Source organism: Suncus etruscus, chromosome 9 (assembly GCF_024139225.1).
Source record: "Suncus etruscus isolate mSunEtr1 chromosome 9, mSunEtr1.pri.cur, whole genome shotgun sequence".
NCBI classification, from domain to species: Eukaryota; Metazoa; Chordata; class Mammalia; order Eulipotyphla; family Soricidae; genus Suncus; species Suncus etruscus.
Genome location: NC_064856.1, coordinates 56,337,390 through 56,409,478, shown reverse-complemented (window position 1 = coordinate 56,409,478; position 72,089 = coordinate 56,337,390). Strand labels below are relative to the sequence as shown.

Below are 72,089 nucleotides of genomic sequence, written 5' to 3'. Positions count from 1 at the left end.
TGTACAAGGCATCCAACATAACCTTTGCACTATCTCTCGTATCTAGTAGAAAACTTAACAAGATAATTCTGAAGATTATCCATATGAATAAATGTGAAAGTATTCCGATATATATAAAAAATTCAAAAAGTATGGTAAGTGTGAAAGAACTGATCTATTTGATATTAAATTACACTGTTATATATGATTAGTTTTATAAATTATTGACAATAAATAAATCAAACAATATCTCAATAAACTTTAATAGGGAATTCAGAATCTTATTCAATTATATAAAGAATTTAATTAAAAAAGTACTATCTAACTCAAGGATAAATTATTTGTAAAATTGTATTAAGAGAACTAGCATTCTGAAGCAAAAACTCACACCAATTCTCATTCTTCAAAATGCAGAATCCTTAAATATCTCATTGTAAAACAAAATGAAGCAAAAGTCCAACATAATATTACTTGGAGAAAATATAGTTGATTGGTTCCTAAAATGTCTACATTAGAGAAAATATTCAAAGGACACTACAATTAAAATACTAGCAACAAATAGAAAAGCTGTTATATCAATAGGCTTTTTAAAACTCGGGAATATAAAGAATACCAATGAAAAGGAAAGATGAAAATAAACATAATTCATAAATGAATTGGAAATTCCTCCAAACTGACCATAAAGAGTAAAGGTGTTCATTCTTGCTTATAGTCACAGATATTAATAAAAAGTAATAGTTATTTTATGTATTTATTCTTTCATTTAAATTAAGAGTAGTAAAATTGAAATTTCCCTTGTAGAGGCAAAGTGAACATGTCCATAGGTATGTTTATAAAATTTCTTTGGAAGGCAATCTGAAACTATTTAAAATGTGCTAGGTGGACATATATTTTATATACTTTATATTTAAAAATAGGTTTATATAAACTCTTGTTTTAAAAAGCATTCACATATAAAATAAAACAGCTTATACTCTAACAACAGATATATTAATAAAATAGTTTTAAAATAGTAATCCTCCACTTCTCACAAATTTATATCATGCCACTTTGAATAGTAGGATAACTATTTTAGCTAAAGGAAAAGAAAATCAAAACAGATTTTACAAGTTGGATTTTACAAACAAAGGTAAAAGTAGAGTATTAATTTTGCAACAGCATTTAAGGAAGCAACATACACCAAGTATAACTGCCAAACTCACCCCTTAGAATTATGCACACTATTTTGGCATCAAATTGCCATAGCTTTGGGCCATGTCTGTGAAAACCAGTGCTTAATCTTGATTTATTTTTATTACATTTTCAAGACATTCATAAGCCTTAAGATATTTTGTGTGTGTGTGTGTGTGTGTGTTTTGGGCCACACCCGGCATTGTTCAGGGGTTACTCCTGGCTGTCTGCTCAGAAATAGCTCCTGGCAGGCACGGAGGACCATATGGGACACCTGGATTTGAACCAACCACCTTTGGTCCTGGATCGGCTGCTTGCAAGGCAAACGCCGCTGTGCTATCTCTCCGGGCCCAGCCTTAAGATATTTTGATATCTTACCCAAGGATCTAATGCAGCAGAAAAATTTAAGGGATCTCATAAGGGCATTACTTTTAGTAAAAAACTGCATATAATGGGAACCAAAATCAACAGTGAAATAAGCAAAAAATGAAGCTACGTAGGAACTAAAGTGAAATTTTGCTATGATTAATAGTATTGTAATCGTTGTGGAGATGTTTGACTTTAATTTTAAAAGGGTATATAAGTTTAGGGCAGTTTTGCAGGATATTTTGAATGTCTACAAAGAATTGTATAATTTATAATTGATATTTCAAACTGGATGCTAAACATTTATCTGCTACAGTAGACAAGGCAGGTACCTTAACTTACAGCTTAAAGAAATTAGACATAAAAACTTTAGAATTAAATGACCTTCTTGATAGAATCAGACCTCAGTGAAATGCTACTTGTCTCTTCCCAAAGACAAATGCTCTTCCCATCTTCCCAGAATTCCAGTTTCCTGTTTCTTCTATGATCCAAACTTCAATGACTCCTCCTTACACAACCATCTTCACACCTCTCAGCCTTTCAGTAAACATGATTGTATTCAATTCTAGGAAAAAAACTATATTGTGCCTTTTTTAATCTTCTTTATGTACTCTGTATATATGTATCACAGCAGTACTTTATATATTATGTTTTAGCTTTGTGTTTTATTTTACATTACTTTATATTTTCCATCATTTTTCAGGGGATTGAGGTGCTAATTTTTTCCTATAAAAATAATTGTAATAGCTTCCTTGTTTTGTACTATTGGCTTATGAAAAATATTATATGAGAGAAATCTGTATTAAAATAATTATTTAGAGAAATAGGTAAGAATGAAGATATCTGTTGCATGTACATGAATTGAATCTTTGTTTCCCCCAATTGTTATCTGTTATTCTGATCAATTTATTTAGGTCTTCTGTTTGTTTCTAAATAAAAATGAATCTAATACCACAAATTATGGTCTGAATGTAAAGATTAAATGAAGAACTTAGCGGAAAGTAATTTGAACAATGTTGGCAACTGTATTTAATAAGTGCCATGATGATGATATAATAAAGTGTAAGTATTGATATATTTTCCATAGAAAGGTTTTTGATAATTTTGAAATTTAAAGTGCCCTGTGGGGAATTAGGGAAACATCTCAAAAGGTTGGCAAATGTGTTGTGCATGCAGGAACTGAGGTTAAAATTTCTTGGTACTATATAGTCCCTTGAGCACTGCTGGGAATGACTCTAGAGCACAAGGCTGGTAGAAGCCACCGAGTAATGCTGGGTATTTATACCCTCCCGAACCTCCAAAAAATAGAGGGCAAAAAATGTGTTTAGGACAGATCATGAATCAGCAAATGATAAATAAAAAGTAGATTGTATATGGAGTTTATGAGTGTGTGTTTATATATTCACATATAAACTATTCATATATCTATATCTATATATATATGGAGTCTGAGTATTTGCTAACATGATTTTATTAAATAATGCCTCTACCTTACCAAATTGATAAATAGTAATGCACAAAAACTTAAAATCTCAGTAGAGATTCTATGCTAGTATATATAAATAATATTAACTTCTTAAAGGTAATATTTATACACTGAGTGTGAATGTATCTGTTTATTGATTGGGGAAAATTTGATTCATTTTTCTTTTTTTTCAAGTTTATTTTTTATTTATTTTTATTTTTTTTGGTTTTTGGGCCACACCCAGTAACGCTCAGGGGTTACTCCTGGCTATGTGCTCAGAAGTTGCTCCTGGCTTGGGGGACCATATGGGACACCGGGGGATCGAACCGCGGTCCGTCCAAGGTTAGCGCAGGCAAGGCAGGCACCTTACCTTTAGCGCCACCGCCCGGCCCCCGTCATTTTTCAAACAAAAATTAGGGTAATAAGTGAGTGTGGAGCTTCATAAAATGGAATCTTGTATCACTTATGTTCCAAGGAATACCAGGAATAATTATTCTTTCACACTCTAATGATTTCAAATAACTTTTCATTATGACTAAATAATTCTCTTCCCAATATAGAAAGAAAGTGATAAAGAAAAATATAAGAACAAAGTATAGAGAGAATAGATAAAAGAAAATATAGAGGACAAGTTGAATACAGAGGACAGGAAATCTAGATGTAGGGAAGCACAGAAGGATAAAAGGGACTCAGAAAGATCTAAGTAAAGTGTGGCTGTTACCCCAAACTAAAAAACAAATTTACCTGTCTGAGATCCTAATAGCATTTTAAATAAGCTTGTTACAAACTTAACAACTATGTCTTATAATATAAAAGTATTCATGAAAATACTTTGACAAACATAAATACACACACTACAAGCTACATGTATCTACTAATGCTTGGCTTCACAAAAATTATCTCAATAGTTTTTACATAACGATATCTATACTCACATAATTGTTTTATATTCTTTATAAGCATACAGAGTCTTTTGCTATAACAAAAGGAGTTAAAGTAAGTATGGAACCTACTGAATATGGATAAGAACATGGATCCCACCATGCTGGTTTATAGTAAAGAAATATTAAAGTGTAGATATATGTGTAATGCTACTAGAAATGGAGACTAGTATTCTTTGAATTGAAAGATAATAGCACTTTCATCAAAAAATTATAAGATTCTGGGGCCAGAGCAATAGCTCAGTGGTAGGGCATTTGCCTTGCATGCGGCAGGCCTGAGACAGACTCGGGTTTAATTCCCGGCACCCCATACGGTCCCCTAAGCCAGGAGCAATTTCTGAGCTCATAGCCAGGAGTAAACCCTGAACATCACTGGGTATGGCCTCAAAACAAACAAACAAGCAAACAAACAAAAACCCTGTAAAATTCTGCTTTCCTTTCTCTACCTAAACTCACCAGGGGATTTAATGGTAATGTCAGCAGCTTTTCTAGAATAGTGTACTAATATGATCTTGATCCTCATATCTCCTAGACTTGGAATATACGTAAGGACAGGAAACTCTTGATGGGACTGCTCAAAGCAACATTTCTTGTTTCCAAAGGCTGGAGAGATAGTACAGAAGTTAAGGCATTTGCCTTGCCCAGGCCTAACCTGGGTTCAATTCCTGGTATCTATGGTCCCCCAAACACTGTCAGAAGTCAGAGTGTGAACCCCAATTTTATTTTTAGTTTACTAAGATTTTGTTTTTTTGGGGGGGGCTACATCTGGTGGTACTCTGGGATTATCCTGGCTTTACACTCAGGAATCATTTCTGGAAGGCTCTTGAAATCATAGAATCCAGTTTGGCCACATACAAGATAAGTGCCTTTACCAGAAGTGCTATCTCTCTGGCCTCTCCTAACTATTTTTTGCCCATTCATTGAGAGATGATGGAATAAATGCAAGCAACGGAAAACAATGAATATTGAAGAACTGACAATAGAGGGCAGAAAATTATACTACAAATTTCTTTTAACTGCAAAAGAAAAGTAATATGAAAGCATATAGTCTCCAGGACCTTTACAAAGAGTCTTGTCTGAAGCAGAAAGTCTGGGAAAGAGTTGTCAGGGCAGATTCTGGTGAGGAGTACTACTAGATTTGTTTATGGGAGAGAGCAAGTAAAATACTGTTGTATAAAAAAGTAAATGAACAATACTTCGCCCACCCCTCAATCTCAAGTCAATATTGCAGAATCCTACAACTGAGTCCCACCTTCTGGTTTTATGTTCTCACCTGAGAACAAAGAAGCGGAAGCACTGTTGAGAAGTCATTGGTGAATGAGGCACGTGAGCATCAATCATCTGTAAAGGGCTTACTGCAGAATGCAGAGCCACTCTTGAAGAGAGCACTCATTGCGTTCTAGTTCCTGAAAAACACTTTCGAAGTTGTGCATTAGAGTCTTGTTATGAGTTTGAATCCATCCTAAATCTATCTTATTCAATTCAAGGTACACACTTAATTCTCCCAGGCACCGTTTTTGAACACAGTATTTTCCATTGAGAAAAATATTTTTTAAATCATTTTTAAAATGATGTAAACATAGCATTCCCTGGAGTTTTAAGAGCCTGCAACTTTATTACCATTCCATTTTCTGAGATACCCTAGGGCATTTTGTGCTCTATTTGAAATTACAGACTTAAGATTTCAAACTATACTCTCTCCACTTTCAAAACTTATTCCAACGTTATTTAATATAACATTAGCAGAAATACCCTCAAAAATGCATGTTATCAAACTTCTGTTTTCACATTTATATGATACTAAGGATAGAAAAGGAGCAGATACTGAATTCTCTGGATGTAAAATTTCTTCTTGAGTAATAGAACTTGATTGCAGAGTTCTTATTTTTATTTTTCTACCTTTGTGCCTTAAGCTCAGCTTACATGATGGATTCTAACTTGGTTAATACTGTCCTGATGACATGGGAAGGATTCTGAGTGGGCTGTTACATAATTTACATATTTACTTTTGTATACTTTCATTTGGTATTTTTGGATGGGTGAGGGTTAGGGTTAATTTAATCAAAGGATGACTTAGCAGAGTGAAATTTTAGTTTCTTAAAACAAGTAAATGTTTCCTTTGATCACATGAAAGTGTAACTACTCTTACAAATTCTTTTTTTTTATTTTAGAGTTTTTATTCCATTTATCTTTTTTTTTAATTTTTATTGTGACCAAAGTGCATTACAAATCTTTCACAGAATTATTTATGGTACAAAGGCATTCCCACCACCAGTGTTGTCCTCCCTCCACCCCTGTTCCCAGCATGTATCCTATATCTTTCTCCCTTACCCCCCAGAATACTAGTGTATCTGGTCTCTACTTTACAGCTTGTTGTAGATTGGGTATCTATTCTGTTGTCGTTGGAGATAAAAAGGATAAGAAAAAAGAGAAGAAAAAATTTGGTAGCAACTACCAAAATAACAAAAGAGAAAAAAAAGAAAAAAAAGAAAGGGAAGAGAAAAATGTACCCAGCAAAGAAAAAATCTCCAAATAATAACCATAAGAGTGAAAAAGAAAGAAAAAAGTGGAAGGAAAATAAAGTCAAAAACTAACAAATCAAAACAAAACAAGAAAAAGAAGGGGTGCTGGAGTGGCTGGGTTTGGGGTTCCCCCCACTTTTTTTTTTTTTTTTTGCATAGGCACAGTAAGCATTGGGGAAGAAAGAGAATTCCCATGGCCTAAGAGATTCAGGGTTTCTCCATCCTTGAAGCATACCATCATAGGATCAACCACTGGCTCCATATATACTCATTACCCCATCCCAAGGGCTTTTTGTGGTGCCAGGAAACTTTCCTCTCTGTTGTGGGTGAGAAAATCAGGCTACTGTAGCTAGGGATCTTGGTATTTGCGCAGGTCATAGGACAGGGTCTAGGATAGAATCTTTACGGTTCTAGAGGTTCTGTTTCATCATTGTTGTTGTGTTCAGTCTTCTGTAACAAGTGCTCCCCATTTTTGTTCAGTCCCTAAGCCAAAACCTAGGATATTATAGATCCAAAGGTTCTGCTCAATCTCTGTTGTCAAAGTTGGGCCTCTGTAATAAGAAATCTTGTTGTTGTTGTTGTTGTTGTTTTTAAGAGTCCTGGGCTACAGTCTAGGATAAGGTCTCAAGGTAAGTTCTGTCCAGTCCTGGTTGTCAAAGTCAGTTTTCTGTAGTCGGTGCTCTTATTTTTCACAGTTCAAAGGATAATACATCTTCTGATTTCCATTTAGTGTTAGGTGATGTGATAGGACAACCTGGTCTTAGGTCAAGTTGTCATTTCCTCATTGTCATATCAAAACTGGTGCAAGTTGGTGCCAGAGCGGTGTTATAAATCTCCCAATGGAGCTTAGTTCCTGGTATTGTTGCATGGAGCTGTATCAGTTCTACATCTGGGATCTGGGGTTTGGGATTGAACTATCACTGTCCGATCTCCTGGAGACTGAGTTGTATCCACGTGACAAGTGTCCACTATGGGAGGCACCCTTGTGTTATAAAAAGTGTGATTTCTTATCCCTAGTAAAGATCTTGTTTCTGTGTTTATGGTTTGCCCTTCTTTACTGTGTCCATACAAAAACTTATGGTGTCATATTGTATTGCTGGTGCTATTCTGGGTAAGGATGACAGGCTACACACACAGCCTCTGTGATCTGGTTTTGATCTGAGCTTTTATCCCAGTCAAGACTTTTTTGTGCCAAGCAGCACCAAAAATGGTAAGGATAGAGAAAATATGTATATATTAAAATAGAACAAATAAATAAAATTGAGTTAAAAAAAAGAAAAAAGTATTTGAAGAAAACGAGTGATGGAGGAGGCTACCTGTATATTTATATACACATTTCAGATGCATTATTATAAATGTATTAAGCTTCCATAGGCAATATAGGCCTCCCAATTAGGTCTTTTGAGATATTCTTGTGAGGAGTGAAAGCCAAGGTACTTTTTCGTATCACAGACCTTGGACTTGAGTTTGAGACATGTTTTGCAGCATTACAGAATCCGAAAGTGTCCTTGAGCTGGACGTTTTGCTGAAGCTGATTCCAGTATCATGCAACAGTCCACAGTTTGATGGGGGTGATAGGGGCCACCAGCCATGAGTCAGCAGGTGTGTTGGTTGAAGTTCTTAGCCAAGGTATGAGATCAGGGACCGAGAGGGTGTCTTTCACTGAGGAGCTGGATGGTGGTCTGTTGGGTAGGAGGTCAGTCTTGGTGCCTACTGAGTTAGGAACTGAGGGTAAAGAGGGTTAAATAAGGGGAAGATAACAAATCAGGGTTGAGAGATGAGGGAGTAGAAGAGGCGCAGGGGTGGGGGGAAGCAATACATGATAGGGACTATATACAATATATAGATAAATTGTTTATGGTTTAGGCTTGGAGTCAGTATGGAAAGTCACATCCACATAAAGACTGATTTAAAGATCTATCTGATGTAGTCCTAAAAACTTGGGCATTCTGATTCCTCTCCTAGGAACATTCTAGAATTAAGAATATTTTTAGATAATGCTTAAAAAGTATATATTTTAAAAGTATATATGCAGAGGGTCCAGTATGCATAGGGGAGGAGTTTCTCTCCTCCTCCCTCCCCCCAGGGCCTGGGTTACCAGGTCTGGCCCTGAAGGCCAATCTGGTGTGGGGGATCTCAGTCCCCTGGACTAAGTGGTCAGCCCAGGGGGTCTTTGGACAGCTGTCTGTCCAGAGATCCTAACATACCAGTAGAAGAGGAACAGAAGTCCTGGCATGTGGGGTCTCCTGAGTCCAACTGCAGCCTCCCTCTCCAGTTTGAAATTGCATAGGGGAGGAGTTTCTCTCCTTCCTCCCCCCAAGGCCCAGGTTATCAGGTCTGGCCCTGAAGGCCAGTATGGTGTGGGGAGATCCCAGTCCCCTGGACTACTCTTACAAATTCTTTAGCTAATGAATAATTTAAAAAACAGTGACTTTTGAAACCATAATACAGTTTAATATAGTACAGAATGTATCTTGTTTGTGTGAGGCTCTGGGTTCAATCCTGGGCATTGCAAGAAGCATAAAAAGTGATTTTTATATTCTGAATAATAAATATTACTCAGAACGCAAAAATATAAGAGAAAATGCGGGAGAATTAAGTCAAAAGATGGTTTATAAACTATGTAAGATTCAAAAGATAGTTCTGAAACTGTTAGTGCCCCCACTCTATTACAGTTAACCATCATCCATTACATTAGGAAAATATTTAATTTTTATTTTAACTGGTTTTGAGGGGTTTACTTTAATGGAAGTTTAATAAAAGTTACTTTAATGAAAGAATTTATCATACAAAGTGAGGATTCAAACCATGAATAGTCAAAAAATTTTATTGAAGGGCTGCTCCAATTTTTGTATAACTGGATTCAGTTAATAGACCTTGTTTCAGAGTAGGATATGGACACACTGAAAGAATATAACAGTGAATCAATTATGCAAAAGACAAAAATTATTTTCTTTTCTTAAAATAGAAAGTCCATGTTTTGTTTTTGTATCACTCTTATTCTTTATGTTTTAATAAATTTAAATAAATATTTAATTAAATCACTATGAGATACATAGTTACAAATTTGTTCATGATTGAGTGACAATAATACAATGTCCATCCCTTTACCAGTACACATTTCCTGCAACCGATGTTCCAGTTTCCCTCTCCATCCCCGTCCTCCACTCTGCCTGCCTCTGTGGAAGACATTTTATTCTCCTCTCTCTTCCTTTTTTCTTTTAGACACTATAGTTTGTAATATTAGTATGGAAGTAGCATCATACATATTTAACTTCTTGTACAGAATGATCATTTACAACTTTTATCATTTTATCATCACAGTGATCTCTTCTCTGTACTAACTTCCCTCCAACACTCTTTGTGGCAAGCTCCCTACCATGGTTGGACCATGACTTTTATGTCTATTGTCTTTGGGTACTAGTACTATATCATCCTTTCTTTTAATATCCAGAAAGAGTACAATCATTCTTTGCCTGTCACTCTCCTGTCTCATTTCGCTCAGCACAATATTCTCTGTGTTCATCCATACTTAAGAAAATTTATTGATTTTATTTTTCCTAGCATTTGCATAGTATTCCACTTTGTAGATATACCATACGTTGTTTTTTATCCACTCAGCTATTTTCAGGCCCTTGAGTAGTCAGGCATCTATTATTGTGTACCTGGGTTATTTCCATTTTCTGGTTATTGTAAATAGTACTTCACTGAACATAGAAGTGCAGAAGGCATTTTTGTGGTTTTGTGTTCCTTGGGTATATCCCTAAGAGTGGTATTGCTGATTCATATGGAACTTAATTTATAGCTTTTGAGGAATATTCATATTTTTCCCAAAAGGCTGGACCAGTCTGCATTCCCACCAACAGTAAATGAGAGTCCTTTTCTCTTTGCATTCATTCCAACGTTGGTAGTTCTTAATTTATGTGATGAGTATTGATCTCTGTGGTATGAGACTTACTGTTTTGATTTGCATCCCCATGATGATTAGTGATGCAGAGCATTTTTTCATGTGCATTTTGGCCATTTGTATTTCTTCTTTGAGGAAATGTCTGTTTGTAGGATTACATCTTATTTTACCTAAAACAAAGTTCATCTCTGGTTTCTTTGTATCTGTTTGTTTATAACTTGGTTTCACCCCAAACAAAGTTAGTCTTATATGTAAACCTGGGCAGGACAGGCTCAGGATAGCTGCCCCAACTTGGGGGTGATCTCTATACTCAAGAAAAATGGCAGTTATAGCAGGCAGGAGGCTCTTCATACACAGTAAAAGACTGCCAGAGTACATGTGTTTCACACTCAGACTGGTTTGGATTATTTCATCTGCAACCCTGATTAGACTCATTCACATGGGATTGGAGAAATGGCATGTGGGGTGATTTTATATCTGTTTATTTGTTCTCCCCATTTTTTGATGGGGTTAGATTTTTTATTCATGTAAAGTTCTATGAGAGCCCTGTATATCTTAGATATTAACCCCTTGTCTGATGGGTATTGGGTAAATAGATTCTCCCATTTTGTGGGTAGCCTTTGTATCCTAATCACTATTTTTTTGAGATACAAAAGCTTCTAAGTTTAATATGGTCCCATTTGTTTATCTTTACTTCCATTTGTTTGGCCAGTGGTGTTTCATCTGTAAAGATAATTTAACTTTAATGTTATGGACAGTTCTGTCTACATTTTCCTTTATGTGCATGGTATTAAAGAGGGTATGAGTTTATATTTTGCATGTAGTTGACAAGTTTTTCCAGTGTCACTTGTGGACAAGGCTTTCCTTGTTCCACTGTGTTTTTCTTCCTCTATTATAAAAAATAATTGTTCATAAACCTGTGGTCCATATCCAGATTTCAAGTCATTTCCATTGATTTAAGGGTGTCTTTATGCCAATACCATGTTGTTTTAATTAATACTGCTTTATAGTACAGTTTAAAGCTGGGAAAACCTACCTTTCTAATCTTTTTTTTTTTTTTTTGCCAAGAGTTCTTATTATTCTATATGTGAGTGAGTTTCCATGGCACAAGATTATATCACATTGTTATTTGTATTTCATCTTCCTGATGGTTAATGATGTGATACATTTTAATGTGAATTTTGGTTCATAACAAAAATAGTTTTAAAACAGAAATAGTTTCCCCCCATTTTTGGATGGGGTTATATTTTTTATTATTAAGTCCTACCAGTGCTTTGTATAACTTAGATATTAACCTTTTATCAGATGAATATTAGATGAATAGTTTCTCCCAATCCCTGAAAAATTTTTGTATACTAGTCACCATTTTATTTGAGGCACAAAGGCTTTTTAGTTTAATGTAGTTCTATTTATTTATTTTTCTTCTACTTACTTGGTCAGTGGTGTTTTATACTTCAAATTGCATTTAGTTTCACAATTATGGAGAATTCTGCCTATGTTTTTCTATATGTACCTTATTATTTCAGATCTGATATCAATGTATTTAATTCATTTTGATTAAGTTTTGTGCATAGAATTAAAAATAGATATGAGGGTTTTTCTTTATATGGCTGACTAGTTTTCCCAATGTCACTTGTTGAAGAGGGTTCCCTTGATTAACTTTTAGTTTCTTGCTTCTTTAGCAAAGATTAATTAATCATGTGTTTGAGGATCTGTCTCAGGAGATTAAAGACTATTCCAATGATGTAAGCTTCTTTTTTATTCGAATAGCATGCTGTTTCAGTGACTACAAATTTATGGTACAGTTTGAAGTTGAGGAAAGTGATGCCTCCCATCTTATCCCCAAGGATTGCTGTAGCTATTTGTGAGAGTTTATTGTTCCATATGAATTCCAGAAGTGTTTGATCCATTTGAGTATTGTCATGGGTATCCTTATAGAGATTACATTAAATTTGTACAATGCTTTGGGGAGTATTGTCATTTTAATGTTAATCCTTCCAATCCATGAGTAGGGGTGTATATCCATTTGTCTCTGCCCTACTTTATTTCTTGAAACAGTGTTTTAAAGCTTTCTTTATATAGGAGTTTCTCCTCTTAAGTTGATTCTGAGTTATTTGATTTTGAGGGCGTAAAATTTTAAATGGGATTGTTTTTTAAATATCTCTACTCTTTTTTATTTGTATATATAAAGGCCATGTATTTTGCATATTAATTTCTTAGACTGACACTTTACTATAAAAATCTATTTTTTTTACATTTCTTTTTTTATTTTAATTATGACAACAAAGATGTAAAGAAGAGGACAGGGTAAAGTTACAGTGGAAGCCCAATCACCCATAAACAGAATTCTCGGTAGTCCCATCGATGATATCCCAGCCTTGAACTTTCAGCCAAAGAGCATTAAGAAAAACAAAACTGAACCCATGTACAATACAATTTCTTGTCCCTCAAATCCCCAGTTGTAGTACATACTATTTCTTAGCAGCACACAATATAATCTAAAGACATTATACTTATGTAGCTCCTTAAACATTGAGGGCAAAGTACATTTCTCTAGTTCCATGTACATACTAACTAGTTTTAGTTAACCTCAAAAGTTTTAGTGGCTTGTTTTTCTTAAGAATTGGAGTCAAGGGAACATAGTAAAAAATGGTATTAAAGTGGCATTTGTTTGCATAGGCCCATCAAAACATAAGGGACATGAAAAGACAAATTATGGTCTAAATACAAGGAGACCTTAACCCTGAAGTTTCCTGGCACAGGACTGACTCTAGGCTCCAGGCAAATTAGTTTGTCCAATTCAAGTCATCGTCTGTAGTGGCAATACACCTCCATTCCTCACATAGTCTCTGTTGTTGGTATCATGCTTCTGTATTAAAGATCCTGGAGTCTGCATATCCCATATTGCAGTCAGGATGGTGCATAGCATCCTCTCGTTTCACCTCACACTTAAGGGGCACTAGAGAGAACCATGTCCTGTAGAGCAGGTCATTGATGTTGTCAAGTCTTCTCAGTGTAAATGGAAGTCTCTTTTTAGGGGGTCGATGTCAGACCCTTGGTAGTGTCTTTCCTGGTAGAGGACTGCTTCCAGCTGTTGCTGTAAAAGACCTTGGATGTTTCATAGATAGCTTGCCTGGTTCCGGCGTGAATAGAGGATGCCCATTCTTCTGAGGCCTGTGCCAGGTCATTATATCAATGTTCAGGGTGTAAGGTACATTGTACTGAGATTTATTAGATAAGAACTTATCTGTATGTATGGTGTTTTCCCATTTTAATGTGTCTATGCAAACAAGGATCAATGCCATGGGGCGTTATTGGTGCATCTGGAGGCAATAGGAACAAGACGTGCAATTTCCATGACATAGTTCAATCATAGGCATCAAACTGAGGGACAGTTCCACCAACAATCCTTACTGAACAGCTTACAAAGAATAGACAAGATGAAAGTGAATAGAAACATCATGGTAGAAGAATATATAGAGAGTTACATCAGTTAAAGAAAATACCCATAAAATATTCAAAAGATATATGTGTTCAATTTGTGTCCTTCTAAATAGTTCTGGGATTTGTTAGATATACTGTATGTCTTAGGTCAGAGATTAGAACTATGTGTTACTGAAGTTAAGAAGGGTAAATCTGGGGTACTGATGGTTGGAAGGAGCAAATGTTCGCGTGGGGGTGCTCGGTTTGCAAAATGTAGACTGGTATGAAATTACCAGTGACAGACTGAGTATAGCTGAGCAGCTATCTGCCACCCACCAGATCAAACTCTACCCCCTAAGCCCAACCCTAGGCCAGTGTCCCGGCCCGGCCTGGGAGTGGGGAAAACCCAGGGTGCCCCGTCAGCTCCTCCCAGAAACCCACCTGGAGATCCGGAGGAATGGGGTGAGGGGGGTCGGGTGACCCAGGTCCGGGCCCCCCTGACCCTAGGCCGGACCAAAAGGCCGCTGGCCCATGGGGGGCCTGCCAGCTGCCCGTCCGTGCCGGCTAAAAATCCTGCTCCGGGAAGGGAGAGAGACCCTCCCAAGCCCGAAGCTCAGGGACTGGAGCCCCATCCTAGGCCAGTGTCCCGGCCCGGCCTGGGAGGGGGAAAACCCAGGGTGCCCCGTCAGCTCTTCCCAGAAACCCACCTGGAGATCCAGAGGAATGGGGGAGAGGGGGGTCGGGTGACCCAGGTCCGGGCCCCCCTGACCCTAGGCCGGACCAAAAGGCCGCTGGCCCATGGGGGGCCTGCCAGCTGCCCATCGTGCCGGCCACAAATCTATTTTTATAAAAGTCTTTTTGTAGAGTCCTTAGGATTTTCTAAATATAGTTTTATTTCATTAGCAAATAGTGAGTGCTTGACTTCTTTCTTTCTTACCTGATACCCTATTATCTTTTTCTTGCCTAATTGCTATAGCAAGTATTTCCAATTAAATAATGAATAGAAGTGGTGAGAGCAGACAACCTTTTCTTGTATCATATTGTAGAGGAAGAGTTTTCTGTTTTTCTCCACTGAGTATAATGTTTCCCTTGAACTTGTGGTAAATGGCTTTCACTATATTGAGAAAAGTTTCTTCAGTTCTGATCTTATTGAGAGTTTCTATCATAAAGTTGCTGCTGGATTTTTAAATTTTTTCTATTCTTGATATTGTGTAAAATCACCCCACATGCCCTCATACCTTATCTCCAACCCTAGGTGAACAAGTCTGAAACAGGGTCACACATGAAATAATCCAAACCAGGCTGAGGGTGAAACACATGTAGTCTGGCAGTCTTCTACCTTGTATGGAGAGCAATCTATCTGCCAGAACTGCTGCTTTTGAGTATAGAGACCACCACTGGATGGGGCAGTAAAAACAGATATCTCAGTCTATCCTGAGCCAGTCCCACCCAAGTTTACAAGTAAGACAATCTCTGTTTTGGGGTAAATACAAGTTCTAAACAAACATGCAAAGGAACCAGGAATGTTCTTTATTTTAAGTAAAATAAAGTGTAACCTAACATTATGGTGTATTATATTAATTGACTTGTGTATGTTAAACCATATTTGCATCTCTGGAATGAATCCTACTTGGTCATGTTGAATGGTTGGATTCTATTTTCAAGTATTTTGTTGAGAATCTTTGAATTTGTGTTCATCAATGCTTTAATTTTATTTTTGGTGCTGTCTGTCTGCTTTTGGTATTGGGATAATGTTAGCTTCATAGAAACTGTTTGGGAGTATTTATTATTATTTTTTTCCCAATTTCCTGGAGGAGCCTGAATAGAATGTCTATAGATCCTCTTTAAAGATTTGAAAGAATTCAGTAGTAAATCTATGTAAAATGAAACCATCCCCAAACAAAGTTGTTCCCCCCAACTTTCTAAAACCTCTTCTTTTGTTATGTAAAAGCCCACCTGGATTACTTAACCTGCCCCTCTTAGTGTGGGTAGTTGGTTTGAATAAAGAAAGAAGTTTTGGCTTGGAGCTGAGGCAGAGGGGCCATAAATTTAAAAGCAGATGGATCACAATGACTCTCCAGACTTCTTGATGAATTATTTCTCTGCTGCTATCCTGGCTTTTCATACCTGTCTACCTACTGAGTTAGAAACACAGCATGTGGAATGAGATCACAACACATGAATTTTTTTTTTACACATCTGGGTCTGGAATTTTTTTGGAAGCCTTTTTTTGTTATTGTCATTTCAATTTTCTCAATAGTGATGTTCTTTTCAGGTGATTCAAATCACCTTGACTCAATTCTCAGAGGTTAAAGGAGTCTAAGAATTTTTTCATTTCTGCTATGTTTTCTTGTTTTGTGGCATAAAAATTCTTAAAGTAATCTCTGATAATTCATTGAATCTCTATAGTGTGTATTGTGACATTCCACTTTCATTTGTGACTTGGTTTATTAGGGTTCTTTCTTTTATTTTTTTGTGGTTTATCAATCTTATTTATTTTTTCAAAGAACCAACTCTTGCTTTCACTGTGGGTTTTTTTTTATTCTAGATCATTTATTTCTCCTTTTTTTATTCTTTTCTCCCTTTGCCTTCTTTTGGCTCATTTTGTTGTTATTTTATAATTTCTTTTTGGGGGCACACCCAGTGATGTTCAAGGGTTACTGCTGGCTATGTACTCCTGACTTGGGGAACCATATGGGACTCCGGGGATTGAACAGCAGTTTGTTCTGGTCAGCCGTGTGTAAGGCAGATGCCTTACTGCTATGCTATTGCTCAGGCCCCTGTAAATTTATAATTTCTACTGTGTAGTTAAGTTATTTATGTTGGTCCTTCTTCCTTACTGGTGGCACTTGCAAAATTATAAACTTTCCTCTTAATACAACTTTTCCTGTATCACAAATTCTGATTTCTCATGTCCTTCTTATCATTTATTTCTAGGAATCTTTTGATTTCCTCTTATCAGTGGTTGTTGAGTAGTGAGTTGGTCATTTTCTAGGTGTTAGTATTCTCTCTCTTTCTCTCTCTCTTATATATACATATATAGTAATAAAATATCTATAAAGAAAACACCACACTGCAATGGACACAGTGGGGGAAACACCACATAATTCTACAATGCTCAGTGAATGAAGATGATAACTTTGAACACCAATGAGTATTGGCCACCTATACATCCTCTCTGAGAAGGACTTTAGAGAGGAAATTAGAGGATGATCAAAGAAACCATAAAATGAGCCAAACGAGCCACAATTAAAACTCAAGAAGATATGAAGTAGAAATGAGAAAAACTTCAAACTGAAATAATAGAACTGGAAAAACTCGATAGGCAAAATGAAAAACTCACTGGAAAGCTTCACCAGCAGAATAGCAGTTGCTGAGGACAAATCAATGAGCTGTGAGATGAGCTACATAACACATCCATGTAACAGAAGTGGTTAGAAAAGAGCATCAAAGAGAGCTAATAGATGACAATAGAAATCTGGAATAAATTAAACAGAAACAACTTAAGAATCATTAGAGTTCCAGACAACCAGGAAAAAAACACCCATGAAGATTCAACAGTTAAGGGCATCTTTGCTGAGAACTTTTCAGTGCTAAAAAATGTACCTAAAGAGTACCAGCTAAAAGAGATCTAAATAAAAGTCATCCAAGGTAGATCCTTGTTACAAAGATGAAAACCACAGAGAGGAATAGAATACTGAAAGCAGCAAAATCAAAGAGGAAAATTACATACAAAGAAGCATACTTAAGATTTACAACATATATCTCACAAGCACTCTTCAAAGCCTGAAGGCAGTGTTGGGATAAGTGACAAAACTCAAAATGAATACTTTACCCAGCCAAGACTTTCAGTCACAAAATTTGTAAACTCAAAAGCAACCTTAAAAGAGCTGAACTTTAAAGCAAGGCAGACCCAACAAACACGCCAATCACTTATAAAAAGATGACACTAATCCCATGATAAGCATGTCTCTCAATGTTAATGGACTAAATGCCCCAATTAAGAGAAAGAGAGTGGCATAATGGATCAAAATACTGAATCCAGAATTTTGCTGCGTGGAAGAAAAACATCTGAATAGTCAGAGAAACAGAGTTGAAATCAAAGATTGGAGGACAATCAAGCAAACAACTGCTTTAAATAGCTGGAGTGGCCATACTTATATCAAATGACACAGACTTTAGGCTTAAAAAGATAATAAGATATGGGCATTTCTTACTTATCAAAATATGTGTACACCAAGAAGAAATCACATTACTTAATATGTACACACCCAATGATGGGCCAGCAAAATAATTAAAACAACTGCTAATAAACTTTAAGATAGACATCAATAGCAACATAATAATAATAGTGTGAGACTTCAATACTGCCTACTTACACCTTTATATATCAAACAGGGTAAAACTTAACAAAGATATACTGGTGCTGAAGGAAGAAATAGAATAGAGTGGCTTAGTAGATTAGATAGATAGATAGATAGATAGTTAGATGAATAGGTAGAAAGATAGATAAATAGATAAATAAATGATTGATAGATAGATCTCTATATAGAGAGTTATATCCCCAGAAAATTGAATACACTTTCTTCTCCAAACAAATGGGACATTCTCCAAAATAGACCATATGCTGGGCCACAAAACATACTACCATAAAATCAAGAGTAGAAGAGAAATTGTTTCTTCTATTTTCTTAGATTATGATTCACTGAGAATATAACTTTTTTACAAACAGGCATGGATAAATAACATTAACACCTTGAATTAAACAGTTAACTACTGAACAACCAGAGGGTCAGGGACAAAATCAAAGAGGAAATAAAAAGATTCCTGGAAAAAAAATAAGAATGAAAACACAAATTATCAGCATTTGTGAAATACATCAAAAGCAATATTATGAGGAAAATGTATAGATTTGCAAGCATACACCAGAAAGTAAGAAAATACCTATATATATTTATATATAAAATACCTATATATAACTTAGTGCACAATTAATGAATTGAAAAGAATTAACAAAATGAACTGAAAGTAGTCAAGCCAAAGGAAAAAATAAAACTTAGGGCAGAAATTAATGAACTGACATCCAGAAAACAACACAAAATTATTTCTTTGAAAAAATAAACAAGATTAATAAACTATTAGCAAGACATACAAAGGAAGAGAGAGAACTTAATAAACAGAATCAGAAATGAAAAGAGGTATGTAACTTCAGATACAACAGAAGTTCAGAAGATCGAGTTGGGAAATTCGTTTCATGACAATATCCAGATGATTTTCGTTTAGTGGCATATCCAGACATTTTTCGGGATATACTCGGCGTATAAGACGACTCCCGATTTTCAGTTGACTTTTTTTTCGTTTCAAAAGTCATCTTATACACCAGCAAATACAGCATATAGATAGATAGAGATAACACTGTTTATATTGTGTTGTGCTACTATCTAGGATTTCCACATATTTCCAACTATTATTCATTGATCAAGGATCACTCCTGGCAGTGCTCAAGGGACTGAATAAAGTCTAAGGATTAAACCTGAATTGGCCATGTACAAGGCAAACACCCTACTTATTGCACTGTCTGGCCCCTGCACTTAAAATATCTTTTAAAAATATGAACTGTATTGTTGAGCCTTATTTGTAATCAATTACATAAAAAACATATATTTCTACTTTTAAAAGATTTAAAAAGTAATAAGTATTTGTTTTGGCAGTTGCATTTTTAAATTCTTGTGATCTTTACCATTTAGTAATATAGCTTATAAATTTCTAATACTCTAACATATTTGCTTCCTTGAGATAAATTCCATTTTTACTACATGGTATTATTTTTAGATATATTTTGGAATTACTTAGCTCTATGTTTAGTTTTTCAATTATATTTAAATTAATTAATATATTTTCATACATAATCAGTAGTTTTGCTTACCTAAACTTAGATTCCCCACAACTCTTTTCCCCACAAACATACATACTCACTCCACCCTCCCTTTTTGCTTTTTTCTTAAAAAAAAATACAACCATTCTAATGGTTGTTAAATGTCCTTTTAATTTACATTTTCCAAGTGCCTAATGACAATTAACATCTTTTCTGTTATTGTCATTATTAGGCATTTATATATTTTGTTTGGAGTCATGCCTTTACAAATTTGCTCCCTGCGGGGTCCTGCAAGCCCCCCCGGAGGGGCCCGGCCAGCAGGAATCAGTCGAGAGGCTCACGGACGACCGCACCTTTATTTAGCAGGGCTAGAAGCACGACCACACCTGTGAAAAATCTAAGAGAGGTTAGTAATAACGACCTAAGACGAGTAAGCCATTCAAAGGCGCTTTAATGGAGTCCAACACCCTCTTATATAGGGAAGGTGAAGGAGGCAGGCAAAAGGAAGTGTCAATCATACTTTTGGCGCGAAAGCCACTACATTACTCCATATAAGGTAAAATTACAGCTCAGGCTAAATGAAACAAAGAAAGTAAATCATTTTCCAAATAAGGCAAATGGGCAGTGGGATAGGGGGCAGGACAACCTGCAAGTCATGACGAACGTGCAGTTTCCATGGAAGCATCTTGTGACCTTCTAGCTACATTCCTAAACTCTTAACAATTAGGAGGTGGGGTAGATGTTCTTACAGAAATGATCTTGAACAGACAATGTAACATATACATAATGATAAATGCCTTGTTAACTCAGGAATGCAGTTGAGGGAGTGGGACCTCATTTCTGGGAATGGTACCAGGCCGTGTTGCTCTCCTCCAGGCTACAAAGTTAATTATCTCCTGCAGCTGCACATTCTTTCCTGTTAACTCAAGGACTCACAGCAAGACTGCACGTAGGCAGCTTGTAGGTGAAAAGCTGGAATATGGCAGAGAGCAGCAAAATGGCCACTGTCAAGTCACAGTATCCAACAGCTCCCCACTTTTAAGTTGGATTATTTATCTTTTTTTGTTCTTGAGCTTCATGAGTTATTTCTAGATTATAAACCTTTACCAGGTTTATATTTTAAAATATTTTCCTCCTAAACTGATTTTGTGCATTGTTTATTTATTTTCTTGGTAAAAATTCTAAAACTTTCCTATTTGTTGTCTACTTTTTAAACATCTTGATTACAAATATGATTGTGATTAAGTTTCAGTCATGTAAATAACACCCCCTTTACCAGTGCAACATTCCCACCACCAATGTCCCAAATCTCCCTCCATCCCACCACACCCCCACCTGTATTCTAGACAGGCTTTCCAGTTTCCTCATTTATTCACATAGTTATAATAGTTCTCAGTGTAGTTATTTCTATAACTGCACTCATCACTCTTTGTGGTGAGCTTCATGAAGTGAGCTGGAAGTTCCAGCCCTCCTCTCATTGTCTCTGAGGATTGTTGCATAAATGACTTATTTTTCTTAAAACCCATAGATTAGTGAGACTATTCTGCGTCTCTCTCTCTCTCCCTCTGACTTATTTCACTCAGCATGATAGACTCCATGTACATCCATGTATAGGAAAATTTCATGACTTCATCTCTCCTGACAGTTGCATAATATTCCATTGTGTATATGTACCACAGTTTCTTTAGCCATTCATCTGTTGAAGGGCATCTTGTTTGTTTCCAGAGCCTGGCTATTGTGAATAGTGCTGCAATAAATATAGGTGTGAGGAAGGGTTTTTTATATTGTAGTCTTATGTTCCTAGGGTAGATCCCTTGACTGGAATAGCTGGGTCTAATGGGAGCTCAATTTCCAGTTTTTGGAGGAAACTCCATATCGCCTTCCATAAAGGTTGGACTAGACAGCATTCCCACCAGCAGTGGATAAGAGTTACTTTCTCTCCACATCCCCACCAGCATTGATTGTTCTCATTCTTTGTGATGTGTGCCAATCTCTGTGGTGTGAGATGGTATCTCATAGTTGTTTTGATTTGCATCTCCCTGATGATCGATGATGAGGAGAATTTTTTCATGTGCCTTTTGGCCATTTGTATTTATTTTTTATCGAAGTGTCTGTTCATTTCTTCTCATTTTTTGATGGGATTAGATGTTTTTTTTCCTTGTAAAGTACTGTCGGTGCCCTGTATATTTTGGATATTAGCCCCTTATCTGATGGGTGTTGGGTAAATAGTTTCTCCCACACGGTGGGGGGAGGGGCTCTTGTATCCTGGGCACTGTTTCTTTTGAGGTGCAGAAGCTTCTCAGCTTAATGTATTCCCATCTGTTTATCTCTGCTTCCACTTGTTTGGAAAGTGCACTTTCCTCCTTGAAGATGCCTTTAGTCTCTTGATTAGACATTCAGTTGCTTGATCTTTTTCTGGAATCAAGATAGTTGTTTTTGACTATATTTGTCAAGGTATTTTATTGTTATTTTTTAAAGGGATAGTATCCTACTTTATATGTTTACTCTTAAAAATACATATTTCTTAGGGGCTGGAGTGGTGGTGCAAGCGGTAAGGCCTTGCAAGCACTAGCCTAGGATGGACTGCTGTTTGATCCCCCAGCATCCCATATGGTCTCCCAAGCCAGGAGCATTTTCTGAGAGCATAGCCAGAAGTAGCCCCTGAGCGTCACCGGGTGTGGCTCCAAAACCGAAAAAAATTTTTTCTTTGACAGTTTGGTCCTTTGAATGTTGGGACCTGGGTTCTAAACAAGGAAGGACTTTATTTTGTAAAGGTCACATGGCAGGCTAAGAAGAAGGCTGAGAAGACTCAGGTTCTGAGCAGAAAGAGGTGCCATTTTCTAAGAATCACATAGTGTAAACCAGATGGTAGGTTTTCACAAACCTGTTTTCATTAACACCAACCCCAAGCTACCTGGCCATACCAGGTAGACTAACAGGGAAGGACAAAGCAGCAGTAGGAAGGTACCCCTATCACAATAGTCAATTATTTTAAAAGATCATTAGAAACCTGGAACCTCCCTATCCATTCCCTATTTAATCTTCCTTATGACCTTGGGTGGAGTTCCTTTTCTTTGGGAGATGACCCTGGCCAGCCAGTGAGGGGGCTTTATCTGGCAGACATATTAAACTATTAAGCTTTATTCCAGTTGTGTAGTCTTGTCATTTGAGTCTGGACTCTATTAGAGCACTATTTACAATAGCCAGTTTTGGGGTTTATTAATCACATTATATTTATGTCTATTTCATTGAATTCTCTCATTTTAATTTTTTTCTGTCTATATCTTTGGAATGCTCTGCTACTGCTTTCTATCCTCTATTGTTCCAGAATTTTAACTGAATACTTAATTTTCTCTCTTTTAGTATATGTTAATATATCAATATTATATACATAATATAATATATGCTAATGCACATTAATATTAATTAAAGCTCATGATATTTTTACATGTGTATACATTTGTGTAACTATTGATAAAACATAATTCTCATCAAATTAAAATATTCTTGGTCAACTTCAAATTATTTTTAAGGTAATCCCTCAAAAAGAGCTCACAATTAATTATAATAATAAAATATTAATTTATTTTGCTTTTTTTCTTTTGGTTTTTGGTCCACATACTCAGGGCTTATTTCTTGCTCTGTATTCAGGAATCACTCCTTAAAGAACTCAGGTGGAAGGCATATGGGGAGGCAGGGATCAAAACCAGGTCTGCCAAATTCAAGGCAAGCTCCTTACCACTAGCTCATATTTTTCTTTCCATTGAACTTCAAACAAATGGAATTATATTGAATATATATCTTTGTTCTATAAAAAATTTTATATGATTGCTAGTAGTTTGATGTAGCAATGATTTAAAAACTAGTATTTAGCAGTATAATATTATAAAATTATTATAATTTGGTATTTATTGCCCACAAATGTCCATTGTAGCTTCCATTTTTGTCTATTATGAATAAGATGCTACAATATTGTTTTCAAGCCTTGTGATATATAGGAGCTCTTATAGAAAGCTGTTTTAGCAATGAGACATATGACTGCTTAATTTTTAAAGAGTCTTCCAAATAAGCGTCAGGAATTAGTAGCAGTTTATGATCTTACCAGTAATGTAAAAATGCTCTATGTCTCAATAATTTGTTATTTTGAAGAATATTTGTGATAGTTTACTATAATTTTTAAAAAAAATTTTTTTTGTTGTTGTTTTGTGAGTCACACCCATTGGCGCTCAGGGGTTACTTCTGGCTCTGTGCTCAGAAATCTCTCCTGACAGGCATGGGGGACCATATGGAATGCCCGGATTCGAACCACCGTTGGTCCTGGGCCTGCCACCCTACCAGTTTACTATGATTTAATTTATATACTCTAGTAGTTAATTATGTTGCCTGTACATAATTAAATAATATAAAAATATGTATATTTATTATTCAATGCATTTATTATGTGTTAAAGTGAATATTCAAGACTTTTGAACATTAAAATAAAGTTTTCCAATTTTCTATTAATTTATACAAGCCTTTATACATATTCTAGTTATCTGTTTAGAATGCACCATCAAACTATTGGAATAAAAATATGTCAATACATAGGAATGAATAAAAATAAAATGCTAATAAAAATTTATTATATCTAGAATGCAATTTCTTTCCCAAAAATATTAAATTTCCAAAATATCATAGTAGGAAGTATCTTATATCCTGTTAGTATTTTTTCCTCCAGAAATAAAATGATTAATTAAAAACAATACAACATTTTCTGAAATAGAAAAGCTATAAGACCATCTAGTTATTCTTATTTAAAATATAAAAAATTATAAAAGAGACCATAAGTGGAAAAATGTGTGCTAACTATGTTATTTGCTGTCCTTCTAGCCACTTGGGACACTTCTGAAAGGAAAGATAACTCAGGATCCACTCTGAAGATGCAGAAGTCTCTGGAGCCTGTCAATAACCCTAGAGGCTTCTTCTAGTCCCCCCTATTTACCTCATTTAAGTATAACTATTGTTGAGCAATGTGCCCTCAAGTCAATGATAAGATTTGAAAGGACTTGAAAGTCCTTTTTTTTTGTCCTTGGTGTTGGCTTTGGAGAACTTACTGAGCTCTGATTATGTGAAAGCCTCTTTATTTGGTTCAACATATAGCCAATAAACCTGCAGTTTATTTTTCAAATATTAATGTTTAAACTGGCTTTTGCATGTTGACTGATATTATTTTCTATACCAGATAAGAACATGTCAAAAGATTTTTTGAAGAGGGAAAAAGAAGGTGCATGTTCAGGTGATACTTGGCATAACTTGTAGTAAATTGGTTTTAATTTTTTAGATTAGTTTTAATTTTTTAAATTTTATTTTAATTTTACACATTTTCATTCACTTGATTGTTTTTATACTGACAAAGGGGAACACATATGCATCAATTGCAATGCTCACAGGGAGTGCACATTAGAGCTGTGGTGATTATACACAAATGTTAACAATGCATGGAAGGACACATACTTTTGGTGGCAGTAACAGTATTGTTATTAGGGTAGTATTAAGCATGTGGACAGGTGTTTGGGTCATAGCCTCATGCTTGCCACGCAGGCACTCTAGCAAGGAATCATCTGTGGGCAGTAGATTTGATATAAAAATACAACTAATATTATTCAAATAATTGGTTTATAGGGCTAAATCTTTTACAACAGGTCCCTCCAAAGAATCTTCTGGAGTGGCTCTAACTTATTAAACATTTGCAATGACAAAGCTGCAATGGAGAAAATCTTCAGGGTCCTCATTTTCTTCACCTGATAGAGATATAGAAGAACTTCTTTGAGGTTAGTATATTGTTTTGGGAAGGGATTTTTGTGTATCTGTTGAGTTGGGCTAAGAAAATAGTAAATAGGTATGGAACATATTTAATAGGTGATTTTAGCACAAAATATATTGGAAAAGAAGAGAATTTATTGTTTTCTCAGTACCTCTGTACTCTCTTCTTTAAAAATATGTCAGGTTAAAGAAAATAGGGCTATGGATCCTATCATCCTATTTCATATTCATGATATTTTTAGAGAAATAAACCACAGGATAATGCTCAATTTGGAGGAAAGGCAGAATAATAGAAGATGTTAACCATATTTTCTTACAAAAGCTTCCTTACCCTGTACCTTGGGGAGAATTTTTTTTCACATTTGTGTGGCAAAATAATATGTTTTAAGCAAATCAAGAAAAGATTTTGGAGTGTAGCATTTTAATGCTATATCCTAGGATTGGGTACTATCATTGGGCAGGTTAAAGTCACACTCAATTGGCTCACATTTATATTAATTTCCTGCTATTTGATTAGGGTAAATCAAATAAATCATGTGCTGAACATTTATTTTATGCAAAATTTATCATTTTTGGGGGGCATACCTGGCAATGTTCTGGGTTTACTCATGGCATGGCTCTGGACTCAGAAATTACTCCTGGTAGTATTTGGAGTACTATATGTAATGCCAGGGATTAAATTGAGTTTAGTTGTATGTAAGGCTAATCCTTTCCACTGTACTAATACTTCTGCCCCAGAACTTATTTTATTTTACATGGGGCATATGTACTTTGTGTTTAAATAACATGAAATCAGAGAAGGAAAATTATTTCAATGTAATTTTTATTCAAAGCTATGGTAGAAAATAAGAAGAGGATGGGGGCCAGGGACCAAATGGTCTCAGGTGTATTGGTGGAAATAAAAAAGAACAGAACTAAATACCTAAGCCAAAGTCAACAATAATCTAATCAAGAGACCCAAATTTTAACAATCTAAACTCAAAATGGGCCTGTTACAATGGCAAGCCAGGGGACTAAGGGTGGTGGTATAGGATGCATGCCGAGAACTTTGAGGTCAACACTGGTGGAGGGAATGGCCCTAATTCACTGTCATTGTATGCCTGAAATCTAACTCTGAAGGACTTGTAATTCACTTTCAATAAAACTTTTAAAAAAAAGTGGGGCCAGGTGGACCGCGGTTTGATCCCCCGGTGTCCCATATGGTCCCCCCAAGCCAGGGGCGATTTCTGAGCGCATAGCCAGGAGTACCCCTGAGCGTCAAACGGGTGTGGCCCAAAAACCAAAAAAACAAAAAAGTTATGGTAAAGGTAGTTATGTTATGCTGCCAGTACACTTATATATCTAGAATTGGTCACATGTTTGAGAATCTACATATACATATGTTTGTGTATATTAGTATATGTTTGTGGTAGAGGAAAGTGAATGGAGAATAAATAATGTGTGTGTTACAAAGAAAAGTTTTCCATGATGACATTTTCCTTAAATTGAATCTTGAAAAACCACATTAAAAAAGCCACATTAAAAGGTATTTAAATATTAACTTAACCTTAAATTGAAGACACGTGCTAGGACTTTGTAACAAAGTTTTATTATATATTTTATTAATAAAAATGTGAAACACCACTTGAAATATTTTCTTATCTGAGATCTAGACATGTGATTGCTACAGTAGAAAAGAGATTTTTGAATTGAACCTGAATCTGGAAACTTTATGAACCAAGTAGTACCTTTGATTAACTGAAAAAAAATTTAAAGTACCTAACTTAGGACTTGTAGATATAGTACAGTAGGCAAATTGCTTGTCTTGCTCATGGTAAATCTCTGACACCTCATATGGTCTCCAGTGTCCTGAGTACAGAGCCAGAAGTAAATCCTGGGTACTGCCAAGTGTTATCCAAAATTCATAAAGTAAAAACAAACAAACAAAAAAATTACAAAGACTGGGTCTGGAGCTATAATAATGCAAGAAGGGACCTTACCTTCATGTGGCTGACCTGGGTTCAATTGTCAGTACTCAATATGGCCCCTGAGTTCTCTCCAGATGTGATCCTTAGCCAGGAGTAAGCACTTAACATCACTGGGTGTGACTCAAAAACCAAAGAACAAAAACCCCACAAAGACATAAAAAGACACAAAGACTACTTAAAAATAGTTTGTATTCTCAAATTTTATTTTTGTTCAAACTATTTTGTCTATAAATTTTCTTGTTAGAAGTAATTTTGTATTAATTTAAACTCATAATTATTCATGAAACCAGTATTTGCTGTGAATCCATGATGTTTCAGAGATTGTAATGACATGCAAAATAAAACACACTCCAGTTTGGTACCTCCTATTTATCCTTTGGCCTCAGAAACCTTTAGCTGTATACCCAGTACCAAGGATGAGAAGAGTCAATGACAATTTTTCAACAAAATATGTGGTGAATTCTTAAGAAAAGTGATGTTAATCCTATAATGTGGGTATAAGATAGTAAAAATAAAATGTCTTCTCACCTTCTAGGTTCTTGGCTGTAAAAATAGATTCCTATAAGGAAGCAAACAAACAAAATTTTAATTATGTATACCCCCTGTAACTCTTGGCAGAAAACAGGTTGAAATTGCTCAAGCCTCCGCTTAAATAACATCTTCAGCTATGATAAAAAAAAGTATTAGGGATATGGAAAAGTGAAAAAACTGCAATGAGAAGTTACCAGGAAAGGTACAGTAAACATAGGTATGACTTTTATACAGATATAAATGTTTGTCTTCTTCACTGATAATGGCTTTTAGAAATTTGGTAGTCTCTACTTTGTACAGAGAGAGAGACATTTATAGAGATTTCCCTTTCAAGGGTAACTATCTTACAAAAGGTATTAGTCTACTAATTTTTAGAGCTTTTATTTGATCTGCAATTTCTTAGAAGTAATCATCCTAAAATAACCCCAATGACGAGAAGATATTTTGGGGTAGCAAATTTGCCTCTCCACCTGAGTATACCCCTGAGTAAATGTATGATGCTGAGTGAATACCAGTGGGATATTAAACTGTAGTCAGTGTATCTTACTTTGTGGCAGGTAAAATAATTGAAATAGTGGCAGTTTCATTTGCTGGAACTGCCATGATCAACAAATAGAGATGTAATTGTTCATATTAATGCTATTTATTTTAATTAATTTTAAGAAGAAATACAGTGCACAGTAGTGTTGGTATTAATGAGTTAGCATATAATAATACTGTAATATACTACCTCAAAAGAACCAAATGATATGCCTCTACTACTGTCTCCTTAATTTAATATTTTAATGGTAAATTGAAATTTATTATCTGGATCTATCCATGTGCCTGAGACTCTATTTTCACATTAACAGGGTGTGATCCTGTCTTTTACTTTTTTTCCATGCTTTTATCTCAACTATTTTATTTTTAAAATTAATATATTAATTTAAGCACCATGATTACAAACATGTTTGTAGTTGGGTAGTAGTTAGTCATAAAAAAGCACACCCCACTTCACCAGTCCACCCTTCCCATCACCGTCATCTCCCTGGAATTATTAATAAGATTGTGAGATATAATGGTAGGTGATAGCAGAGGAGTGCTAGTTAATCTGAAGCCAGAAAATCAGCCATGTTAGTACCTTAAAGAAAAAATAGTGTTGTTTTCCATCTTGGAAGTGCATTTTAAATTAATTAATCTGTAGGTTAATTATTTCAGTGCTCTAACTGAAATTGACACAAAGATACAAAGACAGAAAGTACACTCTCCAGAATTAACCCTTGTTTTCTAAGTTCTCTTTAAACGGATTATTATTTCTAAAAAATTATCTGAGAATACAGATATTATACAGATATTCAAGTATCTACCCTACTTCAGTTTGATTCCAGGACTAAATAGTTTTTCAAGTACCACAATGGCAGTTCTTGAGCCAGCAAGTACTACTAGCTATGGTCTTTTGAAGGCCTCCAGTGTTGATGAAGTGGCCTCAGTAATACCCAACACTGTCAGGTCTCGGCACTGATCTCTGGGCCCTAACATTGAACTGCATTTCCAGTTGACCTAGAAACACAAGGTGTAACCATGAGCCTCCTGAGCACTGTCTAAGAAGCCCTACCAGCTCCATTCCCCACCAAAGTAAATTAAAAGAAAATGTCCATCTACAGGTACATGGTTCACTTTTATTTTTATACCTTAATGTTTCAGTAAAGAGATAACAGAAACATTTGCATGACTAAAGAATTAAAAATATCTAGACTTTATAACAGGGGGTATATATGGTAAGAATAGCATAAAAATAGTGTATTAGTTGATAATAAAGTAAAAATAAATGGTATGATTTTGTGGATGAATTCAATTTATTTTTTTATTAGAAAAGTGATATTCAGAAAAGAAGATGATTCTTTTGATCTACCCTTCACTTGTCACTTGGCTTTAGAAATAAATAATTAAAAATACTGTTTTACTTTATTGAAGAGATTACAACTGAAACAATATGATCTTCCTTCATAAACCATATAAAAATTTCAATGATGAAAATTAATTAGGGGATAATTCCTATGTTCTCAAACTTTGAATTACATAATATTTATTTTTATTATATGTGTATGCTTTATATTAGATATATGGTGAATTTTTGATTGGAAAAAAGTATGAGGAAGATAAATCAGAGCCAAGTAACTGAATTCTTACTTCTGGGACTCTCTGATGACCTCCTCACCCAGAAGCTGCTATTTGTCTTATTCTTGATTGTCTACCTTGTCACTGTGCTTGGAAATCTGCTTCTTATGTCCCTTGTTCAGATTGACTCCCGGCTTCACACACCCATGTATTTTTTCCTCTGCAATTTATCTCTGGCTGACCTCTGTTTCTCTACCAACATCGTTCCTCAGGCTCTTGCACACCTGCTATCTCAGAAGAAAGTCATTTCTTTTACACGTTGTGCAGCTCAGCTTCTACTTTTTCTTATTTTTGGGTGTACACAGTGTGCCCTTCTGGCAGTGATGTCTTATGATCGTTATGTGGCCATCTGCAATCCTTTGCATTATTCTAGTATCATGACATGGAAGGTGTGTGTTCAGCTGGCTGCAGGATCATGGACCAGTGGTATTTTTGTTTCTGTTGTGGACACAACTTTCACACTAAGGTTACCTTATCGAGGGAGCAATAGTATTTCTCATTTCTTTTGTGAGGCCCCTGCACTACTGGTCTTGGCTTCTACAGACACTCATACTTCAGAGATGGCTATTTTCCTTATGGGGGTTTTAATTCTGCTCATACCTGTTTCTCTAGTTCTGGTATCTTATGGCAACATCATTGTAACTGTGGTCAAGATGAAATCAGCTGCAGGGAGACTCAAAGCATTCTCTACGTGTGGCTCCCACCTCATGGTGGTCATCCTTTTTTATGGGTCAGCAATTGTTACCTATATGACCCCCAAATCTTCGAAAGAACAGGAAAAACTTGTGTCTGTATTCTATGCAATGGTAACTCCCATGCTTAATCCCATCATCTATAGTCTGAGAAACAAAGACGTGAAAGGAGCTCTGAGAAAAGTAGCCACAAAGAATGTCCCATGCAGGATTGGAATTTTTCAATGACAAAATTCCCTGACTTCTTGGATTAATGTGATACTTGTTTATAAAGACTGAAATATGCCATGATTCATATCATTGGACTTTACCATCTCATTAATCTTTTGTCTGGAAGTTCCATTGTAGAGGGAGGAAAGACAGCAAAAAGCAATGATTAATGAAATTAACAAAATGAAGCAGATAATGCTTCTTGCTTTTTTAGACATTTGGTAACTAAGAATAAAAGCTATCCTCAGAAAAATATTCTTTCACATGAAACCTTTAAAATCTTTTTCTCATCATGCATATCTTACTACCTCTTTCCTAGAATATAGTTCAATGCCTTTATTGAGGCAGTTCTGTGTCTCTCTGCATTATCAATTACTTAAAAGATCTACCATTATGACTTTATACCATGTGATAAAGCAGTTGCTATATATTTATGTGCATACACATGTGTTTATAGTTGTTGATTGGGTGATTTGAGCATGGCACAATGAAGTTGATCCACAATATAAAACTCTTTTACTCTCATACTCCTATTAAAGATGTGATAATATCCATATCTCAGTAAAAGCAAACTGAGAGTTGAGGAATGAACAAAAAATAGTGACATACTACAGTAACACAGATAAGAACTCCTTTCTTTGTGGTCTTAATGATACTACTCATGTATAGGTTCAATCCTTGAACACCATATGGTTCCTCAAGCACCAATAAAAGTAATCCTTGAGTTTAGAGCCTATAGTAAGACCTGATATAGACAGATGTGGCATAAACAAACTAGCCAAAAAAAGGTCATCATTAAATCCTGGATTTGAAAAACCTGTAATTAGAACTTGGAGATAGTAACTTTAAAAAATATATATATCTGCAGGTTGCTAAAGAAATGCTGTAGACTTGGATGTGAAGGGAATACATATTATAAATCATTCTTTGTTCATTTTATAATTATATTATAAAATTATAATTACTTATAATTATAATTATTATAAGTAAAATTATAATCATTCATTTTAGAATAATAGTACTGTCTTCTAGTTAAAAATCAGAGACCAAAAGAATGTTTAGGTATACACAAAAAGGACAGTTTCTGAGACTATATAGTAGAAATGAGCAGAGGATAGATTAAAAAGAACAAATAGCAGTGTAAACCATTCACTTTGGCATCAGCTTCCTCATATACTTTGTCCAGTGATTAAATAATATTTTCAGCATAGGCAACTATGTTATCATTTAGAACACACTTCTATTTGATATTCAAAGCTATCTTTTCCACCAAGACTATTTATATTTAGAAGTGGGCTTAGGAAATTAAGAACATTAAGTCTTAAGACATTAAGTCAATGAAAATATAGAATTTTCTGCTTCTGTTTTGCTTTCTTTTACTTTAAATAATGTTTTAACTATAAGTTGTAGTTACCAAATCTGATTCTTTTAATTGCTGAATAGTATTCTTTTCTGATACATGAGCCAGTTTATTATTCATTCACCAGTTCTTTGTTTCCAGTTTAGAACCATTAGTAACAAAACTATCATAAATAGTAAAACCAATTTTCATATTTCATAAACTTGTGTTCTATAAACTTGTCACATTCATTTATCAATGCTAATATTTATTAATTCTATTTGATTCTTTAGTATAGATTGTCAGGTTTTCTGTGAATCAATACCTTACTTTTCTTTCCAACTGGAATCCTTTTTAACTTTATATTTGTTTGCTTTAATCAGAATGCCGATTATAACTGATGAGAAATGACCTCTTTGTCTCTTTTCTAATAATGATGCATATAATTTAATTTTTTTCTTTACAATGATATTGGCTTTCACTTTTCTATAGACATTCTTCCTTAGACTTAGAAGGTTTCTTAGTTTGTTTAGAAAAGTTTTATTGAAATTTTTTTCAATATAAATGGGCATGAAATTTTGTGAAATAAATTTTTATGTCTATTGAGCAAGTCAAAAGAAAAATTTTAGTGTGCTAAATGGTGAATCATATTAATTGCTTTTTGTATCTTAAACCATCCTTGATTTCATAGGTTAAATTCCACAATTTATAATTTATTATTATAATTTATTTTATGATTTATTTACAATTTCCTATTATTTCAATTAGTTACTGGTTTAGTACATTTTCTATACTTATAAGAACTGAAATAACTTTAAGTGTATGCATAATAGTAAAATATGAATTAAAATGAATATAAAAAGAATTTTCCAACTGATACCTTCAAAAATTAGATTTCTTCCCACAATTTTCTTTTTCTTCCTTTGTTTTTGGTGGACATATCTTATGGTGCATAGGACTTACTACTGGAATTGATTACGGGGTCATATAGAATGAGGGAATCTAACCCTGCTAAGCCATATAAAGGTATGTACTTCACTTGCTGAACTGTTGCTCTGTTCTCCAATTCCCTTTTATTCAAATATAGTTTAAGTAATATGCTCACAGCAGTGTTAACATTATGAATGTTATTGTGACTTATAAAGTTCCTGAACCTTCAACACACCAAAGTGTCCAAGACCCTACACCACTGTTATGTGACTTTCAGTCTCCCTCTTCTTTTCCCTGGTCTTCCCATTCCTTGGCAACTAAGTTTTTCAATCAATGGTCAAGAATTGGACATCATTGAGCATTGTATTCCCTTGTTGTGTTTCTTTATTTACTATAAATGAATGATAACACCTGATATTTGTTCTATTTTTGTGTTCTTATTATTCATGCTAAGAAGTGGAACAATGGGTCATAGGAAAGCTCTTTACTAACTCTTGAAAATTTTCCATATTTTATTCTATAAATTTTGAAACACACAGCACATTCACAGGCAGTCAAAGATGGTTCCTCTTTCATCACATTTCTGCCAATACTAGTTTAAGTTTTTCTTATATGTTCCATTCTCACTTTTGTGAAATGATTTCATTTTATGATAATAAATGATTATGTACACTGTTTTCTTATGATTACTGACTTACATGTCCTTTTTAGGAAATTGTTTTCCATTTCCTTTTTCTAATTTTAATGGAGTTATCAGTAAAATTATTGTTGAGCTATATGCATAGTTCATGATCTTAGATATGATCTGATGTATGGTATGTGACTGTTTCCTTTATTCAGTAGTGTGTCTTTTTAAATTTTGTTTAGTTTTTTTAACTCTTTATTTAAGCACCATGATTACAAACACGATTGTAGTTGGGTTTCAGTTATTAACAGAGCACCCCCCTTCACCAGTGCAACATTATCACCACCAATGGGCCCTCCCTCTTTCTCATCCCCCACCTGTATTCAAGACAGGCATTTTACTACGGTTACTTTTTTATGTGACAAAATGTATTATAAGATGGTTATTAAATATTATTTAGAGTTAATATTAAATATTCAATTAAATATTAAATATTAAATTCAAATATTTAAATATTAAATATTTGGGGTTGTAGAGATAGCACTTGCTTTGCATGTGGTCAGTGTCAGTTTAATCCCCTGTACTTCTTATCATTCCCTGAGCACCTCCAGGGCAGTTACTTTTTTTTTTTTTTTGTGGTTTTTGGGTCACACCCAGCAGTGCTCAGGGGTTATTCCTGGCTCCAGGCTCAGAAATTGCTCCTGGCAGGCACGGGGGACCATATGGGGCGCCGAGATTCGAACCGATGACCTCCTGCATGAAAGGCAAACGCCTTACCTTCGTGCTATCTCTCCGGCCCCGGCAGTTACTTTTTTTTAAGTTTAGTAAGCTCCTCTTTTTTTTTTAAAGAATAATAGTTTAAAAATACAATAATAATTGTGTGAAAGTGGCAATTGTTGTTTTGCATAGGTCCAGAAAAAGGGGAAATGGAAAAAAAAACCTTGGCTTAAATACAAGGAGACCTTGCCTCTGAAGTTTTCTGGCACAAGACTGACTCTGAGCTCCAGACATATTAGGTTGTCCAACCCCACTGTGGTCCCGGTGATATTTTTTTGCACATTAGCTGTTGTTGGTGTCAGGTTCCTGTAGTTAAATATTCTTGTTTCTGTGCATTTCCTTCAGTGAAGTCAGGATAATGTGGAGCATCCTCTAGTTTCACATCACCATTAAATGCGGAGAGCCCTGCCCTGCAAGTAGGTTGTTGCTGTTGCTAAGTCTTCTATGTGTTAAGAGAGCACTCTCTGTAGTAAATAAATTCCAGGGCAGTGGCAGGGTCTTCCTTGGTAGACGTTTGCTTCCTGGTGATGTTATGGACAATTGTGGTTGTTTCCATAGATGGTATTTATGGTTCAGGGGTGTATGGGCAATGCCTATTCTTCTGAGGCCTGAGCCAAGTCATTATGCCAATGTTCAGGGTATAAGGCCTAATTGCATTGCAAAATTTGTGTTCCGATCCCTGTTAGATAAAAACTTACTTGTAATATTTTCCTATTTTGATGTGCCTATGCAAAAGAGGAACAATGCCACGAGGTATTATTGGTACATCTAAAGGCAAAGGGAACAAGTTCAACAACCCCCATAACTTGGTTCTAGCATGAACTCTAAACAGAGAGACTCTTCTTCCAGAATTTTTTATTGAACAGATCACAAAGAAAAAAGAAATAAAAATCAGTGGGCAAAATTGTCACTATGTAAGAGGATATTCAAAAAGAGTTATAGCTGTTAAGGGAATAGATCTAAGATAGTCAAAGGAGATATACATGTTCTTTTTATGTCTTTAGAATAGTCGGGTGGAGGGTGTTGAATCGGGGACACCACTTTGGTCTGTGATTTGACCTTCTAGATCCTGTAAAATAACTCCCTGAAGTCCCATATCAAGAAATGTCTTTGAGTGGGGACTTCTCAGAAACCGAGTATGGTAGCAAGCACAGGTACACAGTGAAGGAAGGTGGAGGAGAGGAGGTCACTCAGAGTAGATAATAGGAACAGAGTATTGGTTTCTTCTCAGGCTGAGAGTCTATTTTTGGGAGAGCTGGTTGGCAGCTGGCTTGAATGGGGATAATGATCTACTTCATGAGGAGTCAAGAACTGAGGGTAAAAAGGGTTAAATGTGAGGTAATAGGTGGTGGGGATGAGGGAGTAAAGGACTATAAATGAACTTGTAAGGTGGTAAGCCAAGAGTGGGGGAGAAAAGTATACAACAAAGACATTATGTATATTGTAAACATAGATTAAACCTTATGATATCCTATTAAACTATACTTTAGCACCTCGCATGGTTTGAGAATGGACATTGATGGGAAGGAAAGTTGCTGGTGACTTCCCACACCCACCCGTCACGTGCAGGGTGAGGGTTGGGGAAAGCCTGAGGTCCCCTGTAAACTCCTCCCCAGCATCCACCTCACTGGCCCCCTAGGTGGGTGCCCAAGGATATGCTGAGAGTCTAAGAGGAAGGAGAAGAAAGGCTCCCCCCCTAAGCTTGGTAAAAAGGCCTTCAGCATTGAGCCATGCTATTCCCCATGCTGGTAAAAATTTCCAGTAGTGTGTCTTTTTAAAAAAAATCGGTTTTAATACTTTTTAATAAGAATCTTCCAAATTTGAAGAAAACCCAATTGCTTATTTTAAACCTAATTGCTTATTTTAGTTTAGTTGGCTTTGCCAGTGGATTAAATTATTAAAAACACTTCTTGGGTCTATTTTCTGAAGAGTTCTATTAGTGATTTTCTCAGAGTAAATTATGGATTTTTATTTAATATCAAGGACATTAACCCACGTCAAACTAACATTTGTGTAAAGTTGTAGATATGGACTTGTCCTTTTAAAATTCACATAAATACCTGATTTCACTGTATTTGTTTTGAAAGAGAGTATATTTTCTCCTCTTCATGTATTCATTTACACTGTCATAGGTTAACTGCATACTTGAGAGTTTATCTTTGGCTATCATTTCTACTTTTATTGGTCTGAGATCTTTATGCTAATGCCACGTCTTTTTTTTTTTTAGTTATAAATGGAGTGTTTTATTATGCTTAGCAATTTAGTTTAAAAATCAAGAAAAAATGCATAATAGTAACAATGCAGCCATTTGGAACCTTTTAAGTTATCTTATGAGATACTTAATGAAAATCAAATTTTTAAATATGGTCCTTTTCATTTTTCTTTTATCTTTTCTTTTCTTTTTTTTAATATAAATTTTTATTTTGATCATAGTGGCTTACATATTGTTGACAATAATATTTTAGGTACATATTTACATAAAATCAGGGGGGATTCCCATCGCCAAATTGTCATCCCTACGCCTCCGTTTCTATCCTACCTCCCTTTTCCTTTTCCCTCACCCCAGGGCGGCTAGAATATGTGGTCCCCTCTGTATCTAACCCACTACTTAGTAGTCTTGCACCTGTTTGGTCTTGATGCCTCCCTTATTTCCCCCTCTAACTGGAGTCAGGACTAGCTAGTTCAAGTTGCATGGTTTTGTTTGAAGGAGAAAAAAGTAATAAACTGGGGTAAGAGTCTAATACCCCGAAAATGGGCGGAGTCCTTCTAAAGGCTCTCATCATCAATCTGGGAGATGGAGAAAAAGTAGGTGAAACACTCCACTAGTACCAAAAGAAGTGTCAAATATCCAGTGAGGGCTCCAGCTATATCGATAAGCACCACACAGAGCAGACAAAACAAACAAACAAACAAGTAGAAAAAAAAACAAAACAAAAACAGACAAACAAAAATCACGCCATGGTCTTGAATTAAGAAACATGGCATAGCACATATCGAAAGAGAAGAAAGGCAGAGAAAAAAAAATAAGTATAATTGGGGACTACACTTTCAATAATCACACCCAAACAGAGAAATCGACCAAAATAGATTGGTAAATCAAAAATAATAATAACAATAATAAATAAAGGTAATATATATATTTATATCAAAAAATAACCAAGGTTTTGTGCTTTTTGTATTTTTGTTTTTTCCCTCCTGCACTGGCACAGTAAATATTGGGGTCATTCGAAAAAGAATTCACTTGGCCTAAGAGATATGGGATTTCTCCGTCCTTGGAGCATACTGTCATGGGATCAACTCTAGACATTGCTCAGGATCCTTTACTTTCCCGGTGGTGTTTTTTTTTTTTCTTCTTTCTTTTTTTTTTTCCTTTGGTGTGTGGAAGACTTCTGCTCTGTGTTTAGAGGTCTCAGTATCTGTACAGATCCTGAGGTGGGACTTATGATGAAGTCAGTCTTTGTGGTTCTAGAGGTTCTGTTACCTCAGTGTCATTTTAATCCATCTTCTGTGGTTGATGATCTTGGTCTTTGCACTGAGCCTAGGGTGGCACCTAGGATAGCTTCTTTCTTTGTGCTCCCAAAAGCCCCATTCCGTTACAATTGTCTCTGCCGGATCTTTGGGGCTGGGGATCATGATTCTTGTGCAGGTCATAGTTCAAACCCTAAACTAGGGCTTATTTATTGGTCCCAAGATGTATACAGTCTGGTCGTGGATCAAGCAGCCAGTTATCTGTAAATCCCGATCTTGGGTTTTTGTCCTACCAAAGGGAGCCAAGACTTCTGGTTTTGTCTTGTCGTTAGTTGGTAAGGTAGGCTAATCTGCTCTAAGGTCAAGATGATCGCATTTTCCCCGTTGTCAGGATATCATGTTAGAGCTGGGCCTTGTTGTTGGTCTCGTCGTATTAAGGCCGTCCTGGATGGAGTTTGTTTCCTGCAGCTGTTGTGAAGAGCTGTGCCGTTTCTATATCGGGGATCCAGGGTTCAAGGCTGGATGAATGGTATCTAATCACCTGAGGTCTAATTTGATTCCACATGACATATTTTCAAGGCAGGAGATATCCCTATATTTTAAATAACTATGAGTTCCTATCTCTAGTAGATAAGAGCTCTCTTTTATTTTTTTTAAATGTAAAATTTCCCCTTTACTTAGTGTGCCTTTGTAGGGGGAAGTGGTGCTACATTATAATGTCTGTGTATTCGTGGGTGGACTGATGGGATAATAGTCACAGGTCACATACCAAAAAACGAAGAAAAAAAAAAGGGGGGGGGATTGAAACTGTATGTGCTCACAAATATATATGAAGGACAAACATTTAAAAAAAGATAAATAAATAAATTAAAAAAAAAGAAATAAAATGAGTTAGCGAAATTTTTATGGGACCAAAGTGGTGCAAAAGACTACCTTACATTTGGGGGGAGGGCAGGTAAAGAGGTGGTGTATTACAGGTCTTATGCCTATGTTGGAAGTACAGTTTTTCCCATTGTCTTTTGGGTTTTTCTTGTGGTGTGTGGGTTCCCAGGCATCTTCCTAACCCACCCCCTGACCTTCTTCAGATTGGTAAATATTTGCGGCAGGGAGGTCTTGGAAGAGTTCTTGCATTGGGGATACTTTTGGATCTAGGCCCGGTTTCAAGGAGCAGTTCGCGTTAGGGGGAGTTGGTCGGGAGGGCCTCGCAGCATGAGTCCATAGGGGAGTTGGCTGTCTTTTCTTTCAGGAGACGAGGTGTGGGTTTATCTGGGTGTCCTCTCGCCTGGGTGCTGGGTACTGGTTCGTTGGGTAGGAGGTCGATCTTGATGCCTAATAGAATAAGGACTGGGGGTGAAGAGTTTTAATATGGTGGGAGATCTGGATGGGATTGAGGGGTGAGGGGATAGTTGGATTTCTGGAGGGGGGAAAGGGGAAGGTGTATGGGAAGGGTTTGAAGGGAGAGAAAAGAGAAAATACCTTAGAGAGAAAAGGGGGGGAGAAAGGGAGAAAAGTAATGAGCAGAATAGAAGAAGAAAAAGAAAAAAAAATAGTGAGAAGAGGGGAGAGAATAGCAAGGAAATGCTGGTTTGATTGAATGTGTTCGAAGAATAGAGCCTGTAGTTTAAGTCTGTATGTCTCAGGTACTGCTTCAGTGGTCTGACTGGTCACGTGCTTCAATTCCTAAATGAAGGTATTACCTAGAGATATAGTGTATGTTAAAGAGTTTTCTTGTAGCCATCTCGTAGTGCAAGCAAGGTCTGGTATCCCGTGTGGTATCCCGAGTTGCCACCTTAGTTTGTCCGCCCTTTGTATCCAAGGGCACCTGTGGGCAGAAAAGCTGAGAGGTTATTTAAAGTATAGTAAGATAAAGGCATTAAAAGGTAGTGTTATGGTATGTTGCTATTGTAGTCCGTGATTTCCCTTGGTGTTCTATACTTGTGTTCCTGTATATGAACTCTAAGGGATTATTGTGGACCTTTGTTGTAGAAGTCTGATTACATACCTGTTCTCTCTATGCTGCCGTTTCTGTTGTTGCTGTTTTCTTTGTGGTATAATGTGTAGTCAAGAGTTTGCGTTGTTCCTTTTTCATGTATTTTGGACACTGCTCCCACGTCTATGCTGACTATTACAGTGTTCGGAGTTTCTACCCTGTTATTTGATAGGATTTAGTTGTGTATAAACTATGTGTTCTAGGTGTTTCAGAATAGTGCTACCATTCTGTGTTTATCTTTTGTCTTCTGACTTACTTCGTTTAACATAACATGATCTAGGTCCATCCATGTTGCTGCAAAGTCTGTGATTGTATCGTTTCTGACTGCCATGTAATATTCCATTGTGTATATGTACCACATCTTAATGATCCATTCAACTGTTGTTGGACATCGAGGTTGGTTCCAAGATTTGGCTATTATACTGAGTGCTGCAATAAATAGTGGGGTGCATATATATTTTGGAATGAATGTCCTTCCATCTTGTGGGTATATGCCTAGTAGAGCAATTGCTGGGTCAAATGGCAGTTCAATTCTGAGTTCTTTGAGCACTCTCCAGACTTTTCTCCATAGATGTTGGACTAGGGGGCATTCCCACCAGCAGTGGATGAGAGTTCCTTTCATACCGCATCCTCGCCAACAAAGGTTGTTTCCATTATTTTTGATGTGAGCCAACCTCACTGGTGTAAGGTGGTATCTCATTGTTGTCTTGATTTGGATCTCCCTGATGATGAGTGAAGGTGAGCATGTTTTCATGTGTTTGTTGGCCATCCTTCTGTCTTCCTCAGAGAAGTGTCTATTCATTTCATCTCCCCATTTTTCTATGGCTTTATTTGGTTTTGAGGGGCTCAGCTTTCTGAGTGCTTTGTATGTTCTAGATATCAGCCCTTTATCTGATATGTCAAGTGAAAAGATTTTTTCCCATTCTGTTAGCTGTCTTCTTGCATTAAGTAGGGTTTCTTTTGCCATGCAGAAGCTTTTTAGTTTGATGTAGTCCCATTTGTTTATATTTGATGCTAACGTTCTTGCCATTGGTGCTCCGTTCTCAAAGACCTTTTTGATATATAGGTCTTCGAGTGTTCTGCCTATTTTATTCTCGATAAACTTTATAGATTCAGGTCTGATTTCAAGGTCTTTGATCCATTTTGAGTTGACTTTTGTATAAGGAGTGAGGTATGGGTCAATTTTCACTTTCGTACATGTGGTTTTCCAGTTGTACCAACACCATTTGTTGAATAGGCTTTCTTTGTTCCATTTCAGATTCTTGCCTCTTTTATCAAATATTAGTTGGCTGTATATCTGGGGGTTTATGTCTGGGAATTCTGTTCTGATCCACTGGTCTGAGTACCTGTCTCTGTTCCAGTACCATGCTGTTTTAATTACTATGGCTTTATAGTATAGTTTCAAGTTAGGTAAGGAGATGCCTCCCAGCTTCTTGTTTTTCAGTATGTGTTTGGCTATCCTGGGTCTTTTGTGGTTCCAGATGAATTTTGTGATTGATTGTTCTATTTCTTTAAAGAATTGTGTCTGAATTTGGATAGGGATTGCATTAAATCTATATAGAAGTTTGGGTAAGATAGTCATTTTGACTATGTTAATTCTACCTATCCATGAGCATGGGATGTTCTTCCATTTCTTTAGATCTTCTTCAATTTCTTTCTGAAGTGTTTTGAAGTTTCCCTGGTATAGGTCTTTCACTTCTCTTGTAAGGTTTATTCCTAGATACTTGATATTTTTTGATACTATCTTAAATGTGATTGTATTTTTAATCTCTTTCTCCTCAACTTCATTGTTTGTATATAGAAACGCTACTGTCTTTTGTGTATTGACTTTGTATCCAGCCACTTTGCTGTATTGGTTGATTGTTTCTAGGAGTTTTACTGTGGACTCTTTAGGGTTTTTGATGTATATCATCATATCGTCGGCAAATAGAGCTAGCTTGTGTTCATCTTTCCCTACTTGAATTCCTTTGATTCCCTTCTCTTGTCGGATTGCTATTGCTAGGACTTCTAAGGTTATATTGAATAAGAGTGGAGAGAGTGGACAGCCTTGCCTAGTTCCTGACCTTAGTGGGAATGCTTCTAGTTTCTCGCCATTAAGTATAATGTTGGCTGTAGGCTTTTCATAAATAGCTGTAACTATCTTGAGGAAGGTTCCTTCTAACCCTATTTTGCTGAGTGTCTTTAACATGAAAGGATGTTGGATTTTGTCAAACGCCTTCTCGGCATCGATTGATATGATCATGTGGTTTTTGTCTTTCATGTTGTTGATGTGATGTATCATGTTTATTGATTTGCGTATGTTGAACCAACCTTGCATTCCTGGTATGAAACCCACTTGGTCGTGATGTATGATCTTTTTGATGAAGTGTTGGATTCGGTTTGCTAAGATTTTGTTGAGTATCTTTGCATCTATGTTCATTAGTGAGATTGGTCTGTAGTTTTCTTTTTTGGTGGTGTCTTTGCCTTCTTTGGGAATGAGTGTGATATTAGCCTCATAAAAGGAGTTGGGGAGGATTCCTGTTTTTTCTATGGTTTGGAAAAGCCTTTGGAACAGTGGTAATAGGTCTTCTTTAAATGTTTGATAGAATTCACCTGTAAATCCATCTGGGCCTGGGCATTTGTTCTTAGGGAGTTTTTTAATTACCTCTTCAATTTCCTCTGAAGTGATTGGTCTGTTTAGACTTTCTAGATCTTCCTTTTCCAGTCTTGGAGGAGGGTATTTGTCCAAGAATCTGTCGATTTCTACTGGGTTCTCTAGCCTACTTGAGTATAGTTGTTCATAATATGATCTCATGATATGTTGTATTTCTTGGGGTTCTGTTGTAATCTCTCCCCTTTCATTTGTGATCCTAGTGATTTGGGTGTTTTCCCTCTTTTTTTTTGGTGAGTCTTGCCAATGGTTTGTCTATCTTGTTTATTTTTTCGAAAAACCAACTCCTGGTCTCATTGATTTTTTTGTATTGTTTTCTTAGTTTCGATGTTGTTTATTTCTGCTCTGGTTTTTATTATTTCTTGCCTTCTGGTTGTGGTTGGATTTCTCTGTTGCTGTTGTTCCAATTCTTTGAGGTGATCTTTTAAACTGTTGGTTTTGTTGTTTTCCTGTTTCTTGACATAGGCCTGTATTGCTATGAGTTTCCCCCTAATTACTGCTTTTGCTGTGTCCCATAGATTTTGACATGTTGTCTCTTCATTGTCATTTTTCTCAAGGAATCTTTTTATTTCTTCCTTGAGTTGTTCTTTGATCCAGCTGTTGTTAAGCAGCATGTTGTTTAGTCTCCAGGTATTAGTTTTCCTCCATTGCTTCTTCTTGACATCAATTTTAAGCTCTGTTGCATAGTGATCTGAAATGGTACTTCTAATGATCCTTACCTTTGTGATCTTACATAGGTTGGCTTTGTATCCTAAGACATGGTCTATTCTGGAGAAGGTTCCATGTGGGTTTGAGAAGAATGTGTATTCTGCTTTCTGGGGATGGAGGGCTCTATATAAGTCTATTAGCCCTAAATCTTCTAATTTTTCATTTAGAGCTCTTATTTCTTTGCTATTTTTCTGCTTGGAGGATCTGTCCAGTGGTGATAGTGGAGTATTGATGTCCCCTACTATTATCACAATTCCCTTCATGTGTTTCTCCAGGTTTGCCAGTAGTTGCCTCACATATTTTGGTGACTCTGCATTAGGTGCATAGATATTGACCAGGGTTAGTGTTTCTTGATCTAATGTTCCCCTGACCAGTAAGTAGTGACCCTCTTTGTCTCTGATCACTTTCTTGAGGTTGAATACAATTTGGTCTGATATAAGAATGGCTGTCCATGCTCTTTTTTGTTTTCCATTGGCCTGAATAATTACTTTCCATCCTTTTATTCTAAGCCTGTGCTTATCCTATAGCTGTAGGTGTGTTTCTTGCAGACAGCAGAAGTCCGGTTTATTTTTCCTAACCCAGTTCTCTACTATGTGTCTTTTAATTGGAGAGTTTAGTCCGTTTACATTTAGGGAAATTATTGATAGAGAGGACTGTTGTGCAGTTGTATTGTGTGGAGTGGTTGTTGTTACAATCGGGGGTTTGGATTGTGTAATTCTTCTCTGAGTAAGTCGCTTAGGATCGGCTTAGTTTGCACAAATAGTTCAAGTTCATTCATGTTTGAGAATGTTTTTAGTCTGCCCTCCCATATGAATGATAGTTTTGCTGGGTATTGGACCCTGGGTTGGAAATTTCTTTCATTCAGTCGTTTAAATATGTCATTCCACTGTCTTCTTGCTTGAATTATTTCAAATGGGAGATCTGGTTTGATTCTTATGTCCTTTCCTTTGTACTTGAGGTTTTTTTTCTCCCTAATTGCTTTCAGGAGTTCCTCTTTCTCTTTGTTTTTTGCCATTTGGATTATTATGTGTCTTGGTGTGGGTTTATTGGGGTCTATTTTATTAGGGACTCTCTTGACTTCTTGGATTTGTCCTGAATTGTCTTTCCAGATGGTGGGAAAGTTCTCTGTTATTATCTCCCTGACTACCTGTTCTACCCCCTTCCCTATTTCCTCCCCTTCTGGTATACCCACAATTCTTAGATTGTTTCTTTTGTCCTTGTTGATTAGATATTGGATTTTTCCTTCCAGTGCTTTGCCTTTTATTTCTTTGTTGGTTTCTTGATCATTTTTTGATTGCAGTTTTCCTTCGAGTTCTTCTATGTGCTTCTCCAACTCTGTGTTTCTGCTCGTAAGGCTTGTTACCTTGTCTTTTAATTCCTTCACTTCTTTTTGTATGGACTCTCTCATGTTCTTTGACATTTCTTCTTTAATTTGGCTGATTCGTTCATCCATGGATTTTTTATATTCGGTTGTTAGGGTTTCTTTTAATTCTTTTAGTAATTCTTGCATTTCCTTCCTCATGACCGCTTTTAGGTCTTCTTCCCGTGGATCTGTGCGTTTTGTTGGACTTGGAAATTTGATAGGGTTTGTCATGGTGTCTCCAGTTATTAGCGATTTCCTTGCTTTACGCATTGTTCTTTTTAATGTTCTATTTAATGGTGTATTTTGGAGTGCTGTGGCTTCTAATTTTGGCCTGCTTTGGTCCCCTTCCTGAAGGTGTTTCTAGAGGGGCCTGTTGGGTGAGTTTGTTGAGCCTAGCCCTTTCTCCTCCCCTTTGCTACCTAGAGTGCAGCCTTCCTGCTGTGGGTCTTGTCCCTTTCTGCTCCTTATTTGTGTCAGCGGTGCAGTTCCACTCCTGGCCACAATGGTTACTGGCGCTGTTGAGCCTAGCTCTCAATCCCCTCTCCTTTCTCTGGGAGTCACTGGGGCTCCGCCCCCTCCACGCCTCCCTTGAAGGGTTCCCTCAGTCTAACACTTTGGGTTCTGCCCTCACCCTTGGGGAGTCCCTGGTCCACTCCAGGGTCCAGGGGGGTGGACTGTTCTAGGTCACCTGCGAGTCCAGATGGCTGGCCCTATCTCTCCTGTCTATTCGGGTAGCTCAACTTGCCTTTCTAGGCACCTACCTGGGGGAAGGGAGTCACTGGACCCTCTCCGGCTGGCACGTAGGGGTCCCTGGGGGGGGGGGGCAGCCCAAACCTCGCAAAGGGAGAGAAATTCACTCAGGCCTCTCCTAACTCACGCCTCCCTCCTGCACGCCGGAGCCCCTGGGGGGAGGTGCCGACCCAAGCCGCGCAAAGGGGCCGAAATTCACTCACGCTTCTCCTCACTCACGCCTCCCTCCTGCACGCCAGAGTCCCTGGGGGGAGGTGCCGACCCAAGCCGCGCAAAGGGGCCGAAATTCCGCCACGTCTTTTTTATTATAATAGTTTTATTGATTTAATGTTAGGGGATGCAATGACTTTCATTTTTTATTCTCAGAGTTGCTTTGCTATTTGGACAGTTTAATGATTCAAGGTACTTTTAGTCTAATTTGCTCTAAATTCTTTAATGATGTTATTGTTGTTTAGGTGGTGTTTACACTAATTATATACAAAGTTTTGCATAAGAAGATTATTTTAACAATGTTTAAATCTATGAAAATAGACCATTTTCCATCGATAGTTATTTATTTTTATTTATTGGCCTCCTGAGAACTGCCAATGGTGTTTCCTAAATGCAGAGCTAGGAGTAACCCGTGAGCATTCAAGTGTGGCCCTAAAACCAAAAACTAAAAAGTTAATAGTATAAAACAACCTGCCACAATTTAACATTTTTGTTGTCCATCAAATTGCTTATTGTTTTTATTGTTTGCACATACTTATTTTTATTAATAAAACTGTTAGAAATATTCTTTGGTAACCATTTTGGAGATAGAAACTCTCATTTGTGTTACAATACCTTTCCTGGAATAAAACTATTGTGTTATAGGTATGTATTCCTATATTTAGCTTAATATACTTCCAAATAGATTTTAGAATTAGTTGTAGAAAATTATGTTCCTATCAAACAATATAAATTTGAAATCTCACATATTTTATGTTTTTAAAGAAGGTAAGATATTTTATTATGTTTGATTGTAGTATAGTAGATAATTATATTGTGTATTTTATATGGTTATTAGATATTTGCATTTATTGTTTGATCATGTTCAAGATTTTTGAATATTCAAATATTCTAATTGCTGTTCCACTACTCCTGGCGAGCCTTGCCTCTGGCTGACAACACTGGGCTTATATTGGAACTGGAGAAAGAGACCCTCTTTCTGGCTAGGTCCCAGAAGTCTCAATAATAGACTCATACCATATTAAGGTCCTACATCATAGCTCCTGAAGCACACAACCTTTTTCTGGAACATGTGATAGATACTTAACAAACTGAATGTTGCTCAAGGTTAAGCTTCCTGTCATTTTCAGAAAGTGGACAGAAAAGAAAAAGAGCAAGATCAAGCCTAATCTCTCAGCATCTTTCTGGGGTAGAGTTTGTATCTAACTACAAAGTCTCATCCCTAACACAGTAAAAACAGTCAATACCATAATGGAGAAAATAAGTAGAAGCCTTTCAGTTCAATGAGCAAAAATAATATAACTGAAGGCATAAACAAAAAGTTCAGTAAGTCTATCTCTAGTGACACTATGGTGAGATTGTTCAATGAGATAAAAAAATGTAATCAGCATGTCACAAAAAAGTACAAATTTCAATTAAAAAACTACTACAATCTGGGACTGGAGAGATAGCACAGCAGTAGGGTATTTACCTTGTATGCGACCAACCTGGGATGAACCTGGGTTGATCCCCAGCATCCCATATGGCCTCCTAGCCTACCATGAGCAATTTCTGAGTGCAAAGCCAGGAGAAACCCCTGGGCACTGCCAGGTGTGACCTCCCCAAATAAAACAAAACAAAAAAGAAACAACCTACTACAATAAAAATGACAGAACTGAGGAACATAGTAGGTGATATATAAAACTCAGTAGAATCTCTGTATAGCATAATAGAAGGAACTGAAAAATTATCAAGAAACTCCAAGATCAGAAGGAGGAAATCAATAAAAACAGCAAAAGGTAGAAAATAGTCTGAAAAGAAATTAACAATAGATCAGAGAACTATGGAATGAGTTCAAGGAAAACAATAAAAACAAATCACTGGAGTCCTTGAAGAACAGGAATGTAAATGTGATGAAGAAACAAATAAAATCAATTAGAATTTCCTACAGTTGGGAGTATAGGCAGTGAGATTTAAGAGGCCCCAAGAGTCCCAGCAAAAATAGATGTATCTAAAAATTTTCTGAGACACATTGCAATCAAAATTTCAAAAGCCAAAGATAGACATAGAATATTGAACGCATAAGATCAAAAAAGAAACTTATACACAAAGCAAACTTCATAAGATTTACAACAGATCTATTAAATGAGACTGTGAACTAGAAGAATATGGGAGTATATAGAACAAAATCACAGTGAAATAAACATGTAACCACGTACATTCTATCCACCTAGATTATCATTCGGATTTCAAGGAATAATATAGAACTTCATGGATAGAAAACAGCCTAGAAAATTTATACCCATGAAACCATTTTTTCAAGAAGTATTAAGAGTATTTTTAAATGGCAGGAGAAACTTTTCAATCTGTGGCATTGGTACTCACAAATGATGCATATGGTTTCCCTCTCCTAGATTAAGAAAAGATAAAAACATAGCAATCAATCATCACAAGTTGACTTTTATTGATTTATTTTCTGATAATTTTATTTGTTATTCTTTAACTTTTATTGAAACAAGTAATATGAATTAAATTTGCTTATATGCTTGCCAAGGTGGTAGGTTGGTGGTTGGAGGAATCCTAGGGATATTGGGGGATGGACTGTGATGTTGCTAATTGGATTGATGTTGAAACATTGTATACATTATGAACAACCTTGTAAACCATGGTCTTTTAATAAAAAATAGAAAAAGTATAATTTAAATTTTTTACTAATTTATGAATATTCCTTACATGCAATGGACACTATATATAGTTTACCATGAAGTTATTAATGGCAAGAATATAAATAAAATAAAATATAAATATAGTGTTAAAATGATAATAATGGGAAAATTGATTATCATCTGGAAAACATATACTTATATTCTAAAAACACAAAATTCTTAAAACATATGTAGAGTACGTTATAGACCTGGTCCTTAGGAGCAAAATTATTAGTTTCAACAATGTAAAAATTCCTAATAGATAAGATATCTAAGATAAACAATTGAGGGGCACCCATTAAATGAGATGAAAATATTAATTACATGTTATTTTCTGTCCTCTTAATCACTTAGGGGCATTTCTGAAAAGAAACACAACTCAGGATCAACTGTAATTATTTAGAATTCTCTGGAGCATGTCAGAAACTCTAGACTCTAGAGGCTGCCTCTACTATTTCCTGTTAACCTCATTCAAATTGAACTATTGCTGAACAATGTACTGAGAGGTCAATGGAACAAGAGTGTATGGAACATGAGTACTTTAAACCTATGAAGGGTCCTCTTTCTGCTTTTTTATTTATTGAAGAAAATGCATCGCATACTCGACATAACTGATCATAATACAGTTGTTTCAGGAAGACCAAAAGCTACACGATTAAAAAAAATAGGAAATTGGAAGAAAAATTGAAGAGATGGGAGAGAAAGGAAAGAAAATGTTCAGCGGCAAGTATATTTTTGAAAATTATTGAATCATCAACGAACTCATTAAAGCACTAGCAGAAAGTTTAGTAACATTTTTTTTAAAAAAGGATGAAAGTTAAAAAATACAGTAAAATGGTGTGGGTGTGCTGGGACCCCTCTATATACCCACGGAATAACGGAGTCCTGCAGGACGGGACAAGTGGTGCCCCCAACGTGGATGTAGAGTACGGACACCCCAGTCGGAAGGAACCGGACGAACCTTGAGGGCCTGATCGTAAGACCCAGTCAAACCCCATCAGGGCGGTGTGGACAGTTAGGAAAATCTGCTCGAAACCCCAGCAGTGTGGGGTGGAACACTTTGTGCACATTTACATTTCCGTCCCATCAGAATGGGTCTACATTTGTCTAAAGAAACTGCCTTTGTCAAGATACTGAAGGCATCTCTCAGGGAAAGAAGTGTTAGGGTTTAGAGAAAGGAAATTTTCTCTCTCTGTTCATAACAAGTGCCCATACTTTATCATGACTGACCCAGAAATTCATCCTTCAAAATGGCAAAAAGTGGGCCAAGAAATATTCTAATAGAGAAAGGCCAGAAAGATGTTATAAATACTATCTTTAATGACCCCAAGAAACAACAACTTTCTGTTGCTGAATTCTGCTCCCATTCTTTGTCTCATACTGCCTCTCAAGCCGCCTCTAGGGCAAGCTCTGAGACCTCCCTCCACTCCCTTCCCAAATATGATCATTCCTGTCATACAGGTCCTTCGCCTTCTATTGCAGATGATCCCCCCCCCCCAAACGTCTTTACCCCACTCTGTCTTTTCCCCTTAAGGAGCCTCTTGATCCAAGGGACACCCAAACCTTGGAGAATGACACTGCCCATTATCATGACCCTGACCAGCTGCTTCAAGCGGTTGCACCATTACAGCCTCCTCCATATCCCCCTATTCAGGATTTTTATGCCTGGACCTTCATTGCTCCGCCCCCTCTTAAGGCTATAGAAAAGGAATTACTTGGCCAAATTGAAGATCTTAAACGAATTTTGAGCCTTCAAGAACAAGTTGCTTCCCTTAATTCGCAAGTTTCTGCCCTTCAGGCTTTCCCGCACCCTCTTGACTCTAAAGCTGTCTGTCCTATGCCCACCCAATCCTAAGGGCCAGGCCCCACTCTTGAGAATCCATTAGAGGCCCAACCTTGCCGACCCAGGGTCACATTACCAGAGGAAGAGGCTGATGAGGGTGAGGTCGAGTGCCATAGCAAGCGCCCAGTGAGCCAAGCCATAAAACCTTGCCAGATCTGCACATTGCTATTAAAACTTATGGGCCTAATGCGCCCTTTATTCAGTGCATTCTCAATGCGCTTTCAGCTGGGGGGCTGTTACTCCCATGTGAATGGATTAATATTACCCGTGCTGTCCTCACCAGAGCTCAATTTCTTACTTGGCAGGCCGACTTCCTGGAGCATTGCCAAAGCATCACTACCAAACACCCAGGGCCTCAGGGAACCCCCTGGACTTATGAACAACTGTGTGGACAAGGTCGCTTCTCTTCTAAGGATATGCAGAAGCACATGTCCATGGGGGTGTTAGCCCAAACCACCACTGCAGCTCTGGGGGCCTGGAGGGCAATCCCCTTTAAAGGGTTAGCTGTAACCCCCATCACCCAAATTGTGCAAAGTGCTCAAGAGGATTATAGTGAGTCTATTAATCGCCTGCTGGAAGCAGCTGAAAGAGGCTTGGGGGAAGAGGCTATTGATAATAAGGATAAGATCTTAACTGATATGATCCGAATGTGTATTGAGGCTGATCCCTTTGCTCATAAGGTTTCTCAAACGGTTCACTTGGACACCAGGGACGTCTTTAATCAAGTAGCCAACGAAGAATGTTTTAAGTGTGGAAAAACGGGACATTTTTCTCTCGCCTATGCCCGGAGGGAAGGAACCGCCCTCAGGGCCCCCCTACCCGGGGCCCCCCACCCCCATGCCAGCATTGGTCTGCCTCCGCTGCAGGCACAGCCGACATTGGGCCAATACTTGCCATTCCAAAACAGATGCGGCTGGCAATCCTCTGCCTTCCCTTCAGGGAAATGGGCAAAGAGGCCAGCCCTGGGCTTCTCTTTCAGTCTCCTTCCTGCTGGCCTCAGGGAACAGCCAGCTCAGTCCCTGCCACTCCCACTTGAAGCCTTCCAATTCACCTTGAAATACCCCAATCTTTGTTATTCAAAAGAAATCTGGAAATTGGCATCTCTTGCATAATCTTAAAGCAATTAATAAGACCATAATCTACATGGGTGCTTTTGCAACCCAGACTCCCCTCCCCGGTTGCCATTCCCTCTAATTCCAATAAATTAGTAATTGATCTTAAAAGATTGCCTTTTTTTCCCTATACCATTGCATCCTGTTGACTGTAAAAGGTTTGCCTTTAGCCTTCCTGCTGTTAACTGTGCTGGCCCCTCCCCGCATTATTAGTGGAAGGTTCTGCCCTATACTTCGTCAAATATATGTAGCACAGGTAATGAATTTTGCAAAATATATTTTGGAAAGAAACCTAATTATCTTATTCAATAAAACAGCATATTAATTAGCTAATGCAAAATGCAAATAACTGGCCTTTGGCATGTGCCTCCTTTAAGGAAAAAAATTGATATTCATTATCCAGCAAATAAGTTTATATTGTTTTTTAAAAGATGCATGTTTGTATTTTTCCCATTATAACATAATCCTCTCCTATTAATAATGCAAATGTCATATTTATGAATGGGTCTTCCAGTGAACACGCTGCCTATATAATTAATGATGTGTTCACCATAATATCCACTGATCACACTTCTGCACAGTTGGTAAAATTATGAGGTTTTAAAAGTGTTTAAAAAATGTCATGACGAACCCTTTAATCTATGCAGAGGTAGTGTATATGTGGCATATTCTATACCTGTATTGAAAACAGTAAGTTTCTGTGTAGTCAAAATGCAGACAAAAATTTAGGATAAAATATCACCTCCCCCTTAAAGTTGGTAAAATTCGGCTTAAGTTCAGCAGAAATAGTCTGTGTGTCTCTTTGTAGTCACAAGTTTGATAGCTCTGCTAAAGAGGGCAGATAACTGCGAAAAAAAAAATCAGCAACCCTGTTTATGTGGAATTTATAATAAGAATTATTGTCAGATTTGTTTGTGAACTAAATTATGTGGCATGAGTGTGCCTTTTCTAAAAGCATTTGTGTAATTAATCTTTGTGCATTGGGTAGTGTAAAGTAATTATTAAAATATTGGAAATTAAAAGACCTTCTAAATTCAGGTCTGTAAGGGTTAAAAAAATTCTCTAGGGAGAAAGAGCAATAGGGAGATAAGGGTACTAAACTTTGTTTATACCTCAGGAATTTTAGAGCAAGATAACAACTCTATCACTTGTAAAAAAATAAAAACAAAAAAAACTTTTGGTGTTTTAAAATTCGAACAGACACAAAAATGTTAAAATTTGAATCTTTTATATTTTTATTAAAAATTATTTTGATCTTAAAAGTATATGCAAAATGTTGTGGTTAGCCTTTTTAAAATAATATTATTAATTAATATTATAAAAGTAACTAAATTTTATAAGCAGGTTGACAAGTATCAAATATAATACTGGTCTTAAGCTCTAGGTATGGAAATGCATCAAGTGTCTTTAACCATATTTTATAATGATCTTTGATTATAATGATCTTTATAATGATCTAATGATTAACATTTTGTTAATTTGGTATATAATATTTTTTACAAATTATTCACTTGAAGTCTTCAAAGTAGGAACATTTTTTTTTTGTTGTTGTTGTTGGTGGTGGTGATTTTTTGTTTGTTTGTTTGTATTTTTGGTTTTTGGGCCACCCCCGGTGGTGCTCAGGGGTTACTCCTGGCTGTCTGCTCAGAAATAGCTCCTGGCAGGCACGGGGGACCATATGGGACACCGGGATTCGAACCAACCACCTTTGGTCCTGGATCGGCTACTTGCAAGGCAAACGCTGCTGTGCTATCTCTCCAGGCCCAGTTGTTTGTTTTTTAAAGTCAGTTTTTCATACCTTTAATAGTCATAGTTTATGCTCTTGTGTTTAATCATAAAAATTTTAACACTTTATTGCAACTGTCTTACTGTTCTATTGTGAAACTAATTGAAAGGAAACCTGTTCATTCACAGCAGATGATATCATACTTCAGAGTAGAGACTCTTTCTACAGTGCTCATTAACCATTTTACTTAAAATTTTTTTAACTGCTTTCTAACCATTTTACTTAATGTTTTAAACTTCAAATTAGGATTGTTTTAAAATTGTTTTGTGCTAAATCTAAACCTTAAAGATTTTATTTTCAGCAAAGTTCCACTCCATCTACATTAAGTACTTCTAAAAGCTGAAAAAGTTTTTCTACAAAAAAAATTTTTTTTACAAACATGCTGGCTAAATATTTAAAAGCGCTTGTCCAATTTTACCCAGGTCAATTTTTCTAATGTAAGTTTTGGTTCAATCCTTTTGTCTGTTCATGTGTGTGTTGTACTAAATGAAAGTGGCCATGAGTGTAAACTGTTGTGTTTAGTGTTGGTTTTTTTTTTTGTCTGTTTATTTAGTAGCTCTACATTTCATGGTAAAGTACAATTTTCAAAGCTTTATCTATTTTTGAGATTTCAATTAATTTTTTCACAACTTGGCCAGTCTGGTCACTTAGCAGCTGACAGACTGTGGCATCCTGCAACTAAAGATCATGTGTTTAAAATTATGTGTTAAGCTGGCTTTGTCCTCCTGAGAACATAGCAGAAGGTGTAGGGGATGGTAAACCCCAGATTTCTCAATGGCCATCAGGGATAAATTTTCCCTGGAGAATTTCTGGACTTTGCAATCACCCAGCTTTCCTGCCATGTGTTAATTAAGGCCAGAAAAAAAATATGGATATGTGGCTAGAGAGAGAAACATCAAGGTTTAAGAAAATAACTAAGAAGTTTAAGAAGATCATTAAGGTTCAGTTTAAAAGTTTTTGAAAAATTGGCAATTGTTAATTATAAAATTCTTTGAAGTCTAAAGTCTGACAGAATTCAGTAAGCATTTCCCTGGTATTTGGAAATAATTTGTGTAATGTAAATTGTTAGTGTCTTCTGCCTGTAAACCAAGGCCAGAAGACTAAGTAAACTATTTTTATATGAAAAATTAAATTTATGGAAAATCTTATTGTAAAAAGAACCTCCCAAATAACCATTATAGACCTCCTGCAGCCTCCCACAATCCTGTCTTCATCCACCTCAAAAGAGCCTGCCACCCCTGTGTCACCCACCGGTCCAGTCCTTCAACCCACCATTCCTGCCAGACCTCTCTGCCTGGCAGCTCTTGAGGGAATTGCCACCTTTGGCACGCCCACTGCCACAATGACCCTTCTGACCTCCGATGGGGAGCTGAGTTGCACCAAGGCTTAACTTTAAGACAGGTCATGGGGATGGGACTTTGCTTACTCAGACCACATATGCGCCCCCCTGTCCAACTATTTGGACATTTGCAACCAAACCATTGTTGTCCAACTCTTCCATCTTTATTTAAGCCCCCAACTGCACTTACTTTGCTTGCTCCACCGGACCTTCACCTCATATTGTTATTGAAATGTTTCTTGCTTATCGTGATTATTGTGTTTTAGCCTTGTTAATGCCTAGATTAACCATTAGACCTGTTGATGATTTGCTTTGGGATAAGAAGATTACTATGTCTAGATATAAGCGTGAACCTATCACTGCTATTACTCTTGCTGTTGTTTTAGGTTTGAGTTTTGCTGGAGCAGGAACTGGTATTGCTTCTTTAATCACTTCACAAAGTCAGTTTAATCAGTTTACACATGCAATTGATAGAGGTGTCAAGGAACTGGAGGAAGGTTTAAAATATCTTACTGAAACTGTTGGCTCTCTTGCTGAAGTTGTATAGCAAAATCGCAGCGGTGTGGACTTAGCCTTTTTGAAAGAGGGCGGAGTTTTGCTGCCTTAAAGAAAGAATGTTGCTTTTTAAAAGACAAGCTGGGGGGGGCGGAGAGATAGCATGGAGGTAAGGTGTTTGCCTTTCATGCAGAAGGTCATCGGTTTGAATCCCGACATCCCATATGGTACCCCGTGCTTGCCAAGAGCAATTTCTGAGCATGGAGCCAGGAGTAACCCCTGAGCACAGCCGGGTGAGATCCAAACACCAAAAAAAAAAAAAAAAAAAAGACAAGCTAGGACTTGTTAAAGATAGTATAAAAAAAAGTCAAGCATAGCCTGGAAGAAAGGCAAAGGCAAAGAGAGCAAAGTGAATCTTGGTATCAGAATTGGTTTTCAACATCCCCCTGGCTCTCAACCTTACTACCTAGCTTGCTGAGACCATGTATAGGATTTCTGCTGCTCATTTCTTTTGGCCCTTGGGCATTTCGTAAATTAACAAATTTTGTTAAAACTCAGGTTGACCCTGCCACCAAAAAGACTATAGCTGTCTATTACCAACGTCTGGAGGCTCTGGACACTGACTTTATTGACCCCGCTTCTGTTGGGCTTTTAAGCCTGAAGGACCACTTTCACAGGATGCCCTGCAGCTTGAAAAGCTAATCAAACCATCCTTGTGGTCCCAGCTGTGGAGTTGCTAAAGATGGGAATAGCTCGATGCCAGGAGTCAGAGTCACACTCCCACATATAGTTAATGATTGGGCAGAATAAAATTATTTCGTTGTTTTGAGTGCTGACCCTGGTAGCGCCATCGAGTAGCCTAAGACAGGCTCTCCACCCACATTTTTATTTACACATGGAAGGGGGACATGTCAGAGACTGCCAGAGACCAAACCCTGATATGGAATTCTGCAGGATAAGCTACTTTATGTGGCCTGAATGTAACCTAGACATTAGCTATTAACTAGCCCCAGATCTCAAAGAAATGCTGCAGCATCCTATCAGCCACACATTCCAGGAAGCTTGAGACAGCTTTGAAGCTTTACTAGCTTAGGGTGAAAATGGTTCTTGTGTAAAGACAGCATGTAAATTTTACTCACAGGATGCTCCCTGTAGAGACTGACTGTAATGCTGGCTGTTCCATTTTGCTTCCTCTCCACCCTCTGTTTAATCGTGATTAAAAGAGCCTGTACCAATCAATAAAGTGTGACCTTGATAAGACACTTTACTTGGTCTTCGTCTCTCTTTCCCCCCCATTCTCTTTACAGGCTGGGACCCCTCTATCTACCCACGGAATAATGGAATCCCGCAGGACGGGACAGAGAAACTCTACTCCTCACCTAATCCACTATTTTTCATATGAGGCTAGCCTGCAAGGAACTGCGTTGAGATGTTAAAATTAACCATCTCCCTAGAACTTTTACTACCTTAGTCAGGTGAATTGTTTTACTGTTAATGTGCTTTGTTTGTGAACATTCTTCTCATACCTGTGACTTGCAATTTACCTCATATATATATATGTGTCCCCCACATTAAAGTTTAGAACAATCAGTATCTCCCATACACATTTTGTGGTCAATTGTTTTTTCATATATTTGCTGATCATGTCACTTACTCTCCTTGAGGGAACTCAAATAAATTATCTAACACAACCAGACCCAAAAGGTAGCCTGAAGCAATATGGGATGCTGGGGATTGAATCCAGTTATATGGACATATGCAAGGCAAAAGCCCTACTACTGTGCTATCACTCCAAGTATGAACATTTTAATAGAAAAATATGAAAAGTATAAAAATGTGCTTTATCCTAAAAGTGGCATATACATTTTATTTTAGAAATGTTATATAAAAATGAAGTATAATAAATTACAGATAAAATTTACTTGTTCTTAGATAAATAAAGATAAAAAGGATTATTTTCCATGCATGTTTGGTTGCTTATTCCATTTTATATTGCTCTTTTTGACCCAATTCAGTATCTTTAGATTTTGAAGTGCTGAACTTATTTGCTCTGTTCTTTCTCCTTTTAACGAATTATTACATGTAGTAATGGTTACCAATCTTTAGTAAGGCTCAGGATATTTTTACACATATATTTTTGTAAATATTACATAATTAGAATATTCCCAGAAAATAAAAATATGTTATCAACTTCAAATAAAAGATGCACAGGTATCCAAAATTATATAAAATTTTAAAAATAAAAATATGTTTTTCACTATATTTTACAGAATATGGTGAAGTGAAGGAAAGAAGTTGAATGCAGTGCTAAAAGGGGATAAGGTGATATATAAAATACATACCCCTTCATTAACAATATTGCAAACCACAAAGGGAAAAACATGAGAGAGACAGAGAGAGAGAGTAAGAGTGAGAGAGAAAGAGAAGTAAATATCTGCCTTAGAGCCAGGCAGAGTTTATGGAGGGAAATTGGTGACATAGTTGTCAGAAAAGTACACTGGAGAAATGATATACATTCTATGACTGAAAAGAATTCATGAAGAATTTTGTAACCATGGTGTTTAACCAAAGTAATAAAAAGCATAAAAAATAAACACATCCATGAATTGCTTTGTAAATTAATGGTTATTCAATTAAAACAAATACCAAACAAACAAAAAATTGTTAAAATTTTTGATTTGTGTTTATGTTTTCTACTTCCTTCAAAGTTTGTGAAAGTTATGTGGTTCTATAAATATATCAATTTATTCAAGATTTTCATATTAGTGGCATAAAGTTGTTCATAATAGCAACTTTGGGTCTTTGTATTTCTGACAGAGGTATAATTTTTCATATTCCATCCCAGAGATATTTGAGATTTCTCCCTTTTTTTCTTGTGAATATAGCTAAGGCTTTCCAATATTTTGTTTATTTCTTCTTAAAAGTCTTTTTCATTTACCTTTTAAGTAATTATATTTGTCTGTATTGTTGATTTCTGTATATATTTTTATCATTTTATGTCTTCAACTTGCTTTGGGAATAATTTGTTGTTCTTTTACTACTCTGTCAAGCTTAAATATCAGGTTTATATTTAATATTTATCTTTCTTTGTATTTATTTATTTGGGGGGGCCTATGCATGGTGCTTATGTTTTATATCTGTCTTTGCACTCAGAAATTACTCTTGGCACCTTGAGGGACATTGGTATGCTGAGGATCGATTCTGGGTTCACCACATACAAAAACAAAAGTTCTACCTGCCATGCTATTGCTCAGTCCCTACATTTTATTTTATATTTATTTTTTAATTTTATTGAAACTATTGTTATTTATAAAGTCCTTCATAGTTGGATTTTAGATATACAGTGATTGAAGGTCCAACAATGTCCCCCAAAGTGCACATTTTATCTATGCTTCTCTAGATTGTGAGCAAAAGACTTACATATTTTGTAGGCTCTACATTTGGTGCATAAATGTTGATCAGAGTTAATATTTCTTGGTCTATTATTACCCTGATCAAGAATTGATTGTCCTTTCCTGTCTCTAAGTACTTTATTGAGGTTGAATGTCATTTGGTGATGTCTCTCCCAGTTTCTTTTTGTTTTCCAGTAGTTTGTATAATTATTATTTATCCTTCTACTCTGAGCCTGTGTCTAACCTGAACTTTTATGTGTGTTTTCTGCTGACATCAGATGGCTGGGTTTTGTTTCTTGATCCTACCCACTACTCTGTGCCTTTTGATGGGAGAGTTTAATTGATTGACATTTTAAGGAAACTATTGACAGAAACAACAGTTTTGCCATTATATTGTGTAGGGTTGTTGTTGTTACAGTTGGGTATTTGGTTTATATGATTATTCTTTGAGTAATTTAGCATAGTTTTGATTAGGGTAAATATTGCAAGGTTGTGGTGCTTTTTGTTTGTTTGTTTTTGTCCTAGAAGATTTTTAATTTTCACTCCCATGTAAAGAAAGTTTTGCAGGGTAATGGACTCTAGACTGATAATTTCTATCATTTAGTACTTTTAATTTTTTGTTTGTTTGTTTTTTGGTCCACACCTGGTGACACTCAGGGATTACTCCTGGCTATGCACTCACAAATCACTCCAAGCTTGGGGGACCATATGAGACTTTGGGGATGGAACTGAGGTTTGTCCTGGGTCAACTGCATGCAAAGCAAACACCCTACTGCTGCGCTATAGCTCTGGCCCTAGTACTTTTATTTTATTCTACTCTTTTCTTGCCTGGATTGTTTCAAATGGATTGTCTGGTTTGATTCTTACATTCTTTCTATTATAGCAGGTTTTTCTTCTTCCTTACTGATTTAAAGAGTTCATTTCTCTCTTTGCTTTTTTGCCATTTAGATTATTATATGTTTTGGTGTTGGTCAGTTTCGGCATACTTTTTGCCTTTTGGATTTGTATAGCTGCATCTTTCCAGAGAGTGGGAAAATTCTCTTCTATTATGTCCCTCACTACTTGTTCTTTCCCTTTCCCCTTTCTGCCCCTTCTTGTATTCTTATAATTCTGAGATTATTTCTTTTGTCTTTGTTCATTATGTATCTTACATTTTCTTCCAATATTTTATCTTTTCTTTTTTAACTTTTTAATCACTGCTGTCTTGTAATTTGTTTTTCAGTTAGTCTATATGATTCTCCACCTGTGTAATTCTGCTACTATGGCTTTCTAACATGTTTTTTTAATTACTTCAGTTTCTTTGTATGAATTCTCTCATCTTCTAAATAAGTTCTTATTTAAGTTGGTTGAATTGTTCATCTATAAATTTTTTAGTTTTACAGGCTAGTGACTCCTTGATTTCTGCATAAACATTCAGCGTTTATTTTAGATTCTCTTCTATAAGGCTCTATAAGACTTGGAAATTTTCTAGGATTTCTTTTCATATCCCCAACTGCAGGTTTTTTCCTTAGCTTCCCCCATTGTTCTTTGCATTTGGTGATTTGGAATGCTGGAGTTTCGGGGTGTTTAATAAAGTGATATATTGAACTGTTTATATAAAAGGTGGCTAGAGGTATATCTGCTTTAAAGGCTATTTTCCTAAACAAGCAAGGTTATCTAAGTAAGATAATAATATTGCAAACTAGGTTATTGGGTTGTTCAGCTGAGTTTTGAACTGTTTATTTTATGAGAAAGAAGTGCTAGGAGCCAATCTGCCTGGAACTATATGATATACATGGAAAAGTCTTCTAGTGCATCCAGACAGTTTGGAGAAAGGAGGGTTGATAGGAGGGACTGAGGTCCTGTATCTGCCCAGACACAGACCTGAAATGCAAGACTATATTTCTATATATAGGTACTGTATTTCTATAAGTACTATAAATATAAGTACTTATATTTCTATGAGGGGCACACCTGGGGTGGGTTACTCCTGGCTATTCGCTCAGAAATTGCTCCTAGCTTAGGAGACCATAATGGATGCTGGGAATTGAACTTAGATCTTTCCTGGGTCAGCCATGTGTAAGGCAAACGCCCTACCATTGCACTATTGCTCCAGCTCTATGAGTATATTTCTTTAAGTACTGCTTTTATTGTGTCCCATAGGTTCTGCTAGTTTTTGTTTGCATTATTTGGGGGGGGATTTTTTTCTTTTTAATTTTTTCTCTCATCCTCTTGATTTCTAATAGTATGTTGTTCAGTCTTGAGATATTAGAGACTTTTCTGAATTCTTTTATACTTAATTAATTTCTAACTTAATAGTACTATGGTCGGGGCCGGGCAGTGGCGCTAGAGGTAAGGTGCCTGCATTGCCTGCGCTAGCCTAGGACGGACCGCAGTTCGATCCCCCAGTGTCCCATCCATATAGTCCCCCACCAGGAGCGACTTCTGAGCTCATAGCCAGGAGTAACCCCTGAGCGTCACCGGGTGTGGCCCAAAAACCAAAAAAAAAAAAAATAGTACTATGGTCTAAGAAGAAACTTAATTTTTTTCATATTTTTATGAATTATGCTCACTCAAATTGTGCTTTACTTATTGTATATTATGAGTAATATTCCAGGTGCACTGGAGAAAAACACATATTCATATTTTAGGGGTGGATAGTGCTGTACATATCTATTTATCTCAATTATTCTATCTTCTAATTTTAGGTTCCTTTGCCATGTTGATATTCTGATCAATCTTTTTCTGATGAGAATGGAATGTTAAAACCTTATTCTACCATTATATTGTCGTTGATGCAATGTGTCTACCCAGGTCTTTTAACTCTTGATTTATATGACTTCTTGTTCATTTGTTACATAAACATTGATTAGAATTAAGTCTTTTTAATGTATTATTCTGTTAACTATTCCTATCTCTTATTATGTTCTATAGCTTAAACACTATTTTATATGATACAAATTTGGCCATCTCCACATTTTCTAGACAATTTTAATTCTGAGACTGTGCTTAGCATGATAGTTTGAGTGTCTTTTATTATCAGAAGAAAGTTGGATTTCATTTATTGATCTATACAGATCTATACAGATCATTTATTGATCTATATATTCTTTAATATAATATTTTACAACTATGTATTTTCTAGTTTTTCTAATATAAAGTTATAGGCATCTTTTACAAGGCCTTTGAGGCACATGATGATTAATATTTATATAGTACATATTCTGGACCATAATTAATGTATTATAAAAACATACACATATATTTATCTCAATTATATTTTCAAATAAAATTTTGAAATTATTTGTATTTTAATATATATATTATATATATAATTTAATATATATATTTTAATATATATACTTTTTAGCTGATTATTTTGTCAACATTTTTCTATGCTTATTAGTTATTTATATTTATTCTTGGTGTATGTTTCAGATTTTTGTACATTAGATGAAATTTTCTATTTATTTTGTTAATTTATGAAAATATCTTATTTGTTCTGTGTACTATATAGCTTTGGTTTAAACTATTAAAATAACAAACTGTTGTGAATAAATATAAATAAAAATTAATTATATAATACATGTAATAGAAATATACTTAAATATTAATATTTAGGGATAACATTATACCTAGAGAATATCAAAATTGCATAAAAACAATGCGATTCCTAGAAATCAAATATTATGCTATAGATTGTGATTGTAACCTAATATTTTTTCCTTCAAAAACCAATGACTAAAAGAATGCAAATCACTTCCAAAGATAAGACATATTAAATAACTCATGAAGTTATAACCTCATAAGTGGTGAGGTAACTACTAATATATACATGAGATTTTCTGTTCTCTTTCTAATCACTTGAAACCCTTCTGAGAGAAGACACAACTCAGGATCCTCTATAATGATTCAGAATTCTCTAGAGCATGTCAATAACTCCAGAGATTGCCACTAGTATCCTCCTGTTAACTTCATTTAAATGTAACTATTATTGAACAAGTTATCTTTGTTCAATATGTTTTGACAATTGGGTCAATGTGAAAACTTTTAGATGGATGAAAAATTGAGAGGTATGAACAGTTCTCTTCTTGTTTTTCTTTATCTTGATTTGGAAAATTTACTGAGCTCTTTGTGTGGCATTCTTTCCACTCTACCTATTCTGTAGCTTAGTTTCTATTCCAATACCTGAAGTCCAAATTGCTATTGACAGAAAATTTTGTACTTCTTTCATAACAAGATGAGAAATGGCTGAAAAAATTTTAAATAAGGATAAAAAACTACATTTAAATGAAAAAGTGATAAACTGTCATATGTTACAGCAAATTTATTTTAATACTTCTAGGTTTTATTTTTCTTCTTAATTTATTTGATTTTATATTACTCATTTCATTCTCTGTGTTTTTGTAAGTTATAGCAATACGTATAAATATACTTTGGCTGAAATGCTACCAAAGAGAGTATACTTTAATTTCAGTGGTCATACACACTTAGTAGCAGTTTTCACACCTTTGTGACACAAGGAATCATGACCATCAGTGTGACAGCATATCACTTGACACACTTTATAATGAAATCACATTAAAAATTAATTTAATAATTTATTATTTCAAATACTTGGTATATCTAATAAAGGTCACAAAAATAAAACACAGCTTTTAGAAGATAGTTTCATCTCTGAGAATAAACAGATAAAGCAAGCCTTTGAGAAATAATAGGTATGATCTGGCAGAGGAGAGCTGCTTAATACTGAACTAGAAATGTAGCCAAAATAAACATAGCTTAGTTTATCTATGTTATGGTACATTAAGGGATACCTGTGGACTTTTACATGGCAATTAAACTATGATTTTATGCCTATTTTGTAAGTTTACAGACCATTGAGATCTATATCAAGGATTACCAAGTAAAGTTAATTATAGGATTATCAAAGAAATAATTGCACACTTTCCAGAATAATCCCTTGCTTTTTCAACTTCTTTAAAGTAGATAACTTTCTCCAAGTTAAGTGTCAATTGAAAGCTACATTGATTCTTTTTGACTCCATAACTTAGTGATGATTTAATGAAAGATATAACAAGATAAATATAAACAGCTTTATGTCCGAGAACTTACAAAATCTATACAGAGAACATGGATGATGTTGCTTAGAAGAACAAAAGAACCAAGGCTTTCACCTGAAAATAAACTAAATTAATAATATGATTTTTAGATAAATTCAGTTTATTATTTTATTGTTTGAATTGTGACATTTAGAATAAAGTTAATTCTCTTGATCTTCCCTTAACTTGCCAGATGAATTCAGAAATAATTTTATGAAGTACTGTTATTCAACATTGAAGATTTCCCAAATAAAAGATATTATGAATAATGTTCTTGAAATGACTGATAGTGCTTGGAGGTAATCTTTAGTTCTATTACTTTGAATTATATATATACATATATATATATACATCATACATATATAGGCTAAAGATTTCTGTGGTTAGAATATTGTGACTTACGTAAAAAAAAAAAAGAACTATGAGAGAGACAAATCAAACTCAGGTGACAGAATTCTTCCTCCTGGGACTCTCTGATGACCCCATCACTCAGCAATTGCTTTTTGTCTTGTTTTTGTTTGTCTACCTTATCACTGTACTTGGAAATCTGCTGCTCATGTCCCTAATTTGGATTGATTCCCAGCTTCACACACCCATGTATTTTTTTCTCTGCAATTTATCTTTGGCTGACCTCTGTTTCTCTACCAACATCGTTCCTCAGGCTTTAGCACACCTTCTGTCTAAGAAGAAGGTTATTTCATTCACACATTGTGCAGTTCAGCTTCTAGTCTTTCTTATTCTGGGCTGCACACAATGTGTTCTTCTGGCAGTGATGTCCTATGACCGGTATGTAGCCATCTGCAACCCTTTACATTATTCTAGCATCATGACTTGGAAAGTATGTGTCCAGCTGGCTGCAGGGTCATGGATCACTGGCATACTAGGATCTGTTGTGGACAGCACCTTCACATTAAGGTTACCTTACCGAGGGAGAAATACTATTTCTCATTTCTTTTGTGAGGCCCCTGCACTACTGACTTTAGCATCCACAGACACTCGTACAACAGAGATGGTTATTTTTCTCTTGGGGGTTGTAGTTCTCCTCATACCTGTTTTTCTGATTTTGGTATCCTATGGCAACATCATCATGACTGTGATCAAAATGAAGTCAGCTACAGGCAGGCTCAAGGCATTTTCTACCTGTGGATCCCATCTGATAGTGGTCATTCTCTTTTATGGATCAGGAATTGTCACATATATGACTCCCAAATCTTCCAAAGAACAAGAAAAACTCGTGTCTGTGTTCTATGCAATGGTGACTCCCATGCTTAATCCTATCATCTACAGCCTGAGGAATAAGGATGTGAAAGGAGCTCTGAGGAAAGTAGCCACAAAGAATTTTCCATATAGGCTTAGATTTTTCCACTAACAGAATATATTGGCTCTTCAAGAAAGCAAGGAGCAATAATTCATGGAAGTAAAGAGTCTGCTTCTTGTGTCTTAGACTTTTGGCAATTAATAATAAAGGCTATTCCCGTAAAAATATTCTTTTACATTTTATATCTCATGAAACCTGTAAAATATTTTAATCATGCTATCTTACTATTTTAAGATTAATTAAATGTCTTTATTAAAACAGATATGTTCACTTTGTTTCATGAAATGTTGTTTTACAAATTTCAACTTAGTTTCACCCGAAACAGAGATCATCCCTGGTTTCTTTATATTTGCTTGTGTACACCTGTTTTCATCTAAAACAGAGACTTTTCTACTTAACATCTTGTTTTATGTGTCTAACGCATACCTGGTCTCAAGATAGTCCCTTTTGTCCTTCCCCTGCCTGGGCATGTTCTCCATACTTAATAAAGACTGTTTCTGGAAAGCAGCTTGCTTTCTCTGGACAAGACAGAAAGCTCTGGAACCACATGTATTTCATTCTTTCAAGCTTTACCTGGTTTATTTTCTGCAATGACCCCTAATCCAGACCTGTTTCCCTGGGTGAGATTATGGTCTGTGCAGCCTAACAATCAAGTACTTAAATATCTAGCATTATGACTTAATCCCATATGATGAAGTTATTACATGTTCATGTGTATACATATGTGCCTACAGGTCCCCATGACTCCTTATAAGACTAAGCCTTACTCATCAAGACTAGACTATCTTATGATTTTTCTTCCTTTTTCTTTCATAAATACTCTGAAGTTTCATTGTAGAGGGAGGAGAAAATATCAGAAAGGTTATTGAATTAAATAACTGATAGTTTGCTTCCTGCTTCTTGGCCTTTCTGGTAATGAAGAATAAAACTGTACCAAGGTTTGGTATATACATTCATCCAATTTAAAAATTTCTGTAAACTATAATATATTTTGTTATGCTATTTTCTATTATTTCAACATTTAATTCATCTGCATTTTAAGGCAATCAAATATCTTTGCATCACTAAATAGGCACCAAATTCACTAATATTACTTAATTACTTAACATAAAGTATGTATTATGTTTATGTATTTGCACATCTGCTTGCATGTGTGTTTGAGGTGGATGGGTAGATCATGGACAAAATAAAACTGAATAAAAATATTTGAAAATAATTGTTAGATGTATCAGTATTATAACTATCAGTACAGAACTCTACAAAATAGAGTCAGATCTGAAAAATGAACAATTAATATGTGTCATTACACACTAATTTGCATAATAACTCATCATCAAATTCTAGTTTTGAAGATTCTGAAATGAATCTTGGAAAGAGAAGCAATATATCATAGACCAAAAGTCAAATTTGTATATTTAGGAATATGGATGTGACAAAGTCAATTGAATAAATACTTCAAGTTTATTCTCTGCCAGTTTTCTAATTTGCTAATGCTAATCTTACAATTAGAAGTCAGATACTGGAGGGTCTCTCTCCCTTCCTGGAGCAGGATTTTTAGCAGCACGGGCGGGCAGCTGGCAGACCTCCGCATGTGCCAGCGGCCTTTTGGCCTGGCCTAGGGTGGGGGGCCCGGACCTGGGTCACCCGACCCCCCTTTCCCCCTTTCCTCCGGATCTCCAGGTGGGTTTCTGGGAGGAGCTGATGGGGCACCCTGGGTTTTCCCCACTCCCAGGCCGGGTCTGGGGACCGGCCTAGGTTGGGCTTAAATCCCTGCCCTTGGGGCCTGGGAGGGTCTCTCTCCCTTCCTGGAGCAGGATTTTTAGCAGCACGGGCGGGCAGCTGGCAGACCTCCGCATGTGCCAGCGGCCTTTTGGCCTGGCCTAGGGTGGGGGGCCCGGACCTGGGTCACCCGACCCCCCTTTCCCCCTTTCCTCTGGATCTCCAGGTGGGTTTCTGGGAGGAGCTGATGGGGCACCCTGGGTTTTCCCACTCCCAGGCCGGCTCCAGAGGTTGGCTTAGGGGGTGGCGTTTGATCTGGGGGGTGGCAGATAATTGCTCAGCTATACTCGGGCTGTCACTGGCAATTTCATACTAGTCTACATTTTGAAACCGCGCGCTAGCGCCCCCGCGCGATCATATGCTCCTCCCAACCATCAGTACCCCAGATTTACCCTTCTTAACTTCAGTAACTCACAGCTTTAATCTCTGACCAAAGACATACAGTAGATCTTCCAAATCCCAGAACTATTTAGAAGGACACAAATCGAACACATATTGAACACATATATCTTTTGAATATTTTATGATTATTTTCTTTAACTGCTGTAACTCTCTATATATTCTCCTACCATGATGTTTCTATCCACTTTTCATCTTGTCTTTTCTTTGTAAGCTGTTCAGTAAGGATTGTTGGTGGAACTGTCCCTCAGTTTGATGCCTATGATTGAACTATGTCATGGAAATTGCTGGTCTTGTTCCTATTGCCTCCAGATGCACCAATAACGCTTCATGGCATTGATCCTTGTTTGCATAGACACATTAAAATGGGAGAACACTATACATACAGATTAGTTATTATCTAATAAATCTCATTACATTGTACCTTACACCCTGAATATTGATATAATGACCTGGCACAGGCCTCAGATGAATGGGCATTCTCCATTCACGCTGGAACCAGGCAAGCTATCTACGAAACATCCAAGGTCTTTTATAGCAACAGTTGGAAGCAGTCCTCTACCAGGAAAGACACCACCAAGGGTGTGACATCGACCTCCTTAAAAGACACTTCCGTTTATACTGAGAAGATGTGACAACAACAATGACCTGTGAGAAGACATGACAACAACAATGACCTGCTCTACAGGACATGGTTCTCTCTATTGCCCCTTAAGTGTGAGGTGAAACGAGAGGATGCTCTGCACCATCCTGACTGCAATATGGGATATGCAGACTCCAGGATCTTTAATACAGAAACATGATACCAACAACAGAGACTATGTGAGGAATGGAGGTGTATTGCCACTACAGACGATGACTTGAATTGGACAAACTAGTTTGCCTGGAGCCTAGAGTCAGTCCTGTGCCAGGAAACTTCAGGGGTAGGGTCTCCATGTATTTAGACCATAATTTGTCTTTCCATGTCCCTTATGTTTTGGTGGGCCTATGCAAACAAATGCCACTTTAATATCGTTTTTTACTATGTTCCCTTGACTCCAATCCTTAAGAAAAACAACCCATTAAAACTTTTGAGGTTAACTTAAACTAGTAAGCATGTGCATGGAACTAGATAAATGTACTTTGCCCTCAATGTTTAAAGAGTTACATAAGTCTAATATCTTTAGATTATATGGTGTGCTGCTAAGAAACAATATGTACTACAACTGGGGATTTGAGGGACAAAGTAATTGTATTGTGCATGGGTTCAGTTTTGTTTTTCTTAATGCTCTTTGGCTGAAAGTTCAAGGCTGGGATATCATCGATGGGACTACTGAGAATCCTGTTTATGGGTGATTGGGCTTCCACTGTAACTTTACCCTGTCCTCTTTCTTTGCATCTTTGTTGTCATAATTAAAATAAAAAAAAATTAAAAAAAAAAAAGAAGTCAGATACTAAGGGAAGCTATAGGTACATAACTAAAATATAGCTTTCTGTGGCACATAGTGTAAGAGATAAAGATATAAGGGAAATAATTAAAAAGTATTATTTTTCTATCTGTAAGTTGTTTATGCCTCAAATATGAAACTTGTGAGGCTTATCAGAAACTTTATTAACATGATATCAATCACGACACACTTGTACTTAAGAAGAAATCAGTCTTTCCCAGCTGGACTATTTATATTAAAAAGTGTTGGTAGAAGGGAAAAATAGAAAAGAACAGGAAGCACAGATGCTTTTTAATTAATAATTCTAGGAGCTGGAGCTATGGCGCTGCAGTAGGGCATTTGTCTTGCATGTGGGTGATGCAGGATGGACTGTAGTTTGATTCCCTGGCATCCCATATGGTCCCCAAGCCAGGACCTATTTCTGAGTGCATAGCCAGGAGTAATCCCCGAGAGTCAGCGGGTGTGACCCAAAATAAGAAAAATAATTATAGTCACTTGACCTAATTTGATAATGCTAACTTTTTCTTTACCACCTATTCATGGTACCTAAATGTTCTTAAAACATGTCAGCTAGTTAGAGCTCTTTCTAGTGTGGAAACATTCACTTCCTATAATATTTCAATCACTGGTGATACCTATTAAATTGAGTTCTTGATGTTTTTTTGGAGGGATGATATTATAAGAGAGTCAACTAAATTTCAAACTGAATTATTCTTGGCTTTCATGTGTACCACGCAGTCAATTTTACTTTAGAAATAGTATCAATCCTTTGAGATGACAGAGTAACTCTCTACTTGATGAGTCAATGATATGAGGTCCCAGTACTCATTAATAAACTACTTATAATTAATTAGGATTATAAGTAATTTGAAAACTACATGAAAGACATTCCTTCTTTGAGTGTGAAGAACCATATGAGTCACTGAAGTCCAAGAAAGGAGGGAACAGCAAAAACTTTTCATTATTGTTTTTTGATGTTGTAATGAGAGTCTATATCCATCCCTTAGTTTGTTGACTTGTGTTTCCTTGGAGTTATAGAGAGCACTATAATTGATTACTACTTCAAAGTGCTGTTTGAAACATTATTTTACAAAGACACTTAAACTTCTCAAACATTTGTCATTTCACTAGCATTGTTCTTAATATTAGCAGATACTCCCATGATTCTATCATATCAACTGTTTCATAGTGGTGGGGAAAAAAGTTAGTGACTGCATTGATAGATTGTACAGGTATAAAATACTTGCCTAGCTGCATCCTACCAAGGTTTTTGCCACAGCCTGCACATGGCTTTAACCCTGCCTGGAATGGCCCTTGATCAAAGAGCAATGTGTAAGTTCTAAACACTACTGTGTATTCCCCAAACTGCAAGAGCAAAAAACAAACAAACAAACAAACAAACAAAAAACTAAAAGGAAAAAAATTTAAAATCCACAGAACGGGCTGGAGAGATAACACAGCAGTAGGGCATTCACATTGCACGTGGTCAAGCCCTGGAGGAACTTGGTTCAATTCCTGGCATCCCATATGGTCACTCAGCCTGCCAGGGACGATTTCTGAGTGCAAGGCTAAGAGTAACACCTGAGTGCCGCTGGGTATGGGCCAAAAAAATCAATCAATCAATCGATCAATAAATAAATGAAGTTTAAAAAATATCAACAGAACCTGTAATTATATTCCAGATGTTTTCCTCACAATTTAAAAAAAGAAATGCTATGAAACTAATTCTTGGGGCCGGAGGGATAGCATAGAGGTAAGGTGTTTACCTTGCATGCAGAAGGACCGTGGTTGGAATCCGGGCAACCCATATGATCCCCCGAGCATGCCAGGAGCGATTTCTGAGCGTAGAGCCAGGAGGAACCCCTGAGGGCTGCCGGGTGTGAAACCCCCCCCCCCACAAAAAGAAACTAATTCTTTTTTTTTTTAAGAAACTAATTCTTATGTGTATAGGTACTCACCCTCAAAGATAGGTCTCCATATTCAAAATGCCACATAGAATAAACCTGTTGTCTCAATGAATGGTTCTGTATCAGGGCTTAATTTTTAGAAATTTACATTGAGATGTAAATGTAAAAGTGGTCCTAGAACTTCTGGGTCTGAGCAGCTTCTTCTGAGCAGCACTGTATCCTGTATTACAGCCTAAGCTGTAAAAATTTTGTGCAATTGGCTTAATATTTCTAAAAATGGTTCACAGTCTTTCTGAGAAAGGTGGGCTTGTGAGTTCCCATGTACCTCCCCCCAAAGTATTTTCAATATTCAACCTGCAGATATTTTGCAGATTATGGCTTATAGTAACTCACGTGGCTAACATTTTCAGAACTCCATATAATATCAATAATATACATTAAGTAATATACACAGAATGTTTATCAAGTTACAAACATTATATTATACAATGGAATTAATTTTAAAATAAATAACAGAAATATATCAAAAAATTTTAAGTATTTTAAAAATAAGTTGGACAGTTGTAAGTAAGCCATTACTATAACATTTTTGACAAGAAAAAGTGAAAGTATTTGAACTCAATGAAGTGAAACCATGATATGTAATAATCAAATGATGCTAAAATAGTACACAGGAACAAAGTTAAAGCACTATTTTTACTTCCATGCTTAAACTGAAGAACTATATCAAATAAATTACTTAAAATTCACCTTAGGAACCTGAAAAAATAAGAAGTAAATCAATTCAAAGTGAGCATAGTACCATAAATAAAGATGGTCAAAGTCTTAAATCAATGACTCACAAACAGGAAACAAAATGAGGCAATTAATGCTATCAAAGTTGATTCTTTATAAGATCAATATAATTGATTAAACATACAAACATACCCAAATAAAAAGATAAGACCTACTAAAAATAAATAACATATTCACATATATTAAAAATCAAACAAAAATCAATCTAATTTTAACATGCACAGATGATATAAATAGACAATGTCACAAAGAAATACAAATTGTCAATATATATGAAAAGATTCTCAACTAATTATAAAAAATAAAAAAATGAAAAACCTTGGAATAGTTATTATTAAAAAATAATAAATCGGAGTGTTTGTGAAGATATGAAATAAAAGAAACCCTCATGCATTATTAACACTATTGTATACTGGTACTGACATTCTTGGATTTTTTCTCACTTTGCTCATCTTCTCCCCTTTAGAAAGACCATTATCATAAATTGAATCCACAAAGAAATTCTAGGATACATAATTATTTAAGTCTTTAGTCCCATCTACAAAATCTTTATTATTATGAGGCAATACAACTTATCTACAAAGTAAAATGAATGTGACGGAATTGTTAAAACTCAGGTAAATTGGAATATTTACAGTGGTACCAGTTTGTTTAGTTGTATGATTGCTACCATTCAAGTATAATGTCATTATCTCCTTTTGAACTTGTAGTTTATTGTGATAATATTTCAAAATGTGCATGTTCTGAAATCTTATAATGTTATACTTAAGGGTACTTGTGTGTGAGGGATTTGATAGCTCCTAGTTACTCTATTATACAGAATCATAGTTTTTATCATAGTTTGTGGAAAAAATATATCTAAGTAGTAAATGATATTTTATCGTATTAATTTTTAATAAACTACTACAAATAGTT

General features: G+C 36.1%; 2 protein-coding genes across 2 annotated transcripts; both read left to right on the top strand.

Annotated features, from left to right (window-relative positions):
* The first annotated feature begins 30,077 nt into the window (after positions 1-30,077).
* On the top strand, positions 30,078-31,025 carry LOC126018516 (olfactory receptor 2D2). Its single transcript, XM_049780646.1, has one exon. It carries the CDS (start codon positions 30,078-30,080, stop codon positions 31,023-31,025), a length of 948 nt encoding a protein of 315 aa, XP_049636603.1.
* Positions 31,026-63,970: 32,945 nt separating this feature from the next.
* LOC126018223 (olfactory receptor 2D2-like) lies at positions 63,971-64,918 on the top strand. The gene has a single exon (XM_049780369.1). It carries the CDS (start codon positions 63,971-63,973, stop codon positions 64,916-64,918), a length of 948 nt encoding a protein of 315 aa, XP_049636326.1.
* Positions 64,919-72,089: the final 7,171 nt, after the last annotated feature.

Bases quoted from the DNA above. Each gene is read 5' to 3' on its own strand.
- LOC126018516 (XM_049780646.1), top strand. From the start codon at position 30,078: ATGAGGAAGATAAATCAGAGCCAAGTAACTGAATTCTTACTTCTGGGA.
- LOC126018223 (XM_049780369.1), top strand. From the start codon at position 63,971: ATGAGAGAGACAAATCAAACTCAGGTGACAGAATTCTTCCTCCTGGGA.